This window comes from Tursiops truncatus, chromosome 14, assembly GCF_011762595.2.
Source record: "Tursiops truncatus isolate mTurTru1 chromosome 14, mTurTru1.mat.Y, whole genome shotgun sequence".
In the NCBI taxonomy this organism is placed as follows: Eukaryota; Metazoa; Chordata; class Mammalia; order Artiodactyla; family Delphinidae; genus Tursiops; species Tursiops truncatus.
This window is the reverse complement of record NC_047047.1, coordinates 23149209-23221297: the sequence shown is the minus strand read 5'-3', so window position 1 is coordinate 23221297 and position 72089 is coordinate 23149209. Positions and strand designations below refer to the sequence as shown.

The 72089-nt window shown below is 34.8% G+C and overlaps 1 long non-coding RNA gene across 1 annotated transcript; it reads left to right on the top strand.

The window, feature by feature from the left end:
* Positions 1-31600: 31600 nt before the first annotated feature.
* Positions 31601-55314, top strand: LOC141276384 (uncharacterized). The gene is made up of 3 exons (XR_012325879.1): positions 31601-31684; positions 52433-52509; positions 55164-55314. It is a non-coding gene; the product is annotated as an uncharacterized lncRNA (long non-coding RNA).
* The last annotated feature ends 16775 nt before the right edge of the window (positions 55315-72089 follow it).

Sequence of the window (72089 nt, the reverse complement as noted above, 5' to 3'; positions counted from 1 at the left end):
ATGGAAAAAGATGTTCCATGCAAATGGAAATCAAAAGAAAGCTGGAGTAGCAATTCTCATATCAGACAATATAGACTTTAAAATAAAAACTATTACAAGAGACAAAAAAGGACATGACATAATGATCAAGGAATCAATCCAAGCAGAAGATATAACAATTGTAAATATTTACGTACCCATAAAGGAGCACCTCAATACATAAGGCACATGCTAACAGCCATAAAATGGGAAACTGACAGTAACACAATCATAGTAGGGACTCTAACACCTCACTTTCACCAATGGACAAATCATCCAAAATGAAAATAAATAAGGAAACACAAGTTTTAAATGATACATTAAACAAGATTGACTTAATTGATATTTATAGGACATTCCATCTAAAAATAAAAAAAAAAATACTTTCTTCTCAAGTGCTCATGGAACATTCTCCAGGCTAGATCATATCTTGGGTCACAAATTAAGCCTTGGTAAATTTAGGAAAATTGAAATCATATCAAGTAGCTTTTCTGAAACAACCCTATGAGGCTAGATATAAATTAAAGGAAAAATTCTATAAAAAAATACAAACACATGGTGACTAAAATACACCCTACTTAATAACCAAGAGATCACTGAAGAAATCAAAGTGGAAATTAAAAAAAAATTACTTAGAAACAAATGAGAACATGACGACCCAAAACCTATGGGATGCAGCAAAGGCAGTTCTAAAAGGGAAGTTTATAGCAATACAGTCCTACCTTTAGATACAAGAAATCACTCAAATAAACAACCTAACCTTACACCTAAAGCAATTAGTGAAAGAAGAAAAAAAAAACCCAACTTTAGCAGAAGGAAAGAAATCATAAAGATCAGATCAGAAATAAATGCAAAAGAACTGAAGGAAACAATAGCAAAGATCAATAAAACTGAAAGCTGGTTCTTCATGAAGATAAACAAAATTGATAAAACATTATCTCAATTCATCAAGAAAAACAGGGAGAAGACTCAAATCAGTAGAACTAAAAATGAAAAAGGAGAAGTAACAACTGACATTGCAGAAATACGAAGGATCATGAGACATTACTACAAGAAACTATATGCCAATAAACTGACAACCTGGAAGAAATGGACAAATTCTTAGAAAAGCATAACCTTCCAAGACTGAACCAGGAAGAAATAGAAAATATAAACAGACAAGTCACAAGCACTGAAATTTAAACTGTGATTAAAAATCTTACAATAAACAAAAGCCCAGGATGAGATGCCTTCACAGGTGAATTCTACCAAATATTCAGAGAAGAGCTAATGATATCCTTCTCAAACTCTTCCAAAATATACCAGAGGGAGGAACACTTCCAAACCCATTCTACAAGGCCACCATCACACTGATACCAAACCAGACAAAGTTGTCATAAAGAAAGAAAACTACAGGCCAATATCATGGATGAACATAGATGCAAAAATCCTCAACAAAATACAAGCATCCAGAATCCAACAGCACATTAAAAGCATCATACACTATGAACAAGTGAGGTTTATCCCAGGGATGGAAGAATTTTTCAATAACCACAAATCAATAAATGTGATACACCATATTAACAAACTGAAGAATAAAAACAATACAATCATCTCAATATATGCAGAGAAAGCTTTTGACAAAATTCAGCACCTATTTAAGATAAAAACCTTCAGAAAACAGGCATAGAGGGAACTTATCTCAACATAATAAAGACCATATATGACAGATCCACAGCCAACATCATTCTCAATGGTGAAACACTGAAACCATTAAAGGTATCATCCTAGGGGAAAAGAAGTAGGGTCCTGTTAAGCCTGCTGTTATTTGTGATATAGGGCTCACTAGTAGCTATAAAATGAAGTGACATGCTATAATATACTAGTTAATGTAAACAAGACACTAACTTAGGGTTTTGCAGTCAGAGTGTAGGGTGAAAGATTACATGGCCCTGGAGAACTCTATCAACAAACATCCCTTACAAGTAATGGAAAATCTAAATGACAGATTTTGTAACTTGTTATGGAAAGTAAAGTCCTTTGTGCATTGTGAGAAACCTCTGGTACTTCTCTCTTAAATTTCTGACCTACTGCACTATATATCTTACAGAGAGAAAATTAGAAACCAATAATGGAAAAGATAGGGGTTAATTTCAGTGACTTGGGGACACTTTGGTTAAGCAACTTATTTTCACAGACCAGAATCAAGTGTTGATGATATAAATCTTCCCTGGATGGGCACCTTGGGAAGAGTGTCCATCAGGGCAGGAAGGGTGCCAATGATATTTTGCCAGTAGTTATTTGGCTCTTGGCATGAGTTACAATATTTTTCCTGTTTACCCTGTACTGTACATAATGCTGAAAATTTGGCAAAGGGCTGCATTTTAATAACAATCATGAATTTGGAAAATTTAAAACATTATTTTAACTATAGTGGGTTTGTGAACAGAAAGACAAAAAGAATGAGACCATTTCTTTCCTGTTGGGGGTGGGAGGTGGGGGAGTGGGTAGGAGATGTTTTCTCTGTTTTGGATTTTTAAGGAAATAAGTCTCAATGGAAGTGAGGAAATTCAAGACTAGGAGAGAAATATTTAAGCATTTGTAATCATTAAGATTTTAGGAATTTTGGACACTCTGTGTAAGAGACAAAAACACAATAACAAAGAAAATTTAAGAAGGCTTCACAATTAGGCATGTTATCACAATTTTTTCTTTAGGTTTAATATAAATTCTTTAGATTAAAATGGATTCTGGTGCTGAAATTCAAACAAAATTTATAAAAAATAGAGAGGAAAACAATTAGGTTGAGCAAAGTGAATGCTTACATATGGTAGAAAAGGAAGGGGATGATCTGAAGTAGTTTGAAAGGAATTTGGGGTCATTAATAGAAATGGAAATGGCTCCCAGAAAAACGAGGGGCAGAACTAGAGAGACTTTCATGGCCTCAGGAATTTAAAGTTGTCAAAAATGCAGTTTGTGAAAGGAGCACATGGTACATGATGCAGTACTTTTAATAGCTCCTCAGGGATGCAATCTTCAGTAGTACAAACAATTCCTGTCTGCTTATCTATTGAGAGAGATTTTCTAAGAGCAATAACTGGGAGTGTAAAGTGACTACCTGCCTAGAGGCAGGATTCTCAGACTGAAGGAATTTCAGAGTAGAAAGCAGAAGCAGTAGCCCCCCAAGGCAGAAACATAATAGCACAGAGGTCAGAAAGCCTCAGGATGTTACTAGCGATGGTAAAATAAGGACAGAAAACAAGGACCATGGGACATATAATATCATGTCATCTGTTTAGAGAATTGCCTATGAGTAGCATGAGGGATCTTGTATGCATAAAGATTGGATGTTGTTTCTCTAGTTAAGGCTTATTATTAATCACTGAGGTACAAGAAATGCAGGGATCAATTGAAAATGTAAAAGGAAATGGAAGTTTTTAATGTTTGGGGCTGTTGAGGCATGGAAGGATGTGATCTCCATAAAGATTTAAGGGATATACAATAAAGCCATCTTAATAATTAAAACAAAAAATAAAAATAAAAAAAAAACACGAGTGTGTATGACGTGCTGTCTTAGAGAGAAAAGACATTCTAAGTAGTGTTATGTTTTCTCTCTTAGAATTTTGGAAGCATAGTGTCAAATTATTCCTGTGATAGAAGATTTTTCCCAATTGGATATAAATTTCACAGGTATGGATTTCTGGCTTAACCAACATGGACTGGCTTACCACTGGTCAAACTAATTAAAAAGAAAATCTTTTTATTTATTTTCTCATGTTTTCTCTGTGTACTATCTTTGTCCCAAATAATATTATCTGCTCTAGTCTGGTAATATTAGTGTACTTCTAGGTTATATAGAATTGGATGTTGGAAGCATAAATTTGGCTAGGGACATGGTGTTTAAGAGCTCGATGCTTGGAATGTCTTCTGTTAGTACTCTGGAACTTTAGAAAAATGGAGTGGTTCTTAAAGTTATACATCAGTTGTTGAAGAAGACATGCCTGGAGAGCAGTTCACATCTCCTCTGTGATCTAAGTGAGATCCCTCTAAGTGGAACTATGTTTGACTAGAAAACAGTGAAGAAGATGAGATGTTCATTTGCATCACTTTTTAAAATTAGATTTCACATATAAGTGACACAGATCTCAAAATCAAACTTATAGTTTTCAAAGGAAAGAGTGGGGGGAAGTGATAAATTAGGATATTGGAATTAACATATACACACTACTCTATATAGAATAGATAACTAATAATGACCTACTGTCTGGCACATGGAACTCTACTCAATACTCTGTAATAACATATGGGAAAATAATCTGAAAAAGAATATATATATATATATATATATATATGATTCACTTTGCTGTACACCTGAAACTAACACAAAATTTTAAGTCAACTATACTCCAATAAAAATTAAAAATAAAAAAGGAAGGTGGGATGTTTTATCAATATTCTGTTTCTAAATTTATCTCTGGGGAGGAAAAAAAAGCAATTAATTTTGTTTTAGATTTAATTCTTCTGTGGGTACTGAGTGAACTTGTTGGTTGGTAATCTGACATATTAGAATTTTATTGGGTGCAGTTAAATAGGAGGTATTGTATATTTTCAGCACTTTATTATTGAGGCTTTCACTTTCATTTGGTACAGTTTGTATAACCTGTCTTCAGAACTTGATTGGACAACAGAGCTGTCATAATTTGGACAGGTAGTCTTTCTATGGAGTAGAGGTTGTGCTTTGGGGTAAACTTAACAATCTATAGCTTGATAGATTTCAGAGAATTTGGGTGCAAAAGAAAAATATATACATGAAAGGTTTTGGAGGATCTGAGAGGTCTTATCCTTTTCCTGGGCTCTCAGAGCAAATAAAAGTGGCTACAAAAATTTAGCAGAACTTTTATTACACTTTGTGGATGTTGTCATTTGATGGGAAAACCCATACTACTGACTGACCAATATAGTCTATACTTTACTTTTTTATTCTAAGAGGATCCCAATGTTTCTTTACATCATCCATCACGACTACAGGTAAGTCTGGATAGAGAAGGAAGATGTATATTTGGCCAAACTGCTAGAGAGTAATTGTTGGGCATTCATTCCTTTTTTTGCTTATTTCCTCCTATTCTTCTCGGCAGCTAGTGTAGTCATATGTATCCATAGTTGCTTCGTACTTAGGAGGTGAAGCCTAAGTTGAACAGCATTAATTGGCTTTGCCCTATATATTTGCCAGACCTAACTAAAAAAATACAGGATATAGATGGAGTGGACATGCTTTTTCTTATTACTCCACTAATTAAAACTAAGAACCCTGGAAATTATATATTAAACAATCATAAACACATTCTGAAAGGTGGAGAGAAGAAGGGAACGCAAGAATGGCATGATATTGAATTCCCTGATTTCTTTTTGTCTCAGACTTATAGCTGAAGAAGCTGGCAACCTAGAAAAGCCAATCAGTGCAGAAGAAAAAGAAAAAAAAAAAACCAACAAAAGCCTGCTATCTCCAGTCAAAAGACCAGGAAAAAGGCAACTTAGCAAGACAGAAATATTTTAGATGATAATGACTCCACTCCAGTCAAACATCACAGAAAAAAAAAAAAAATCCCCACAAGAGCAACGACTGAGTGGGGAACCAAGATTTTCACCCTCATAGATTGTACCAAGGTACTCTGATTTTTCTGCTGGGGTATTGTCAGAGAAGGCCAAGTAAGAAGCCATGAAACTCATTCCTGCTGGCCATTAAGGAGGCTCCCAGATCCTGTAGTGTCAGTGAAGATCACGCGGGGATCCTAGATGTCAACTCCCTTTGTGCTTATATGGTGTCAAAGGACTTTCATCATTGCCCAGCAATAATAAGGCCATCTATGTTATGGTATTTACATTGTTGTCAGTAGAGACCACATAGGTAGGTGAAACTCTCATGGCCCAGCATCAATGAGCTCCTATTCAGTGACAATGAGGAAGAACTCAGTCATGGGTGTCAAAGGATGTCAAATATGGAAACTGAATTTCTATCTCCACTTGGAAATAATAAAGTGCCTCCTCTCTTTCTCCAGCTAGAGTGGTGTCAAGACCAAATAAAACAAAATGCTTAAATAAGATGCAGTATCTCAATATAGTACAAAAATATCCAGATTTCTATGAAGAAGTCATTTACCATTTCAAGTACAAACAAGATCACACACTGAATGAAAAAATAAAGTTGATAGATGCTAACACTGAGATGGCAGAGATATTAGAATTATTTGACAAATATTTTAAAACCACCATAATAAAATGCTTTAGTGAACAATTATAAATATGGTTGAAATAAATGAAAACTAAAAAAAGTGCTTAGCAAAGAAATAAAAAGTTAGTAAATAAAGAGAAGGCATAAATAAAATGGAGATATCAGAACTGAAACAGAGTAATTGAAATAAAAATATCTGCAGATGGACTCAAAAGAAGAATGAAGAGGAGGGAACAAAGCAAAGAATTGGTAAACTGGAAAACAGAACAGAATCTACTCAGTTTCAACACTAGAGAGAATATAGACTGAAATAAATAAGAAAGAACAGAGTCTAATGAATATGTGGGAATATAATAAGAGATCAAACTTTTGTGCTATTGAAGTCCCAGACAGAGAGGAGAAAACAGGTGGTGTTGAAAAAGTAACTGAGAAAATATGGGTGAAAAAACCCCCAAATTTGAGAAGACATGTAAATATACAAATTCAAGAAACCAAATTAACTAACCCTCAACAGGATAAAGCTGAAGCAATTCATGCCAATATACATAATTTAACATCTAAAAACCAAAGGCAAAGAAAAATGTCTTTAAAGTAGCCAGAAAAAAAGGCCAAGTTGCCTATATGGGGAAAACAATTCAAATTATAGTAGATTTCTCATCATAAAAGACAGGCCCAGAAGGAAATAGCACAATATACATTAAGTGATTAAAAAAAAAAAAAAAAAAAAAAAAAAAGAATTGCTAACCCAGAGTCCTATATACAGCAAAAACTATGCTTCAAGAATGAAGGAGAAAATAGATGGAGAGATATATTATGTTCTTGGATGGAAGAATCAACACTGTGGAAATGACTCTACTACCCAACGCAATCTACAGATTCAATGCAATCCCTATCAAACTACCAATGGCATTTTTCACAGAACTAGAACAAAAAATTTCACAATTTGTGTGGAAACACAAAGACCCTGGATAGCCAATGCAATCTTGAGAAAGAAAAGCAGAGCAGGAGGAATCAGATTCCCAGACTTCAGACTATACTACAAAGCTACAGTAATCAAGACAGTATGGTACTGTGGCACAGTAACAGAAATATAGATCAATGGGACAGGATAGAAAGCCAAGAGATAAACCCAAGCACATATGGTCACTTTATTTTTTTTGATAAAGGAGGCAAGAATATACAATGGAGAAATGACAGCCTCCTCAATAAGTGATGCTGGGAAAACTGAACAGCTACATGGAAAAGAATGAAATTAGAACACTTGCTAACACCCTACACAAAAATAAACTCAAAATGGATGAAAGACCTAAATTTAAGGCCAGACACTATCAAACTCTTAGAGGAAAACATAAGCAGAACACTCTGTAACATAAATCACAGCAAGATCCTTTTTGACCCACCTCCTAGAGAAATGGAAATAAAAACAAAAATAAACAAATGGGACCTAATGAAACTTAAAAGGTTTTGCACTGCAAAAGAAACCATAAACAAGATGAAAACACAACCCTCAGAATGGGAGAAAGTATTTGCAAATGAAGCAACAGACAAAGGATTAATCTCCAGTATTTACAAGCAGCTCATGCAGCTCAATATGAGAAAAACAAACAACCCAATCCACAAATGGACAGAAGATCTAAATAGACATTTCTCCAAAGAATATATACAGGTTGCCAACAAACACATGAAAGGATGCTCAACATCACTAATCATTAGAGAAATGCAAATCAAAACTACAATAAGGTATCACCTCACACCAGTCAGAACGGCCATCAAAAACTCTACAAGCAATAAATGCTGGAGAGGGTGTGGAGAAGAGGGAACCCTCTTGCACTTTTTGTGGGAATGTGAATTGGTTCAGCCACTATGGAGAACAGTATGGGGGTTCCTTAAAAAATTAAAAATAGAACTACCATATGACCCAGAAATCCCAGTACTGGGTATATACCCTGAGGAAACCACAATTCAAAAAGAGTCATGTATCACAATGTTCATTGCAGCTCTATTTAAAATAACCCATACATGGAAGCAACCTAAGTGTCCATCAACAGATGAATGGATAAAGAAGATGTGGCACATTTATACAATGGAATATTACTGGGCCATGAAAAGAAATGAAATTGAGTTATTTGTAGTGAGGTGGATGGACTTAAAGTCTGTCATACAGAGTGAAGTAAGTCAGAAAGAGAAAAACAGATACTGTATGCTGACACATATATATGGAATCTAAAAAAATAAAAATAAAAAAAGGTTATGAAGAACCTAGAGGCAGGACAGGAATAATGATGCAGATGTAGAAAATGGACTTGAGGACAACGGGAGGGGGAAGGGTAACCTGGGACAAAGTGAGAGAGAGACATTGACATATACACACTACCAAATGTAAAATAGATAACTAATGGGAAGCAGCCACATAGCACAGTGTGATCTACTCAGTGCTTTGTGACCACCTAGAGGGGTGGGATCGGGAGTGTGGGAGGGAGATGCAAGAGGGAGGGCATATGGAGATATATGTATACGTATAGCTGATTTATTTTTCTATACAGCAGAAACTAGCACAACATTGTAAATCAATTATACTCCAGTAAAGATGCTAAAAAAAAAAGAATGAAGGAGAAATAAAGTATTTTCAAGTGAAGGAAACCTAAGGAAATGTGTCATTGGCAGAACTACACACACACACATACTCAGACTTACAAGCACAAGCTAAAGGAAGTTTTCTAAACAAAAGGAAATGATAAAACAAGGTATTTTAGAATGTTAGGAAGAAAGAAAGAACACAGTAAGAAAAAAATGAATTAATACAATTGACTTTTTCCCTCCTTTAAGTTTTCTAAGTTATGTTTGATGATTGAATTAAACATGGTACCTGCCTGCTGTGCTGTGGTTCTAAATGTATGTAGAGGAAATATTTAAGGCAATCATATTGCCTTATATTAGAGGGTAAAATGGTGTAAAGAGAGGTCAGCCTCTATTATTCAAACAAACTAGTAAATAACAACACAAATAGGCTGATATAAATTATTAATATACAACATAGTAATTATAGGAACCATTATAGAATATATTCAAAGAGATATACTTGAAAACACTGTACACAATTATAAATAGAATTTTTTTAAAAAATGTTTTAGTAACCCTCAGAAAGGCATGTATAAATAAAACATAAAAGAGATAACAGAAAACAAAAATACAATGACAGGCTTAAGCCCTAACATATATATAATTACACTTAATGTAAATGTTCTAAATATGCCAATTAAGGGAAAAATACTGATGGAGAGGATTAAACATGGCCTAACTATACCCACAAGAAATTTATTTCAAATATAATTGTATAGTTAGGTTGAAAGCAAAAAGATGAATAAATATATACAATAGTAATTAGTAATCAACAGCAAATAACCTAAGAAAAACAGGAATAGCTATATTAATAATCAGTAAAGTAAATATTGAAACAAAGAAAATTACCAGAGATGGACATTATATACTGATAAAATGGTCAGCCAATTAAGAAGACATAGTTATCCTAAATATGCATGCACCAAACAACAAAGCTAAACAATATGTGAAGCAAAAGCTAATTGAACTAAAAGGAGAAATAGACAAACACACAGGTGTTGGAGACTTCAACACCCTTCTCTTAATAATTGACAGAACAACTAGACAGAAAATCAGCAATAATATAGAACTCAATAATACCATAAAACAACAGAATCTGATCAACATTTACAGAACACTGTATCCAACAACATGAGAGTACACATTCTTTTCAAGTGTCACTAGACCATATAATAACATATATAGTCCCAGAACTATATTTTGGGACTTAAGGACAGATAACATCAAATTTAAAATAATTGAATTCAATAACAGACATAAAAAGAAAACTACCAAACACTGGGAACAAAACAACACTTCTAAATAATTCATGGGTCAAAGATGAAATGTCAAGGGAAATATATATATATATGAAAATTTATATATATACAAATGAAAATACAACATATAAAAAATTGTGGGATACATCTAGAGCAGTGCTAAGAGGGAAATTTATAGCATTAAGTACATATGATACAAAAAAAGAAAAGTCTCACAACAATAATTTAAGTTCTACATCAAGAACATAGAAAAAGAGGGGGAAAAAAAGCAAACAGAAGAATGGAAATAAAGATTATAAATCAATGAAACTGTAAAAGAAAACTGAAAGAAAATAAAGTGTGTTTTCTTTGGAAAGATTAACAAAATATACAAATATCTAGTAAGACTGACAAGAAGAAAAGCGAGGACACAAATATTCAATATCAGGAATGAAATAAAGAATATCACTACAAATCCTGAAGACATCAAAATAAGGAAATAATATAAACAACTCTATACACATAAATTTGACAACATAGATGAAATGAACAATTTCTTTAAAACAATAAACCACCACAACTAGTTCATTATGAAATTGATAAATTGAGAAACCTTATTAAGGATATTAAATTTGTAATATAAAACTTCCCATGAAAGGAATTCCTGGGCCCTGAAGTTTTCACTGAACAATTCTACCAAAGATAAAGGCAAAAACAAACAAACAGACAAACAAAACACACCAATTCAACACGACCTCCTCTTAAAAACAGAATTTATTTTATGAAGCTACTATTCCCCTGATTCCAAAACTAGATGACAGTATAAAATAAGGAAACCAATGAACAACATCTTTCATAAATATAGGTGCATAAATCCTTAACAGAATATGAGCAAACAGAATTATACACATGTACATACCTTTTGATATAATGGGATTTATAGCAAAGATGTATGGTCACTTTAATATTTGAAAGGTAATGTAATCCAATTATATTGAGAAGCTAAAGAAAAAAGTAGCATGATCATATCAATGCAAAAAAAAACATTTAAGAAAATTCAGCACCCATTCATGATAAAAACTTTTGGAAAATTAGGAATAAAAGAAAACCTCAGTTTGTACAAGACTGTGTACAAAGACTTCTACAAAGACTATCTACAAGACTACAATTTGTTAAAGACTATCTAAGGAAGTCTACATCTAGCATTATACTTATGGTGAAAGACTGAATGCATTCTCTCTAAGACTGGGAACAAGACAAGGATGTTCACTTTCACCACTGTTACTCAACATAATGCTGGAATTTCTACCAATGCAATAAGACAAAAAAAGCAAATAGGTTGTATACAGTTTGTATACATACAGGCATACAGATTGTAAAGGAAGAGATAAAACTGTCCCTATTGCAGATGACATGACTGTCTACATAGAAAATACCAAGGGATCTACAAAAATAACTCACTTTACTACTGAGTTCAGGAGCATCACTAAGTATAATATAAAGATACAAAAATAAATTATATTTCTATATACTAGTAGTTAACATGTTGTCAGTGAACTTAAAAAGACAATCATTTCCCTTTGACTATCTTCATTTAAGTCCTCTACCTTTCACTTACCACCTCTAGTAACCATAAATCTGATATTTTTTATGAGTTGTTTGTTAATTTGTTTTGAATTCCAGATATAAGTGAGATCATAATGTATTTGTTTTTAATCTGTCTGGCTTATCTCACTTAGCATAATGCCCGCCCTCAAGGTCCACCTAAGTTGTCACAAATGGCAAGATTTCCTTCTTTTTATGGCTAAATAATTTTCCATTTTTACTGAATAGTATTCCACTCCATTATATATAAATCTATAACCAGAAGTGGAATTTCTTGATCATATAGTAGTTTTGTTTTTCATTTTTGAGAAAACTCCATAATGTTTTCCATAGTGGCTGTACCAATTTACAATCCCACCAACAGTGTACTAGTATTCCCTTTTTCCACATCCTCACCAACACTTATTTCTTGTCTTTTTGATAATACAAATTGTAACAGGTGTGAAGTGATATCTTATTGTGGCTTCAATTTGCATTTCCCTGATTACTAGTGATGTTGAATATCCTTTCATGTACCTATTGGAAATTTAAATGTCTTATTTGGAGAAATGTCATTCCCAGGTCCTTTGTCTATTTATTTATTTATTTAAAAGATAATTTTTTGATGTGGACCATTTTTAAACTCTTTAATGAATTTGTTACAATATTGCTTTTGGTTTATGTTTTGGTTTTTTGGCCACAAGTCATGTGGGATCTTAGATCCTTGACCAGGGATCTAACCCACACCGCATGCATTGGAAGGCAAAGTCTTAAGCACTGGGCCATCAGGGAAATCCCTGCCTATTTTTAAAATTTGATTATGTATTTTTCTGCTATTGAGTTTTATGAGTTTCTTATATAGTTGTATATTAATTCCTTTGCAAATATTTTCAAATATATGATATATAATTTGCAAATTTCTTCCATTCTATAGGTTGCTTTTTCATTTTGTTGATCATTACTTTTGTTATGCAGGAGCTTCTACAATATTGTCCATCAATTCCATTTCTAGGCATATATCCAAAGGAAACAAAATCACTATGTCAAAGAGATATCTGCTCCACCATGCTCATCGCAGCATTATTTACAATACCTAGGCATAGAAATAACGTACATGTCTACTGACAGATAAATGGGTAAAGAAAATGTGGAGGCAGGGACACATTATATGTATAAGGAAATACTATTCAACCATTAAAAATGAAGGAAATCCTGTCATTTGTGACAACATGGATGAACCTTGAAGACATTATGCTTAGTGAAATAAGTCAGATAGAGAAAGATAAATAGTGCATGATCACACATGAGTAAAATTGAAAAGAGAAAACAAAACAAAAACTTGTAGAAAAAGATAACAGATTTGTGGTTATAAGAGATGATAGGTGGGGGGTGGGAGTATTGAATGAAGGTGTTCAAAAGGTACAAACTTCTAGTTATAAGATAAATAAGGACATGACTCACCAACATGGCGGAGGATTAGGAGGATGTGGGGTTCATCTCTCTCCACAAATGCATCAAGAATACATATACAGATAGAACAATTCTCACAGAAGACCAGCTGAACACTAGCAGAAGACCTTGGACACCAGAAAGACAAGAAAAATCCACACATAACTAGGTGGGACAAAATAAAGAAGGGAAAAAAAAGAGGAGAAGAAGCTGGATGGGATCTGTGCCCTGGGGACGAGCTGAAGCACAAGAGAGGCTCTTACATCTGGGGAAGCCCCCTCACTGACTGGTAAAGTAGTTGGGACAGAAGGGGAGCTTCTGAGGCTGTTGGAGGAGGACGAAATGACCAGTCTGTAGCAGACAGGATAGAGTGAGACCTCCACAGATGGTCCAAGCCACAGTCCTGTCCACCCCAGACTGGGACATGTGTCCACTGGTGCTCATGGGAGCTGAGAGCTGGAATGTGGGGATTGGAGAGCAAACCCAGGGGGAAGACTGCTATTGGCTGCAAGGAGACAGCCTGAAGGGAAGGGAGGGAGGAAATTCGCAATCAGAAATGCTTGTGGAGGAAACCCAGACTGCCACAGAAGCAAGGTGCCACCGCTGAGTGATGCACAAGGGTGGAGCCACCTTTGAAGCCTCTCTCTCCACATGTCAGCCCCCTGTCCCACCAGGTGCTAAAAAACACCCCCTCCAGGGCTGACCTTTACATGCCTGCAACCAGGCACTAAGAAAAGTCCCCAAAAGGGCTGACATTCTCATGCTCACCACCAGCTGCTAGGGCCAGATCAATAATGCCCGTGGCCTCTGGCTTTCCCATGCACCTGTTGCCACCAGGGCCCCCATGATCCAGGCAGTCCTCCATGCCCTTTCCTCCCTGAGGCAGACCCGAGTGCTCCAGGACAGCCTCAGGAGCAGACTCCTGTGGGTGGTCCACATGCAGTGATGAGGCTAAAATCACTGCTGAGCCCCAGGGGCAGGGTGACTAGCGAAGAGGAACAGAAGTCTCCCTGCGCAGCTGAACAAGCCATAGATAAATCCCCATGATCAGCTGGGTAAACCCTGCATCCATGGAATATCTGAATGGACAATGAGTGTTCCCACAAATGAAACCTTTCTAGCTTTAGCAGCTGTGGACTTTGGGGACTAGTACATGCAGGAGTTGAGCCAGGTTAGAGTCTGAGCTTCTCCCACAGTGCCCACTGGGGGACCGTGTAACTCATGGTGGTGGCAAGGACACTGTCAGCTGACACCCCAGGAAAATATAATTACTGTTTGCTTTTTTTTTTTAATGTTTTGTTATGTTCTGTTGTTGTTTTATTATTATTTGTTTTTATTTTCATTTAGACTTTAAAATTTGTTTTAATTTATATATATTTCTATTTGTACATTACTTTTTCTGTTCTGTGTTTTTTCATTGTTTTCTTTTTACTTTGTTCTACTTGTTTATATCTTTTTTCCTTTGTTCTATTTATCTGTTTTGTCTTTTTATTATCATTTTCATGTGTTTGTTTTCTTTGCCTTTTCCTTCAGTTTGCATTCTGCTTTTGTTTTGTTTTTTATTTTTGTCAGTTTTATTTTTAATTCTTTGATTTCATTTGGGAGTTCTTTTGTTTCTCTGGTTGTTCTCTTGTTTTATGTTTTCCCTGTTTTTGTTTCTTTTTTTGTATGTGTGTGCTCCTTTGTATTTTGGGGTTTTGTTTGGTTCTGCTTCTATCATCTGTATGGGGTTTTGTCTGTCCGTTCATTGTTTGTTCTAAATTGTTTTTGCTGTTTGCTTGTTTTTGCTATTTGTCTTGGGAGTTTTTGCATGTTTGTTTTCATTTGTTTTCTTCTCACCATTTCTTTTTTATTTTCTTTTATCTTCTCTCTTATTGCCAAGCCATATGGCTTGCAGGGTCTTGGTGCCCAGGGCAGGGGTTGGGCCCGAGCCTCTGGGGAGGGAGCACCAAGTCTATGATGCTGGAACACCAGAGAATTCCTGGTCCCAGGGAATATTAAATGGTGAGAGTTCTTCCAGAGGTCTCCATCTCAACTCCAAGACCCAGCTCCACCCAACTGCCTGCAAGCTCCAGAGCAGAATCCCCATGGAAAACAACAAGCAAGACAGAAACACAAACCCACCTATCAGCAGACAAGCTGCCTAAAGTCATACTAAGACAACAAACACCTCAAAACACAGGCACAAGTCCTTACTACCAGGAAGCCAACACAAGCCACTGGAGCATCTTAATCACTAGGGACAGAACCCTGAAGCAAGAGGAACTACAACCCTGCACCCTGTGAAAAAGAGACCTCAAACACAGTAAGACAAAATGAGAAGACAGAGAAATAAGTTGCAATGAAGGAGTAAGATAAAAACCAAAAGAACAAATAAATGAAGAGGAAATAGGCAGGCTACCTGAAAAAAAAATTCAGAGTAATGATAGTAAAGATGACCCAAAATCTCGGAAATGGAATGGAGATAATAAAATAAATGTATAACAAGGACCTAGAAGAACTAAAGAACAAACTGTGATGAACAATACAATAACTGAAATTAAAAATACACTAGAAGGAATCAATAGTGGAATAACTGAGGCAGAAAAACAGGTAAGTGAGCTGGAAGATAGAATGATGGAAATAACTGCTGCAGAATACAATAAAGGAAAAAGAATGAAAGAATTGAGGACAGTCTCAGAGACATCTGGGACAATATTAAATGCACCAACATTCAAATTATAGAGGTCCCAGAAGAACAAGAGAAAGAAAAAGTGTCTGAGATAATATTCGAAGAGACTACAGTCAAAAAATTACCAAACATGGGAAAGGATCTACTCAAACAAGTACAGGAAGCACAGAGAGTCTCATATAGGATAAACAGAAGGGGAAATATGCCGAGACACATTTTAATCAAACTAACAAAAATTAAATACAAAGAAAAATTATTAAAAGCAACAAGGGAAAAACAACAAATAATATATAAGGTAATCCCCGTAAGGTTAACAGCTGATCTTTTGGCAGAAATTTGTACACCAGAAGAGATAGGCAGGATATATTTAGACTGATGAAAGGGAAAATCCTGCAACCAAGATTACTCTACTCAGCAATGATATCACTCAGAATTGTTGGAGAAATGAAAAGCTTTACAGAGAAGCAAAAATTAAGAGAATTTAGCACCACAACACCAGCTTCACAAAAACTGCTAAAAGATCTTCTCTAGGATGGAAACACAAGAGAAGGAAAAGACATAAAAAAACTAGACCAAAACAATTAATGAAACAGTAACAGGAACTTACATATCAATAATTACCTTAAATGTAAATGGATTAAATGTTCCAACTAAATGACAAAGACTGGCTCAGTAGGCAAAAAAAACAAGAACCATATGTATGTTGTCTACAAGAGACCAACTTCAATCCAAGGGACACAAACAGAATGAAAGTGAGGTGATGGAAAAAAGACAATCCATGCAAGTGGAAATCAAAACAAAGCTGGAGAAGCAATTCTCATATCAGACAAAATAGACTTTAAAATAAAGAATATTAGAAGAGGCAAAGAAGGACACTACATAATGATCAAGGGATGGATCCAAGAAGAAGATATAACAATTGTAAATATTTACGTACCCAACATAGGAGCACCTCAATACATAAGGCAAATACTAACAGCCATAAAAGGGGAAATCGACAGTAACACATTCATAGTAGGAGACTTAAACACCCCACTTTCACCAATGGACAGATCATCCAAAATGAAAATAAATAAGGAAACACAAGTTTTAAATGATACATTAAACAAGATGGAATTAATTGATATTTATAGGACACTCCATCCAAAAACAACAGAATACACATTTTTCTCAAGTGATCATGGAACATTCTCCAGGATAGATCATATCTTGGGTCACAAATCAAGTCTTGGTAAATTTAAGAAAATTGAAATTGTATCAAGTATCATTTCCAACCACAATGCTATGAGACTAGATATCAATTACAGGAAAAGATCTGTAGAAAATAAAACACATGGAGGCTAAACAATATACTACTTAATAACGAAGTGATCACTGAAGAAATCAAAGAGCAAATTAAAAAAAAAATACCTAGAAACAAATGTCAATGGATACACAATGACCCAAAACCTATGGGAGGCAGAAAAAGCAGTTCTAAGAGGGAAGTTTATAGCAATACAAGCCCACCTAAAGAAACAGGAAACATCTCGAATAAACAACCTAAACTTGCATATAAAGCATAGAGAAAGAAGAACAAAAACATCCCAAAGTTAACATAAGGAAAGAAACCATAAAAATCAGATCAGAAATAAATGAAAAAGAAATTAAGGAAACAATAGCAAAGATCAATAAAACTAAAAGCTGATTCTTTGAGAAGATAAACAAAATAGATAAACCATTAGCCAGACTCATCAAAAAAAAAAAAAAAAGAGAAGCCTAAAATCAATAGAATTAGAAATGAAAAAGGAGAAATAACAACTGTCACTGTAGAAATACAAAATATCATGAGAGATTACTACAAGCAACTCTGTGCCAATAAAATGGACAACCTGGAAGAAATGGACAAATTCTTAGAAATGCACAACCTGCCAGGACTGAATCAGGAAGAAATAGAAAATATGAACAGACCAATCACAAGCAAGGGAATTGAAATTGTGATTAAAAATCTTCCAACAAACAAAAGGCCAGGACCAGAAGGTTTCTCAGGCGAATTCCATCAAACGCTTAGAGAAGAGTTAACACTTATCCTTCTCAAACTCTTCCAAAATACAGCAGAGGGAGGAACACTCACAAATTCATTCTACGAGGCCACCATCATCCTGATACCAAAACCAGACAAGGATGTCACAAAGAAAGCAAACTACAGGCCAATATCACTGATGAACATAAATGCAAAAATCATCAACAAAATACTAGCAAACAGAATCCAACAGCACATTAAAAGGATCATGCACCATGATCAAGTGGGGTTTATTCCAAGAATGCAAGGATTCTTCAATATATGCAAATAAATCAATGTGATAAACCATGTAAACAAATTGAAGGAGAAACACATATGATCATCTCAATAGATGCAGAGAAAGCTTTTGACAAAATTCAACACCTATTTATGATAAAAACCCTGCAGAAAGTAGGCATAGAGGGAACTTTCCTCAAAATAATAAAGGCCATATATGACAAATCCACAGCCAACATCATCCTCAATGGTGAAAAACTGAAAGCATTTCCACTAAGATAAGGAACAACACAAGGTTGCCCACTCTCACTACTCTTATTCAACATAGTTTTGGAAGTTTTTGCCACAGCAATCAGAGAAGAAAAGGAAATAAAAGGAATCCAAATCAGAAAAGAAGTAAAGCTGTCACTGTTTGCAGATGACATGATACTATACATAGAGAATCCTAAAGATGATACCAGAAAATTACTAGAGCTAATCAATGAATTTGGTAAAGTAGCAGGTTACAAAATTAATGCACAGAAATCTCTGGCATTCCTATACACTAATGATGAAAAATCTGAAAGTGAAATCAAGAAAACACTCCCGTTTACCATTGCAACAAAAAGAATAAAATATCTAGGAATAAACATACCTAAGGAGATAAAAGACCTGTATGCAGAAAATTATAAGACACTGATGAAAGAAATTAAAGATGATACAAATAGATGGAGAGATATTCCATGTTCTTGATTGGAAGAATCAACATTGTGAAAATGACTCTGCTTCCTAAAGCGATCTATAGATTCAATTCAATCCCTATCAAACTACCACTGGGATTTTTCACAGAACTAGAACAAAAAAATTCACTATTTGTATGGAAATACAAAAGACCCCGAATAGCCAAAACAATTTGAGAATGAAAAATGGAGGTGGAATAATCAGGCTCCCTGACTTTGGACTATACTACAAAGCTACAGTAATCAAGACAGTATGGTACTGGCACAAAAACAGAAAGATAGATGAATGGAACAGGATAGAAAGCCCAGAGATAAACCCACGCACATATGGTCACCTTATCTTTGATAAAGGAGGCAGTAATGTACAGTGGAGAAAGGACAGCCTCTTCAGTAAGTGGTGTTGGGAGAACTGGACAGGTACATGTAAAAGTATGAGATTAGATCTCTCCCTAACACCATACACAAAAATAAGCTCAAAATGGATTAAAGACCTAAATGTAAGGCCAGAAACCACCAAACTCTTAGAGGAAAACATAGGCAGAACACTCTATGACATAAATCACAGCGAGATCCTTTTTGATCCACCTCCTAGAGAAATGGAAATAAAAACAAAAATAAACAAATGGGACCTAATGAAACCTCAAAGCTTTTGCACAGCAAAGGAAACCATAAACAAGACCAAAATACATCCCTCAGAATGGGAGAAAATATTTGCAAATGAAGCAACTGACAAAGGATTCATCTCCAAAATTTACAAGCAGCAGATGTAGCTCAATAACAGAAAAACAAACAATCCAATCCAAAAATGGGCAGAAGACCTAAATAGACATTTCTCCAAAGAAGATATACAGACTGCCAACAAACACATGAAAGAATGCTCAACATCATTAATCATTAGAGAAATGCAAATCAAAACTACAATGAGATATAATCTTACACCAGTCAGAATGGCCATCATCAAAAAATCTAGAAACAATAAATGCTGGAGAGGGTGTGGAGAAAAGGGAACACTCTTGCACTGCTGGTGGGAATGTGAATTGGTACAGCCACTATGGAGAACAGTATGGAGGTTCCTTAAAAAACTACAAACAGAATTACCATATGACCCAGCAATCCCACTACTGGGCATATACCCTGAAAAAACCATAATTCAAAAAGAGTCATGTACCAAAATGTTCATTGCAGCTCTATTTACAATAGCCTGGAGATGGAAACAAACTAATTGACCATCATCGGATGAATGGATAAAGAAGATGTGGCACATATATACAATGGAATATTACTCATCATAAAAAGAAACGAAATTGAGCTATTTGTAATGAGGTGGATAGACCTAGAGTCTGTCATACAGAGTGAAGTAAGTCAGGAAGAAAAAGACAAATACTGTATGCTAACACATATATATATAGAATTTAAGAAAAAAAATGTCATGAAGAACCTAGGGGTATGAGAGGAATAAAGACACAGACCTACTAGAGAATGGACTTGAGGATATGGAGAGGGTAAGGGTGAGCTGTGACAAACAAGAGAGAGGCATGGACATATATACACTACCAAACATAAGCTAGATAGCTAGTGGGAAGCAGCCACATAGCACAGGGAGATCAACTTGGTGCTTTGTGACCGCCTGGAAGGGTGGGATAGGGAGGGTGGGAGGGAGGGAGACACAAGAGCGAAGAGATATGGTAACATATGTATATGTATAACTGATTCACTTTTTTATAAAACAGAAACTAACACACCATTGTAAAGAAATTATACGCCAATAAAGATGTTAAAAAATTAAAAAATAAAAAATAAATAAAATAAAATAAAAACACTTTCCTGAAAGCCATCCCAGAGTTTGAGTCTTTTGAGCATGAGCTGCCTGTTTTTGCTTGGTCTCATTTTGGATAGCTTGCAATAAATGCAGTACTTTCCTTCATTATACACACACAAAATAAATAAATAAATAAAATATAATAAAATAAAATAAAGACTATTACAAGAAACAAAGAAGGACACTATGTAATGATCAAGGGATCAGTCCAAGCAGAAGATATAACAATTGCAAATATTTATGCACCCAACATAGGAGCACCTCAATACATAAGGCAAATACTAACAGTCATAAAAGGGGAAATCAACAGTAACAAAATAATAGCAGGGGACTTTAACACTCCACTTTCACAAATGGACAGATTACCCAAAATGAAAATAAATAAGGAAACACAACGTTTAAATGGTACATTAAATAAGATGGATTTAATTGATATTTATATGACATTCGATCCAGAAACAACAGAATACACTTTCTTCTCAAGGGCTCATGGAACAATCTCCAGGATAGATCATATCTTGGGTCACAAATCAAGCCTTGGTAAACTTAAGAAAATTAAGATCGTATCAATTATCTTTTCTGACCACAATACTAGGAGACTAGATATCAATTACAGGAAAAAATAACTATAAAAATCACAAACACATGGAAGCTAAACAATACACTACTAAATAACCAAGAGATCACTGCAGAAATCAGAGGCAATCAAAAATTACCTAGAAAAAAATGACAATGAAAACATGATGACCCAAAACTTATGAGATGCCGCAAAAGCAGTTCTAAAAGGGAAGTTTAGAGCAATACAATCCTACCTCAAGAAACAAGGAACATCTCAAATAAACAACCTAAACTTACACCTAAAGCAAATAGAGAAAGAAGAACAAAACCCCACAAAGTTAGCCAAAGGAGAGAAATCATAAAGATCAGATCAGAAATAATTGAATAGGAAATGAAGGAAGCAATAGCAAAGATCAATAAAACTAAAAGCTGGTTCTTTAAGAAGATAAACAAAATTGATAAACCATTATCCAGACTCCTCCAGAAAAACAGGGAGAAGACTCAAATCAATGAATTAGAAATGAAAAAGGAGAACAAATAACTGACACTGTAGAAATACGAAGGATCATGAGAGATTACTACAAGCAAATATATGCCAATAAAATGGACAACCTGGAGGAAATGGACAAATTCTTAGAAAAGCACAACATTCCGAGACTGAACCAGGAATAAATAGAAAGTATAAATCAAACAATTACAAGCACTAAAATTGAAACTGTGATTAAAAATCTTCCAAACAAAATCCCAGGACCAGATGGTCTCACAGGCAAGTTCTATCAAACATTTACAGAAGAGGTAACACTTACCTTTCTCAAACTCTTCCAAAATAAAGCAGGGAGAGGAACACTCCAAACTCATTCTATGAGACCACTATTACTCTGTTACCAAAACCAGACAAAGATGTTACAAAAAAAGAAAACTACAAGCCAATATCACTGATGAACATAGGTGCAAAAATCCATAACAAAACACTAGCAAACAGAATCCAACAGCACATTAATAGGATTATACAGCATGGTTAAGTGGGGTTTATCCCAGGAATGCAAGGGATTCTTCAGTATATGCAAATCAATCAATGTGATAAACCATATTACGAAATTAAAGGATAAAAACCATATGATAATCTCAATAGATGCAGAAAAAGCATTTGACAAAATTCAACACCTATTTATGATTAAAAAATAAAAACTCTCCAGACAGTAGACATAGAGGGAACTTATCTCAGCATAATAAAAACCGTACATGACAAACCTACAGCTAATATCGTTCTCAATGGTAAAAAAAAAAAGGAAATTATTTCCACAAAGATTACGAAAAAGACAAGGTTGCCCGCTCCCACCACTATTATTCAACGTAGTTTTGAAAGTTTTAGCCAAGCAATCAGAGAAGAAAAAGAAATAAAATGAACCCAAATAGGAAAAGAAGAAGTAAAACTGTCACTATTTGCACATGACATGATAGTTTACATAAAGAATCCTAAAGATGTTACCAGAAATCTACTAGAGCTAATCAAGGAATTTAGTAAAGTAGCAGGTTCAAAATTAATACAGAGAAATCTCTTCCATTTCTATACACCAGTGACGAAAAATATGAAAGAGAAAATAAGGAAACACTCCCATTTACCATTGCAATCAAAACAATAAAATACCTAGGAAAAAACCTACCTAAGGAGACAAAAGACCTGTATGCAGAAAACTATAAGACCCTGATGAAAGAAATTAAAGATGATACAAACAGATGGAGAGATATACCCTGTTCTTGGATTGGAAGATCAACATTGTGAAAATGTCTCTACTACCCAAAGCAATCTACAGATTCAATGCAATCCCTATCAAAGTACCAATGGCAATTTCCACAAAACTAGAACAAAAAATTTCACAATTTGTTTGGAAACACAAAAGACACCAAATAGCTAAAGCTATCTTGAAAAGAAAAATGGAGCTGGAGGAATCAGCTTTCTGAATTCACACTGTACTACAAACTACAATAATCAAGACTGTATAGTACTGGCACAGGAACAGAATTACAGATAAATGGAACAGGATAGAAAGCCCAGAGATATACCCACTCACATGTGGTCACCTTATCTTTGGTAAAGGAGACAAGAATATACAATGGAGAATTGACAGCCTCCTCAATAAGTGGTTCAGGGAAAACTGGATAGCTACATGTAAAAGAAAGAAATTAGAACACTCTCTAACACCATACACAAAAATAAACTAAAAATGGATTAAAGACCTAAATTTAAGGCCAGACACTATCAAACTCTTAGAGGAAAACATAGAAATTCTCTGACATAAATCACAGCAAGATCCTTTTTGAACCACCTCCTAGAGAAATGGAAATAAAAAGAAAAATACAAAAATGGGACCTATTGAAACCTAAAAGCTTTTGCACAGCAAAGGAAACCATAAACAAGACAAAAAGACAACCCTCAGAATGGGAAAAAATATTTACAAATGAAGCAACTGACAAAGGATTAATCTCTAAAATATACAAGTAGCTTATGCAGCTCAATATCAAAACAAACAAACAAAAAGCCCACAAAACAACCCAATCCAAAAATGGGCAGAAGACCTAAGTAAACATTTCTCCAAAGAAGATATACAGATTGCCAACAAACACATGAAAGGATGCTCAAGATCTCTAATCATTAGAGAAATGCAAATCAAAGCTACAATATGGTATCACCTCACACCAGTCAGAATGGCCATCATCAAAATACATACAAACAGTAAATGCTGTAGAGGGTGTGGAGAGAAAGGAAGCCTCCTACACCTTTGGTGGGAATGTAAATTGACACAGCCACTGTGGAGAATAGTATGGAAGTTCCTTAAAAATCTAAAAATAGAAGTACCATATGACCTAGCAATCCCACTACTGTGCATATACCCTGAGAAAACAATAATTCAAAAAGAGTCATGGGGCTTCCCTGGTGGCATCGTGGTTGAGAGTCTGTCTGACGATGCAGGGGACATGGGTTCGTGCCCTGGTCCGGGAAGATGCCACATACCACGGGGCAGCTGGGCTGTGAGCCATGGCCACTGAGCCTGTGCCTCCGATCCTGTGCTCCACGACGGGAGAGGTGACAACAGTGAGAGGCCCGTGTACCGCAAAAAAAAAAAAAAAAAGAGTCATGTACCACAATATTCACTGAAACACTATTTATAATAGCTGCGACATGGAAGTAACCTAAGTGTCCATCGACAGATGAATGGATAAAGAAGATGTGGCACAAATATTCAATGGAATATTACTTAGCCTAAAAAGAAATGAAACTGAGTCATTTGTAGTGAGGTGGATGGACATAGAGTCTGTCATACAGGGTGAAGTAAGTCAGAAAGAGAAAAACAAATACCGTATCCTAACACATATATATGAAATCTAAAAAAACAAAAAGATTCTGAAGATCCTAGCAGCAGGACAGGAATAAAGCTGTTGACGTAGAGAGTGGACTTAAGGACATGGTGATGGAGAAGGGTAACCTGGGACTAAGTGAGAGTGGCATTGACATATATACACTACCAAATGTAAAATAGATAGCTAGTGGGAAGCAGCCCCTTAGCACAGGGAGATGGGCTTCGTGCTTTGTGACCACCTAAAGGGGTGATATATGGAGAATTGGAGGGAGATGCAAGAGGGAGGGGGTATTGGGATATATGTATAAGTATAGCTGATTCACTTTGTTATACAACAGCAATTAACACAACAATGCAGAGCAGTTATAATCTAATAAAGTTGTTAAAAAATTTTTTTTTCCAACAAATAAAAGTCCAAGACCAGATGGCTTCACACATGAATTGTCTCAAACATTTAGAGATGAGTTAACACCCATCCTTCTCAAACTCTTCCAAAATATTACAGAAGGAAGAACACTCCCAACCTCATTCTACTATGCCACCATCACCGTGATACCAAAACCAGACAAAGATATCACAAAAACAGAAAATTACAGGCCAATATCACTGATGAACATAGACACAGAAATCCTCAACAATATACTAGCAAAGCTAATCCAACAACACATTGCAAAGATCATACAACATGATAAAGTGATATTTATCCTAGAGATGCAAGGAGTCTTCAATATGCACAAATCAATCAATGTGATACATCATATTAACAAATTGAAGAATAAAAAGTATATGATCATTTAATAGATGCAGAAAAAGCTTTTGACAATATTCAACACCGATTTATGATAAAAACTCTCCAGAAAGTGGGCATAGAGGGAACCAACCTCAGTATAATAAAGGCCATATATGACAAACACATAGCAAACCTTATTCTCAATGGTGAAAAACTGAAAGCATTTCCACTAATGTCAGGAACAAGCCAAGAATGTCCACTCTCACCACTACTATTCAACATAGTTTTGGAAGTCCTAGCCATGGCAATCAGAGAAGGAAAAAAAAGGAAAGGGTTGTGAATTGGCAAAGAAGAAGTAAAAGTGTCAATGTTTTCTGATAACATGATACTATATGTAGAAAATCCTAAAGATGCCACCAGAAATCTACTAGAGCAAATCAATGAATTTAGTAAAGTTGCAGGATACAAAAGTAATACACAGAAATCTCTTGCATTTCTATACACTAACAATAAAAGAGCAGAAAGAGACATTAAGGAAACAATCACATTCACCATTGAAACAAAAACAATAAAATACCTAGGAATAAACCTACTTAAGGAGGCAGTAGACCTGTATTCAGAAAACTATAAGATACTGATGAAGGAAGTCAAAGATGACACAATACCATGTTCCTGGATTTGAAGAAACAATATTGTGAAAATGACTATACTACACAAAGCAACTACAGATTCAATGAAATCCCTTTCACATTACCAATGTCATTTTTCACAGAACTAGAATAAAGAATTTTACAATTTGTATACAAACACAAAAGACCTCGAATAGCAAAAGCAATCTTGAGAAACAGAAATGGAGCTGAAGGAATCAGGCTCCCTGACTGCTGACTATACTCCAAAGCTAAAGTAATCAAGACAGTATGGTACTGGCACAAAAGCAGAAATATAGATCAATGGTATAGTATAGAAATCCCAGAGATAATCTCATGTACCTACAGTCACCTAATCTATGACAAAGGAGGTCAGAATATACAATTGGAGCAAAGATAGCCTCTTCAATAAGTGGTGCTGGGAAAACTGGACAGGTACATGTAAAAGAATTAAATTAGAACACTCCCTAACACCATACACAAAAATAAACTTAAAATAGATTAAAGACCTAAATAAATATAAGGCCAGACACTGTAAAACTGTTAGAGGAAAACATAGGTAGAACACTCTTTGATGTAAATCACAGCAAGATTGCTTTTGACCCACCAACTTGAGCAATGAGAATAAAAAAAAAATAAACAAATGGGACCTAATGAAACTTAAAAGCTTTTGCAGAGCAAAGGAAACCATAAACAAGACAAAAAGACAACTCTCAGGATGGGAGAATATATTTGCAAGTGAAGCAACTGACAAAGGATTAATCTTCAATATATACAAACAGCTCATGCAGCTCAGAATCAAAAAGCAAACAACCCAGTGAAAAAATGGGCAGAAGACCTAAATAGACATTTCTCCAAAGAAGACATACAGATGGCCAACAAACACATGAAAAGATGCTCATATTACTAATTATTAGAGAAACGCAAATCAAAATTACAATGAGGTGTCATCTCACCCCAACCAGAATGGCCATCAATAAAAAATCTATGAATAAATGTTGGAGAGGGTGTGGAGAAAAGGGAACCTTCATTCATTTTTGTTGGGAATGCAAATTGATACAGCCACTATGGAAAACAGTATGGAGATTCCTTAAGAAACTAAAAATATAACTAACATATAACACAGCAATTCCACTACTGGCCATATACACAGAGAAAACCATAATTCGAAAAGACACATACATTGCCATGTTCATTGCAGCACTATTTACAATAGCCAGGACATCGAAGCAACCTAAATGTCCATCAACAGTGGAATGGTTAAAGAAGATGTGGGACATGTATACAATGGAATATTACTCAGCCATATAAAAGGAATGAAATTGGGTCATTTATAGAGACATGGGTGGACCTAGAGACTGTCATACAGAGTGAAGTAAGTCAAAAAGAGAAAAACAAATATCATATATTAACACATATGTGGAAACTGAAAAAATTGGTATAGACACTCTTATTTACAAAGGAGAAATAGAGACACAGACGTAGAGAATAAACTTATGGATACCAAGCAGGAACGGGGGAGAGGGTGGGATGAATTGGGAGTTGGGAATTGACATATATACACTGCTGATACTATGTATAAAATAGATAACTAATGAAAACCTTCTGTATAGCACAGGGAACTCTACTCAGTGCTCTGTGGTGACCTAAATGAGAAGGAAATCCAAAAAAGAGGGGATATATGTATACATATAGCTGATTCACTTTGCTGTACATTATAAACTAATGCAATATTGTAAAGCAGATATACTCCAATAAAAATAAATTAAAAAAATAAGAACTAGGATATAATGGATAACATGATGACTATAATTAACACTGCTGTAAGGTATGTTTAAAAGTTGCTAAGTGGTAAGTTTTAAAAGTACTTATCACAAGGAAAAAAACATTTTTTTGTAAATGTATGAGGTGATGGATTTTAACTAAATTTACTATGGTAATCATTTCACATTCCCATATATAAGTCAAATCATTATGCTGTGCACCTTAAACTTATATGTGCTGTATGTCAATTATATCTCAATAAAACAAAAATATAAATAAGAAAAATGCAACCATTTAAAAAGGAAAGTAATACTTAGGTACAAGTCTGTCAAAACATTTTTGGATTTGCATGCTGAAAACTACAAAATGTTGATAAAGTAATTTAAATATCTATATAATTGGGGAGACATAATTTGTTCATGGATTAGAAGAAGTAATATAGTAAAGATATCAATTCTTTTGAGATTAATATCCATGTTTAAGGCAATTTTTATAACCTGCCAAGCAAAAAAATTTTTTGCAGGTATAGACAAGATTATTCTAAAATTTATATGTAAAGTCAAAAGTACTATAATAACTAACAATTTTGAAAAAGGAGAATAAAGTGGGAAGAATGAGCCTACCTAATTTCAAGACATTATATAGCTAGTGTAATCAAGACTGTATGAAATTGGTGAAGGGATAGACATATAAATGAATGGAATAGTACAGAGAAGCCAGTAAACAGACCTAAGTAACTTTTTGATGAAATTATAAAAGAAATTCAATGGAAAAAGAATAGCCTTTTCAAAAAATAGTGCTGGTAGCAATTATACTCCAATAAAGATGTAAAAAAAAAAAAAAATAGTGCTGGAATAATTGGACAACCATATGCAAAAAAATTAAAAAAACAACAACCTAAGCCTCAAAACTTATTTAGAAATTAATTCAAACTAGGTCATGAATTTAAATGTAGAATTCAAAATTATAAAGTACTTAGGAAAAAAATAGAGTATGTTTCTGACTAATAATTAGCAAAAAATTCTTTATTAAAATTGACAACAAGAACACATCCATTAAAAAAATTGATAAATTGAATGCTATTAAAATTAAAACCTTTTTCTTTGTGAAAGACTAGAAATGAGTGCATGAAATATTTGCAACCATATACCTGGCAAATAATTAGCATCCAGAATATATATAGAAATGTCAAAATTCAATAATTGGATTTTTTTGTTTTTGTTGAGACTTTTTCCTAATAGGTTTATATATACATATATATTTTACTCTATATGTATGTGTGTGTATATATATATGTATATATATATAGTGTGTGTGTGTGTGTGTGTGTGTGTGTGTGTGTGTGTATATATATATATATATATATATATATATTCTTTGTATTGCCCCAGTATGTTTGGTAGATTAAACACATAACACATTTACAATTACTGGGGCATTTTTTTTTTCAATTCTGGAGTGTGAGGTATATTCCTTTGTGAGTGATTATAAATATCTACTTGTGTATATATTTGTGTGCTTGCTAAAGATTAAGGAGAGCTGAGTGTGTATGTATGTGTCTGTGTGCATTGGTAAAGCACTACAGTGACTCTGATTTACCCTAGAATATGTATCTCTTGTCAAAGTTGAGAAAAATTCATCTAGAGAGAAATATATACAGGGAAGCTTTGGGGAAAGGATTGGCCCTCTGCCAATCCTTTTTTATTTTAGGTCTTCACAAGCTAGGCTAAATAATCAGAATATTATTTCATCACTGTAGCATGCATTCTCAATGATATCACCCCCAAGGAGGCAAAACTTGTTTCTTTAGGGTCAAAACATTCTTACTTGTTTTATGTATAAAGCACAATTACATATTCAGTACATAAACAGATGTACACTATATCTGTTTCAAAAAAACATGTAATGGGTATGCCATTAGGTGAAAACAGGCTTTTTGAGATGTGTGATAAAAAGATTGAGAAACACTGTTCTATAGTAAGAAACAAAATGAATTGATTCCCTTGCATATATTCATTTGCATCTGTTTTTGTAATAGGTGGCTGCTTAAGGATTTGTGAACACAATATGCAGACCTAATAAAATTTCATGAATCTTAGCTAAAAATTGGCCTAATATTTGAAAATTATATAGTGAATATTGACTAACATAGGAATAAATAACCTTTACAAAATCCATAGTCAAAGTGATTAACCTCATGATTAAAATAGACGGTCTTAAATCTTAGATGAGAAGGGGGGAGGTAGGAAGGGAGAGAGAGAATGAGATTTAAAAATGGGAAGATGGACTTCCCTGGTGGCGTAGTAGTTAAGAATCCACCTGCCAATGCAGGGGACGCAGTTTCGAGCCCTGGTCCGGGAAGATCCCCCATGCCGTGGAGCAACTAAGCCTGAGAGCAACAGCTACTGAAGACCATGAACCTAGAGCCCGTGCTGCACAACAAGACAAGCCACTGCAATGAGAAGCCCGCGCACCACAACAAAAAGTAGCCCCCGTTCGCCGCAACTAGAGAAAGCCTGTACACAGAAATGAAGACCCAATGCAGCCAGAAATAAATAAATAAATAAATAAATAAATAAATAAATAAATATATATATATATATATATAAATTTAACTATAAAAAGGGGGAAGAGAGAGAGAAAATTCAATTAAAACAGAGTTGGAGTCACCTTGTTATACAGCAGAAACTAACACACCATTGTAAAGCATTATACTCCAATAAAGAAAAAAAAAAGAGTAGGAGACCAGAAGGAGGCATTGTCATGCTCTGCAACAAAAGCAGAGTCCAAAAGAAGAAGAAAGATCTTTTTTTTCTTTTCTGGTAAAAAAGACCACCAGTGTAACAAAATCGTTTTTGGGGAGAGTGAGGGAGGAAATGATACTATGTAATTTTCTTTAATATTCTGTTTCCCCCCACCACACATTTGATGATGATCCTCCCACAGAAAGTAGTTTGTTTTTGTTTCCTCTTGCTGTTATTGTTCTGTTATCACAATTCTCTTTTGATGGATATTTCCAAGCAGATAAGTGTAGTCTGAGATAATAACTCAGTGGCAAGCTCAGTAGGAAGGTACACTCTTTAATGACAGGAGCAATCTGACAACATCAAGTAGATGTGAGCACTCTGGTAAGGTCTCTAGCTTACAGTGGACATCATTCCCTTAATGACTGATATTATGAGATTGTGCTACATTTTGCTTCTTGGCAAGCCCATTAAAAATACTATATATAAATCATTAGCTTGGAATAATAACTTCACAGAATTTAATTACTTTAAATACTATTTAAAAATAAGGTGAAAAAGGGTAGTCTCAGTACAAAAGGACATTAATGTTCTATTAGAATTCAAATGATTGTTTCTCATGTAAGTAACACTAGATATGCCATCTAAGAGATCTGTAACATTACAGATGGCAGCATTATTTCACACAGAAGATAGGTTTACACACCAGGCTAATAGGCAATCAGGGCTTTGAGATAGATATCAGTGTGCAGTGGGACAAACTCAAGGAACCCTAATTACATTTACATTAAACAATCAAGTAAAACAAATTCCAGCAGAAATGCAAAAACACAAGGACAGCATTACAGGTCAAATATATGAGTAGTAAAATTATTTCAAAATGTAAGCAAGACTCTTCTCCTTCAAAATAATCTCTGATAGTGTTTGTGACATTGCAATTTATAACAAGAAGTATATATTTTGTCTTTGTTCTTCTTCCTGGTGCAGAATTCCTAAAATCCTTAGAATTTTCTAAGTGATAAAACCAATAAAAGTGTCTTTTGTTATTCATAATAAGCCCTTTTCATCCACACCTGAGTTTATGTTAATGGAGTAATTTTTGGAAAGTTCCTAGGTAACCAAGGATAGGAGTTGGTTGCTAGGGGAACCAAAGATGTAATTAGAATGCTGGAACTTTCAGCCCTAAGTTTTGGGGGCTGGAGGTTCACTTAACCACACATGGCCAAAGATTATTTAACTGTGCCTACATAATGAAGCTTCCTAAAAACCCCTCCAGCACAAGGTTTGGAGAACATCCTGGTTGGTTAACATGTGGATATTCTTGGGAGGGTAAAATACCCAGAGAGGGCGTGTAGGTTCTGTATCCTTTCCTCCATACCTTGCTCTATGCATCTGTCATATCTGGCTGTTCCTGAGTTATAGCCTTTATAATAAATTGGTAATCCTACTAAGTAAACTTGTCCTGAGTTCTGTGAGCCATTCTAGCAAATGATGAAACACAAGGAGGGGCTTATGGGAACACTGGATTTATAGTTAATCAATCAGAAACCCAGATGACAACCAGGACTTGTGAGTGGTGTCTGAAATGGGACAGTCTTGTAGGACTGAGCCCTTAACCTGTGGGATCTGACCCTCTCTCCAGTTAGATAGAATTAGAGTTGAGTTAAATTAGAGGACACTCAGCTGGTGTAAGAGAATTACTTGATATGGAAAGCCTTTCCACAGATCTGGTGTTAATAGTGAAGTATTGAGAATAGAGGAGAAAGAGTTTTTCCTTTCAATGTTGAATTTAAAAAGATTGTAAATTGTGCAGGGTTCTTAGAAGACAATACATGGATATCAAAAAATTGTATACTGTTATAGAATAATCATAACCTAGATTTCAGAAGTAGAATGAAAGATCATAAGATTAGCAGGAAAACACTGTGATAGAAACTCATTGAATATTCAGTAAGAACTTAGTTTAACGAATATTTTTGGCTCCTAGACTCTAGAAAATTACTCTATAGAGAGAGAAAAAGGTGAGATATGCACATAATACAAAGGTAATAATAGTAGAGATAAGGAAATTGAGCTAATGATCAAGGACCTGCAGCTTGTAGTCAAAATGACCTGCATTCAAAACCCAGTGAAATTTCTTACAAGCTTTGTGATCTAACATAAGATTAGCAAACTTTTACTATAAAGGACCAGATAGAAAATATTTTAGGCTTTGTGGACCACATACGGTTTCTGACACATATTCTTTGTGTATGGCTGTGTATGTGTGTGTTTACAATTCTTTAAATTTACCGACTATTTAAAAATGGGTCGTATGGTATATTAGGCATATGGGCCATAGTTTGCTAATTCCTGGTCTAGGCAAGTTACTGATCCTCACGATCCTCAGTTTTCTCAATTTATATTGGGAATAATACCTCTCTTGGAAATCTGTATTTAATATTAAATAAGATAATGCTTCCAAAGCATGTAAAATATGGTATCTGTTCAATAAACAGTAGTAACTGGAGTCATTATGGTAGTAGTCATAGTTGAGCAGTTTAGTTTTCACATTATTATTATAAGATTATTAGTTTTATGCAATAAATCATTACTATTATTATACAATTACAAAATTACTAATTTTTTATTCTTCAGAGTGTAGTGGTTGTTTAAGGAAAATATTATGTCTATTTTCAGGGAGGGAAGTCTTTGAGAAGAAAAGACTTCAGCTCTGTCCAGTATGTGTAATAAGTAGACACAGAAAAGGAAGTAGTAGATGAAATAGCAAGAGCAAAATCTATTCAAGTGCTGAGGATCATGTGCAGTGTGCCATTTCTAGCACATACATTCAGTGTGGTATTACATGTAATTTTAAGCAAATACATTCAGTAAACTATGAAAGAGTCTTTCCTTAACCTTAGTCAGGCCCCTTTTACTACTCTTCCCAACTAGGCCTTGGATTTTGTGCTTCTGTGTCCTACTTTACATTGCCTAATTTTAGCAGGAATCCCACTAACTTAGTTTAGGCAGAATTCCCCACCCTCAGTACCTGATCACCCTTAATATCTGATCAGGTTCTTCATCTTCCATGATTCCCCAGATGATGTCTTATTACCTTGACCTGCCTTCCGCAAGAATCCTATTCTGTTGGTTTAGCCAGAATTCCTCCTTACCTCTCAGTAATTTTCCATCCACTAATCCACACTTCCCCAACCCTAACTCTACTCTTTGACTATACATTTCCACTTTTCCTTGTTGTACTCAAGAGTTGGGCCCAATTTCTTCCTCCTACTGCAAAATCCCATTCAGTCCTCCTGAATAATGTCTCCTTTACTGTTCTTTAACAAGCATCATGAATAATTTTTTTCCTGAACTAATATAACATGCAGGGTAAAGTAAGGCTAGATCATAGAGGACTTTTTCAACACAGTAGAGCAGGGGGCATTATCATCTAGGAAAGGCTCTAATAGAATTAGGCAAAGGATTTGAAGTATGGGAGTCATACGGGTCTTACTTTTTTATATTGGGCAAATACATGTGCAGATCACTTGACCAAGAAAAACAGGTCATTCTGGCTATAAAGCAAAGAATGAGTTAAACAAGGGTTAGAATGAGAGCAGTAAAAACAGTTAGAAAGTATGCAGATCAGTGATTATGAGTGTCTGAAATGGAAGGAAGAGTGGAGGGGCTAGCATTGTGGACATGATTTAAAATTTTTTTTTTCAAGACATAGTGCTGGATTTTATCTACTACATGCTACAGAGGTATGTAGGATGAGTCTTAAGTTTCTGGCTCAAGTACTACTTGGATGGAAGCACATTAATAGAGATTATGATGACAGGAACAGGCACAGACTGGGCAGAGAACATACAGTCAATTTTGGACATGTTGAGTGTTATGTCTACCATGGTCACTTATTCAACAGGTGGTTGTATATTCAAGTTTGAAGGCCAGGTTCGAAGATGTATATTTTTAAGTCATTTCACCTAGGTGAGTTTTTAAACCATGAAAGTAAGTGAATTTGACCAGGAGCATAAATGGAGCAAAAAGAAACATGGGTAGAAAAAATATGGGGAAAAAAATGGTTTTGTGTTAAAACTTAAAGGAAGTAGTTTGTGTCTCTTAATCCCATACCCCTATCTTGACCTTCCCCCTTCCTTCTCCCCACTGGGAACCACTAGCTTTTTTCTCTATATGTGTGAATCTGTTTCTGTTTTGTTATATACATTTGTTTGTTTTAGAAAATGATTGAGAAACAAAGATATATTGTACAGTATATGGAAATATAGCCATTATTTTGCAATAGCTTTAAGTAGAGTAAAAACTATAAAAATATTGAGTCACTCAGTTTTATAGGTTGAAACTAATACAATATTGTAAATCAACTATACTTCAAAAAAAAGAAACATAAAGGAAGGATTAATTTTGCAGTTGTGGTTTATGTAAACTATGCTAGGGAAAAAAGAATGTTGTAAGGAATCATGCAATTGACAGTTTAACCTGATCACAGTCCCTGAAAATATTTCAATTTCTAAAAATCAATATATTGTAGAATTTCCCAAAATGCACTTTCAGTGTGCATCAACATTAATTCAGTTAAGTCTTGCAGTTATAACCCACATCAAAATTACCCAAGAAGAAATTAGGCAGGTGCAATTTCTATTATATGTAGTGCTAAGTAGGAACTGTCTTTTCTTTATCTACTTATTATTTCACATTGTTTTAAAACCAATTAGGCCAATGAATTGCAGATCTTTCTGTTAATGCAAACAGAAAGACAAGTATTCTTCTTTTTACTGATCACAGGACCTTATTGCTCTTTAAACTGACATGGAAAAAAGAGGCAGTTGAATCTGTTTGCCAATATCAACATTATGTCAAAATCAGATGGATTGTATGCACCATAAGAAATTGATCTTTCTTAAATAATTCTACATAGCAGGACAAAACATGCAACAATGATGGTGTTCTGTAAGCCACAGGCAGGTTTTCAATATATACAGCAGTGTGCTGGCATATTTTCTAAAGATTTTGCAGACCCAAAACACTCATATGGCACAAACACTTGCAGTCATGTATAATAAATATTGAGATCAACCTGGCGAAGATAATATGCTTCTTTCTTGTCTCAAATGTTCTAAATTAGAGCAGTCAAACAATGTTAGCTGGGAGGCCAGTTACTTCAAAATAGCACCTGCATACCTTGCTTGATGCTTGGTAACTTTCATTTTATTTGATATAATTGAAGCTGGCTAAGAAAAGCATAATCACCACTACAATAAGCACTTATTAAAATTTTAATTATGGAAGATAGTCTCCTCCAATCGTCACATGAATTTACTCATTTAATTCTCACAGCAACTCTGATTTAGATGAGGTTATTATCAACATTTGTGAAGATAAGGGTGTATAGAAGGTATAAATGCTCTGTTCACATATTTGCCAAATATCAAATATCTAGTAAATAGGAAAATTGGGCTTTATGCTCCGTGGCATGTTTGCATGGTTCATACTTCTAATCACTGTCTCTCACCACACTAATACTGCCTCTCACCTTACTATATAGACTTCCTAAAATTATAGAATCAGGGACAGGGAACAACAGGATTCAGATAGGTCACAGGCAGAAGAATGTCAGACCAGTAAAGATTGGGTTAGAATGTTAACAAGATTTGCATCTACTTGGAGAGAAGAAATTAATTCCTTTCTTCAAGGAGGTATCCATTATCAGGAAAATGGAGAGAGTTCATTTGATCCTTGCCTTTGAATGAGGAGGCAAAATTCAGTGGAATAAAGGAATTTCAACCATGGCTATTTGAAAAGTCTGTGAATAATGCTTATGGGTAGTTTGGGGCAGGCGAGCTTAGCAATCAGATGTCTCAGATCCATAAAGAATATCATGTAATCCTCAAATAATGTAACTTCCAGTTTTCCATGACTTTAGGCTAGAAACAAGTATAACTTGCCAATTTATTTATAGACATGGAACTTACTGATTGTTTATGCAGATGTGAAAATAAATGAAATCCATCTAAAAGAGTACAAACAGAGGCTATTTATTCAGAGCTTGCTATAACATGGGAGTTAGCCACCATCACTTGCATTTGGCAGAGACTCAAAGAAAGACAGAGGAGTAGGAAAGCTTTATAGGGAAAAATAGAAGGAAGCCACCATTGGTTAGGTCTATGCTCTGATTGGAGGTTGTTGGCATGATGATGCTGGGGGCAGGATAACTAGAAGTACCATTTTATATGATTGTTTGGAAAGCATACTTGTATTTTATCTGGTTTGTCCTGAGTTGGGAACAGAGGCAAAAGTGAAAGAGCTGACAGTCATTGACCAAGTTCTGAATGTTCTGGGAAGATTGATTCAGAGGTTGTAGGTCAGAGTTCTATTAGTATATTTGGTCTGGCCATTGTTTGTATATTCAGTATCACAGAGAAATTTTAAGTAGAAAATTGGGCAGACTTCAGATCTGTGTGGAAAATTTCTTCAGAGGTAAGAAAGGTTACAGTGTAAGTGTAATGAGGAAAAAGCCAAGATCTAATTGTTAGGCATATAAAGCAAGAAGACACAAGATCTGTTCTCTTCGTGCATTTACAAAAATACAAGGTATAGAAGTCAGGATCTGGATGGAGCTGTGGTGTTAGCTGCTGCCACCAAATGTCCCATCACGGGGCAGTGGTAGGTGTAGCCACAAGTACTGGTTGTTCTCAGGAGTATTATCTTATCCTCCTTCCATGTGAGGTAATCCTAGCTATCAGTCTATTCTCAGAAGGATATAAAATATAGGAATAGATTACAATGATAGGAGTGGCTCTTAACAGAATTTTCATGAAGCCAAAGATTAAATAGTCATTGGCAAAGTTGAAAATACATTAATTAGTATGAAAGAAGAATGTTAAGCAATCAAAAGTGTGGTGGTGTGGGTTTGTGTGAGGTAGTAGTGGACTTGAGAGTTAGGGTATCAGAGAGCTACAGTAAGCCAAGTAGATGGTGGATAGTAAGAAATTTTGGAGGAATTAGGTAGGGCTCCCATTAAACCTTTAAGAACCCACATATTTCCCTTTCACATAAATGAAGAGGACATTTAAAGGAGTAAAACAACATAAGCAGCCATGTTTGGGGGCATAGCACATGTTGAAAAAGACAAAGATGTTGCTATCATGGTTTTCAATAGACAGTTATTATATACCCAGGTAAAGAGATCAATATAGATAGTATCTATTTCTTCTAAGAAGCTGAGGAGCTATACATTAATACTATTGGGAGGTACAATAAATAATAAGAACACTGATCATTCACTCACTCATTCATTATTTTTCTGTAAAGTAGGTTACTAATAGCACCTACCTCATAGATTTTCTGTGACCTTTCAATTAATTAATTATGTGAATTTCCAAAGAGTGTCTAACACAGACAAAAATGCTGTAAAGCACCAGCTATTATTATTTTTATGATAATAATAATATTTATTATTATAATTACTATTCAACAAGCTTTGAGAATTGTACAAAAGAACAAAGAAACAAAGACAAATAAGATGTAGGTTCAACCAAAGAAAGAGAATGAGGCATATAATCAAATCATTACAATACAACTTAAGTGCCATGATTAAGGCTATATACAATGCACCATGTAAAAACACAGAGGAGAAAGTCACAATTGGAATACTAAGCCTGGAGCTGGGATACTTTACTGGTGCAATTCTATTAACATCAAAATCATAATTTTGTTTTTGGTTATAAGTGTTCCAGATGGCAGGTGATTAAACTTGACCTGAGTGAACTTTCAAAAAGATTAATTCTGTTATAAGAGATGAGTGAAGGACTTGCTTCTTAAATTTCTAATTTAGAAACTCTTTAATTTCACATAATTTAAGTCAAACTACTTTAAATTGAGACATGTCTCAGTAGGGCTGGTCTGTATTCATTGATTATTTGCATATGTAATTCAAATTACTTATCTTAGTTACTGCTCCTGGGGATGAAATTAAGTAAAAACAACATTACTACTATTTATTAAGCACAAATATATCACTATAGCCTCTAAATACTCTTATCACAAGTGTATCATTTATTCCATTTAATAAATTAAGAAGTTTTATATCAAAGGATTGAGTAACTTCCCCCCAAACATTTGTCAATTTTTTATTTAAACTCAGGTATATCTAATCTGAAGATAAAATTTTGGCATGATTTTTAAAATTCATGCTGCTTCCTATAACATAAACATCAGTAATTATTGTTTAAATTAATACAAATACATATTTATAAAGTTCATATCTATGGTATTTAGTGATAGTATCATGATACACATTTCATACAATCTATTCTCTCTCTCTCTGTGTATATATATATATATGTGTGTGTATACATATATGTGTGTGTGTGTATATATATATATATATATATATATCCCATTAACACATGTTTCCTTAAATGGATTAAAATTACTTGTTTTCAAGCATCTCTAAACTTTTTTATTGATGTAGAGTTGAAGTACAATATTATATAAATTTCTGGTGTACAACATACTGATTCACAAATTTTTCAGGTTATTTTCCATTTATAGTTATTATAAAATATTGGCTATATTCCCCGTGTTGAACTGTATATCCTTGTAGCTTATTTAGTTTTTACATAGTATGTTGTACCTCTTAATCCCTTACCTCTGTCTTGATTCTCTCTCCATCCCTCTCCACACTGGTGACCATTACTTTGTTCTCTATACCTAAGTCAGTTTCTTTTTTTGTTATACTCACTAATTTGTTTTATTTTTTAGATCTCACATATATGTGATATAATACATTGCTTCCTCTGTCTGACTTATTTCACTTAGCATAATACCTTCCAAGTCCATCCATGTTGTTGCAAATGGCAAAATTTCATTCTTTTTTTATGACTGAGAAGTGTTTTCATTGTATGTTTATATATATATATATATATATATATATATATATATATATATATATATGTATATATACACTACATCTTCTCTGAGTTTTTTAACCAAGATAGTGGTAAAGAAAATATAATGTTGCATTAAAAATACATGACTAGATTGAGTGAATGTAAGGGAGGAGAATAATCTAAGAAATCCTCACATCAAAGAACAAAACCGGAGGGTGGGAGGGAGGGAGACGCAACAGGGAAGACATATGGGAACATATGTTTATGTATGACTGATTCACTTTGTTATAAAGCAGAAACTAACACACCATTGTAAAGCAATTATATCCCAATAAAGATGTTAAAAAAAAAAAAGAACAAAACCAAAATTGACCATATTAATGATGCAGAAAAAAAATGCTTCTTGATAAAACAAACACCAATAGTTTAAAAAAAATATTTTGAAGTATAGTTGATTTACAATGTTGTGTTTGTTTCAGTTGTACAGCAAAGTGAATCAGATATATATATATATATATATATATATATATACTCTTTTAAAGATTCCATTCCCATATAGACATGACAGAGTACTGAGTAGAGTTTCTTGTGCTGTACAAGTTCTTATTAGTTATCTATTTTACATATAATAGTGTGTGTACATCAATCTCAATCTTCCAGTTCCCCACCCCCTTACCCCCTGGTAACCATAGTTTTTTTTTTTTTTACATCTGTATTTCTATTTCCATTTTCTAGATAAGTTCACTTGTACCCTATTTTTAGATTCCACATATAAGCCATATCATATCATATTTGTCTTTCTCTGTCTGACTTACTTAACACAGTATGAAAATCTCTAGGTCCATCCATGTTGCTGCCAATGGCATTATTTCATTCTTTTTTTATGACTGAGTAATATTCCATTTTATATATGTACCACACCTCCTTTATCCATTCTTCTTTTGGTGGACATTTAGGTTGCTTCCATGTTCTGGCTATTGTAAATAGAGCTGCAATGAACATTGTGGTGCATGTATCTTTTTGAATTATGGTTTCCTCTGATATATGCCCAGGAGTGGGATTGCTGGATCATATGGTAGCTCTATTTTTAGTTTCTTAAGAAGCCTCTACACTGTTCTCTGTAGTGGCTATACCATTTTACATTACCACCAACAGTGTAGGAGGGTTCACTTTTCTCCACACCCTCTCCAGCATTTATTGTTTGTAGACTTTTTGATAATAGCCATTCTGACAAGTGTGAGGTGATATCTCATTGTAGTTTTGATTTGCATTTCTCTAATAATTAGCAATGTTGAGTATCTTTTCATGTGCTTTTTACCCAAAACCACCAATTCTTGATACAAATATAAGCAAATAAGTATAGAATAAAACTTCCTTTGTCTGATAAAATATATTTACCATAATCTATAGCAAAAGAATATTTAGTGAAAATATAAGAAACATTCATTTTAAAATCAAGAATAAGTTAAGAATGCTATTATCATTGTTTCCATTAAACATTTTACAGGAGGTCTAGTAGTTAATTTACCAAGTACTGTAATAAAATTTTTAAAAAGAAAATTATATCAAGATAAAGAATAAGATGTCATCAATATTGTAATTGCATTGGTTTCCCTGAAATTGATTTATTGAATAAATGCAATTCTTATCAAAATTGAAACATTTTTATGAAACTTGACAAGCTACTTCTCAATTAATATTGACTAACAAAATTTGTATGGATTTTCATGGAGGAAATATAAAACCCTATGAACTAGGAGAACAGAATCAAGAGCCCAGAAACTTATCTATGCATACCTGGGAGCATGATATGTAATAGAAGATACATAACACTAGAAAAAATTAAACTGTTTCCTCACAGAAATTATAATAATTCCAGGTAGACCAAAAAAAATTTTAAAAACAGGAATACCTTATAAATGTTAAACAAGATGTAAAAAGAAAAATCCCAAAAGAAAATGGGCTAATTTTAAAATCAAAGTTTTCCTAGATGTTAAACGATATCTTGAAAAATTACAAATACAAGCCACAAGCTAGGATAAGAAATATGAGACCCATATAAGTAAAAAAGAGTTAATACCCATAAAATACACACACACACACACACACACACACACACACGTGTGTGTGTGTGTGTGTATGTAGATAGATAGATGGAGAGAGAACACTAATATCTTTTCAAAGTGAAAAAAAAAACTCACTAGAAATTGAACAAAAGACATCAATAGGCTTTTCACAGAAAGGACATAGAAATAACCAATAAAGATGAAAATACTTAAAATATTAGTGTTCAGGAAACCCATACTAAAGCTCACTGCATTCCATTTAATGGAAACCAGACTGACAAAAATTGAAAGGTCATCAAGTTTTGGAGAGTGCTTAGACTAGTAATAAGAATTTCTATCTACTGCTGGAGAACATGTAAGGTTTTATAGCACTTTTCAAAAACAGGTATTATCTAGTAAAATTGAAGTTGTACAAATCCTAAAATCTCAGCACTTCCTTCTAGGAGTGTAGCCCTCAGAAACTCTATCATATGTGCACTAAGAAGCATACATATGAATGAAAAGTGCAGCAATGCTTGAATAGCAAAACACTAGAAATAATGCAAATATCCATCAACAAGGAGAATGAACAAAAAAATGTATTTTTCAATGGAATACTATGCAATAGGCTAAGTAATGAAATAACAACAAATTCATAAACTTTAATGAACTTCAGAAATATGATGATGTGTAAAAGAAGGAACCCACAGAAGAATGTGTTTTAATCTAATTTACATAAAGTTAAAAATGTCAACGTAGTTTTAAGGATGGTACATACATACAAAAAATCAGGGAATTATGTAAAAAAAACTACACAGAAAAGCAGGAAAATATAAGGATACAATTCAGGAGAGTCTTTGGTTCCCCTTCTGGAGGAGAAGGGGAATGCATCATGAGATATGCAATCAGAGAGACAGAGACTCAGAGTATTTCAATTTAATTGATAATATTTAATTTCTTATGTTGAGTGATATGTCTTAGGTGTTCATTTTATTAATCTTTCTACTTTATGTCATAATATTTTTATATATTAAATATTTCATAATAAATAAAGAGGCACTTTGAGCATTTAAAGAAATGCCTTCTGAGATATATTATCACGTGCAGTAATAAGAAGACAAAAGCAAGAACAAGTACAGACTTGGGTATATAAAATGCTGCTATTTTTGTAAAAAAAAAAGTTACATAGGATATTTCCTCATATATTTAAAGAAATTAGCTCTAGAAGTAATAGGCAAAAACATATTCCTATATCTCTTGAAATTGGGCAGCAAATGGACAAGAGATTTAGAACCAGAGAGGTTAAAAACCTTTCTCAAGGGCTTCCCTGGTGGCGCAGTGGTTGAGAGTCTGCCTGCCGATGCAGGGGACACGGGTTCGTGCCCCGGTCCGGGACGATCCCACATGCCGCGGAGTGGCTAGGCCCGTGAGCCATGGCCACTGAGCCTGCGCGTCTGGAGCCTGTGCTCCGCAACGGGAGAGGCCACAACAGTGAGAGGCCTGCGTTCCGCAAAAAAAACAACAACAACAAAAAAACCCTTTCTCAAAGTCCCAAAATCCTGGCAGAGTCAGGCCCAATTTCATTCCTTCCTTTAGCAATTACTTGATGAGTACCAGTTCTGTGTCAAGAATTGGTCAGGCAGTTTGGATGTATCAGAGAACAAAATGAAGAACTCTGTTTAATCAAATTCTAGCTGGAGGAGATGAGAATAAAAAATAAACACAATTGATAAATAAACAAATAATATATCATGTTAGATATTTGTTAGAGTGTGATAAATGCTGAGCGTATGATGACTGGGTAGAACAGCGTTGGACATAGTGAGGCCTGGGAGGGGGAGGGCAGTGTTAACTTGCAGAGTTAAATAGAGCAGTCAGGGCAGGCCTCATCAAGAGGGTGAGGATTGAGAAAAGCCTTGAAGGAAGGAAGGAAGTGAACTAAGTTAAGCGTGTATCTAGAGAAAGAATATACCAGTCAGCTAAAGCAGGCCCTAAGGAGCAGATGCAGCATCCAAGATGATGAAGTCAAGTTTGCTGATTTAGAAAGTTTCATCATTGTCATTACTATGCTCCACTGATTACTCTGAGTTTTACTGTTTCTCACACTGACATGGATTGTTAGACACAGCTTGTGTGAATAGAAACAAATTTTTCCTTTTAGAAATATCAACTAATTTGTAATTTAATATCTTAAATCAGTTGTGTATGGTCCTAAAATGGGAATAAATTGGTATTACACTATGGGGTCAACCCACAGAAATATCATGAAAGACTTGAGCAAGGATGATGCGCAGAGACTTAAAGCCTTTCCCACCTTTCCTATCATGGGGCACATATAAAATTCACTTGTTTCCAATAATTGAATATATTAAATCCAGAATAAAGGAAATAGAAAAAGCAATAATGCCTAGGCTTGGATCATTGTTTTCTTGAGGGTATTTTTAGGACAATGGTGGGAAGGTTTCTCTAAAGCCCTGTCTTTTCAAGGAGAGTTGCTTAAAGAAAAATATTTATTCTGGTTTTAAAAAATATATATCAGCCTATAAAGAAGAAATATAGCAGTCAATATTAAAAATGTAACATGATGTTAAAGGAGAAGAAAAACCCACCCACAGTCTAGCTGGGGGATTTGTAAAGGAAAAAGGAAAAGGAACAAGCACTGCAACTGTTATCCTCCCAAAATATGCTGCTGTAAGGACTTAAGTTGTTTTAATCTTCTCTCTATATACTATTAGTTTTCTTGACCTTGCAAAAGTCATTCAGTATGTGTTCATATATCTGTGAAAACAAGGACAATGATCCCATCTCTCTGAGGATCCTTTGGGTTAATTTAGTGACTTCAATATCTAATACCAACTTACTATTATGCCCATTGCCTTTGTTCTCAAAATTCTCACCACTGACCTAATAATAGACAAAATGACAGGCATGTCTATAGCCACTTGCAACAAAAGACTCTCAGTAGCATCGTATTGCAATATAATGAAGAGAAATTATAAATGAATAGAGAGGCAGCAACTACCCAGAGACAATCTGAGGACTGAATGAAAAGAACAGTCTTGATGATGTCCTTATAAATGTGCCACCAGGCTAACGGGGGAGAAAGCATGCTTCCTAGTTAATTTTCCATATTAGTGTAATGAGAAGAAATAAACAAACTGCCAGAGAGTTCATTTGTCTAATGTTTCAGCCAGCAGACATGGCACAGCTCCCACTTAAAGGGGTTAAAGGTGGACAAAAAATATATATAATTCTAAGCTGCTTGTTTTGACCTTATAAAATAACAAATCAGGGCCATTATGGATAGTGGTTTGAGGATGACACCAGTCATTTATAGTTCATTTCTCCTACCAGATTCTGATTTTTACAAAATATTTCATTTTAGTAAACTGCTGGCTGAATTACACCTAGAGCATCAAGGCTAGCCTTGTACTTCCCATTACTACGGATAGTTCCCTGAGCAGTCAAATATGTTTTTTTAGTTGCTCATTCTGCTGTTTTCTGAATAGTGAGTATTCATTATTCAAACCATATACCAACTATTCAACCTAAAGACCAACTTCTCTTAGAATTTTGACAAGGAACAAATGAATAAAATATAAATATGTAGTAAATACTTTTCTTTGCTTATAGACTAGAAAAACTGCTGATTCCTAGCACAACTGCCTCATATTGTAGCCGTAGAATGACTGGTTAAAGGACTGTGCTTATTAGGTCTAAACATTACAGATCCACTGGGAATACAATATTGGTTGTAAAGTATTTATATGGTGTAGTTTTCTAAAATGCTGTACAATCATTAGCTAGTTCTGACAACAACTCTATGAAAACAGCTCTATGTGAGGTGGGTTACTATCTGCTCAGTTCTACTTTGGGGAGTCTGGTGTGGATAGTATCTGTCTGAAAATTACCCAGGGCAATAATTCACGACAGGAGTTGGGCTGACATAAAGATATACTATTACTATATCCACAGTCAGTTCATTGACCAAGCTCCTCATTTGAGAAAACAGTCATTGCTTCTTGTTCATTTTGTTCCTTTAAAAACACTGAAATCCCAAGACTATTTCAGACAACTCTCTTTTTGTAATAATCATAAGAATTTAAAGATATTGATTATCTATAAATGGATTACCTTTTACTGATTATCCACCATGGCCATGACTAATATGCTTGGTGTAATGGAAAGAGGAGAGGATTTGGAATAAAGCCTAGCTCTGTCATTAATTAAAGAGATTTTGTCAAGTAACTTCACTTCCTTTTGTTCATCTGAAGGATAAAAGATTTTGAACAACTGACTTCTAAGGTCCCTTCTGGCATTAAAAGCCAGTCATCTTATATCCTTTATATTCATATAATGGCAAATTCTATGATTACATTCTTTTTTTCCTGATTATGTTCTGGAAAAAATCTGAGACTATCTAATACATTAACCTATATTTCAGTGACTGACTTTTTGGAAAATCATTATGTGTGGGCCGACAACGTCCCTGGTCTTAAAGGACTGAGTTAATGTAACAAATTCATATCAACAGGAGAGATGAGATGGAGGTACAGGTAGATGACAAGGAACTGTGAATAAATGCATGACCCATTGTACATGTGAATTAAATCTATCAAATTTATGCTCAGTGGAAGATAAATGGAGAAATACTCTTACACTAATTACATTTCAAAACCATATTTAAATAGTCCAAAATTGTTTTCAGCTCACTTTATTTAGCATAAACAGTTGGAATGTGGTCATGCTTAAACACCACATGTCCTTGTCTGTCTAACCACCCTGAAATAATTCACACTAGTTTGATGCCTTGGGCTGTTGCTAAGCTTTCAAGCAATGGAGGGTAAAATGCCAAAATCTTTGAGCAAGGTATTAGAAGTTTTAAATGGTCATTAACACTTGAGTGAGAATTAATTTCTGTGGTTTACTAATCAGACTGTAAAGGAATAGGACATAAACATGTGATGGTGTGGTAGACAGTACAGTATAGTGTTTACAACTAGAGTAATTTAGGGAGGGCTGGTATGGATAACAAGAAAGAATGGGCTGCTGTCGAGGAAATGATTCCAGGTTGATCAGATTAATGCCAAAAGGAGAAAGGAGCATAGAAAGATAGAATAACTTTCAGTTTCTTTTTTTTACTTTTCACTATTGCCTCTGGTTCATCTTGGCTTCATCAAATCTTATGTGGAAAATTAAATTATTGGTACTGATTCTTCACTTTCCTATTTGAAAGTGGGTATCCACATCCTTACCATGTCATCATGGTGAAATTCCACATACTTTTACTTTGGGCTTGGCTATGTGACTTTCTTTGGTCAATGGAATGTTTGTTAGTGGATGTGATGCTAACACAGGCTTGAATTATGATTGCTTATTTTGACTTGCCTTTTATATTTGATAATTTGCCATGAGGAAAATATACACCAGATAGCAACAGATCAAAAGAGAATGAGAGGCATATAGACACAAGCTTCAGCTTTCAGTTAAGCCTAGCTAACCCACAGTCCGAAGCAGGGCCATAAAGCTGCACAGCTGAACCCAGCTTGTGTTATTAGCAGGGCTGCAGTTGTCCCACAAACCCAGAGTAAGAAAATGCTTACTGTTATAAAACACCAAGTTTTAGGGTCTTTTTTTCATAGGATCAGTATATTGAACAATAATAGTTAACCATGCTTTAGTAATGCCTTCTCACTTTTTCAGAAAACTCTTTTCTTGCTTATTTCTTGAATATCAAAACAATATATAATCAATGCAAAAAATTTAGAAAGTAACTTTGTATATTTTACCAAATATATGAACATATTTAAGCTTATAGCAATTTTGACTTGTATGCATATAAAAAGCAAATAAAATGACGTTGTGTCTGTAAAAATAAGTCCATATTAAATAATCCTACTTTCACAAATAATTGCATCTGTATCGTAGATCTACAAAGTGATATCAGAGTTGAAGTTAGTCTTGAGCAGGAAGAAAAATTCCTTGAATGTGGACTAATTTCAAACAGGTTATAAGCAGAACTTATTTATTGTAGCGCTTTGAGTGGAAGTAAATAATCAGGTTACTTAAAAAAAATTGAACTAAATAAATATTGACAGATTCTGTGTATATCTGAAAATATAAACTTGTGGAAAAATTCTGATAGTTGAAGAGATAGGTCTGTTACACACTCTCAAAAATGAGACCCAATAGTTATACATAATTTTCTTAGTAGTTGTATTTAAAACTGTAATTTTAATTGATTATTTACTCCATTTTAATTTTACTCAGGTGTGCAAAAATACTTTTTTTTGAATTTACAAATTTAATCTGAGCTGTTATTTGTAATAAATTTTCACTGAGTTTTTTCTACTCTCTAAGTTTTGCCAGACCATATAAAATCAAACCATCTCATATCAGATGGTCAGTGAATAATGTGTGAAGAGTATGCCATGCTATATCTAGAAACAAAATTACATGTTTCAAAACTTGTATATTATACAATGATGGAAATAATATTAATTGTAAAACGCACGATTTTTTGAAGTGTTATTGTATGCCAAGCACTGTGATAAGCATTCTACATGGATTATTTTATTTGTTACATCAGCATTTTGAGTAGGCCCTGTTAATATTCTCGTTTTAATAGCTGAGGTGTTATGGCAAAGTTCTCCATTTTTCTTAGATTTGCTTCCATATTGAAGCAAAAATATTCTTGTGTCTGTTATCAATATAAGGAAAATATAATCTATTGAAAACAACTGATTTACATAAATAACTGCTCTTCATGTTAGACTACCATAGAATAGGGTAGGGATTTGTGTGACCCCCATCTCCCAACCCCGTTATCATTGACATTATGTCAAAGACTTTCTAAATATCTGTCAACCCTCTAATAAGTATAGACTCAGCCACATTTTTCCTTGTTTGTTAATGATCAATGGTGTTAAATGGAACAGCACTGAAAATCTTGTTAACATCAAGATATATTTAATCTATTGCTTCTCCTTGATCTCCTAAGTCACTCTGACATATAAGGAAATTAGATTAATCTGACATGATTCATTCTTTATACAGCCTTTTTTATTACTCCCCAGTACGAGGTAGCTGCTGATGTTCATTTAACTGTTGCCAATTGATTTTTGATAAGTTCTATCTTCATTTTTTTGTGTTGGATTTTAGTTAAAATGCATCATTACCATTAGTTTGTGACCCCTATTTTAGATTGGGAAAAGGATATAAATATATTTAATTGTATTGATCAGTTTTATTAAGAATTCTTAAAACTTAGTTTGTTGATTCTCTAATTTAAAAATTTTAAATAAATAAATAAATAAATAAATAAATAAATAAATAAATATATATATCATGATTCAATTAAAATCTTCATTATCAGAGGCTGTTGGTCACTAGAAACAAAAGGTTTGAACACATAAAATTCAGTCTTAATTTTTAACTTATTTAAATTTACTTCCTTCCACTCTGGATCAAGTGTAGCATTGTTTTTTTCTTTTTTCTTTTTCTTCAGATTACTATAGTGAGAGTTTTAAAATAAAACTGAAGACAAAAATAACACTAAAAGTTTTGTGTTTTGAATGTTCTTTCTGTGTGTGGATACTTCAAGTTTGATAATTTAGCTAAACAACCATTTTAGAATTAACTTTGAGAACCCACCACATTATTCTTTACTCTAAAAGCATTGTGACCAAAGCAAGATGTATAATGCATTTGTTTTCAAAGAACTTACTATGTTTTTTTAGTCAAAATAAACCAAGTAATTAGAGGACAGATTAATATCAGGTCATCAAGGTGCATAGGTCTGAAAACCTTGATGAAAAACTTAGTTCCTCTGATGCCCTACACTTATTTTACAGACAGGGAAAAGGATGTCCACTATTCTTCGGAGAGGTAGAACAGGGGTTGAATTCTTGTGATCATTTTAAATCTTGCTCATTCAAAACACCTATATAGAACAAAAAATATTTCTGCTTAGGGTGGGACCCAGGTATTTATGGCCCACCTAGTCATTTCCTGGTCCTATTGTCCACTAGTTGTCCAGATCTTTGGCCAACAATGCACACTACCCTTTCCATGCAGCCACTCTCTGGATATCACTTATATTTCATAGAAGTCTCCTAACCAGTCCTTCTGGATGCCAAAGCTTCAAAGGTCAAGCACTATTGGGAAGAAGAAAAATTATCTAAGATAATAATAAATAATAGTTAAATCTTTAAAAACAAAAAAGCAGAACAGAGGAGAGCAATTGTGCCTCAGAAAGAGTAGAGAGTAGGGGTATAGGTACAAGTTTATGAGGATGAACAGAGAGGTACCTAAAAGTTCTGCCATCACGCTCACTCCCATCCAGAAATATGCACAGAGAATCTCATTTCCAAGTCGCCTCTAGATAATCACTTGTTGATCTACTCTAAGGTGTTATCTTTTTCAGTCAGTACTCTCAGTTAAACTGAGAGTTTCCCAATTTGGCAGCACAAAAAATGTATGAAATTAAATGAAATAATGTAGGATGACAGTGTTTGGCACATTTGTTGACTATAAATACAGTACTCTTCAATATATTTCTAAAAATTATCTTTCCAGGCTTAGCTTTTCTGATTGTATCCTAATGTATATTTTTTTGTTTTTCATGTTTTTAGGGAAAAAGTTCTGTAGTGTCTATTTAGTTTTATACTTCTTCCTACCCTTTCTTCATAGCTTGGTGTAGGGGCTGGAATGTTTTCTCATCTAGATATCAGTAATTTTTAATGATTTTCCTAGACTCTTCTGATGCTTAGACTGCATTTCCATGGATCATCATCTCCTGTGATCTCCATTAAATCCTCTGAAATTCACTTTCTAGCACAGTATACTGAAAATTTCTAATGTTCTGAAAAGTGCACAGAATGACATCAGGTTGAAGAAGCAAAGAGAGGAGCTCAACAAAAAATCTCACTTCAAAAGTTCAAAGCCCTTTTATGCATTCAGCTGACTATTCACAGAGATTCTTTCTTCTACTCGGGTGTTGGAAGCAGCTTCTGAAGAATTTGCAGAGGTTGTCTCATTATATCTAGCTAGGCACATTGAAAACACATACAAAAAAGTGGTTCTATTATTATATGTTACATTTTGTGCCCAATAGTGTTAACCATAGAAGAAAACATATATCAAACTCTGAGGTCAATTAAATCCTGGTAGTTAAATAGGTGAGATTTAAAAAAACAAAACAAAACAAAAAACAAACAAAAAAAACTATGTATGTTTCCTGAATATTATCTTTTTATTGTCACAATGAAAGTAACTTAGAAACAATAGTTATTTTTCTAACACCAAAATAAGAAAAAGAAAGGGGAAACCTCGAGAAATGCCTCTGGTATGTACACTTTTTGTAAAAGAAGAGAGAAAAATGGTAATTTTTGTCAAATTAATTTTCTAGATCTTACAATTTTAATATTTGTTCTTAAAACTTGTTTTCTATACATATGGTACTTTTCCCTAGTTTATTAATTTATATTTTATCTTTATTAGAATGATTATAATTGTAACCAGTTTTGTCTGCCCCTTCCACCCAGATGCCTTTGTAATAAATGAGGAATTGAATTTGCTTAAAATTTTAGAGGTTTGAGCCCAGTGAGGTCTAACTAAGCTAATATTAAATTTAATCACAACTTATTTAATCTTTTAATGTTTTTCAGTATGGTATTCAATACGATTAAAATGTAACAAATAATAATAATACAATTGATAGTCAAAAATGTGAAGAAGGGAAAATATGGATCATAAATAGGAACTATTAACATTTGTTCATCATCATTCTAGTTATCTCTATCAATGGACAAATAGTAAGATAGTAGACATATAGGTAGATACATAAAACATTTATTAGAATTTAATGATATTTTTAGTTAAATATATTAACTTTTGCATGAATATAAGAGGATCTAATAAACCTGAAATGAAAAGGAAGACATTGCAGAACTTAAGGTCAAAAGTTTTTCATGAGGTAATAGTTCCTTAAAAATAATCCCTCTGAAGCTAATGGGGGCAAAGGAGTCTTGAAATACAACAAAGATTGTAGTTATTGTAGTTTGTCTTTTAACCAAGTGTTCTCCAAATGTTTAGCATTTCCAACATTTTTAAAAATTCCAGTATTAACTTCCTGCCATGAAAGAACAAAAAACAGTGTATTGATAATTTTACTTCCCTTTCTCCAACCCTATTATCTTATGTGTTTATTATTTTTTACACTATTACGTTTCTTAAAGTGTAACTTCCACAGTTACAGGACTTTTGTCATTTTTGTGATTCACTTTTATTTCTTCTTTCCTTCATTACAGCCTTTATAGTTTTGATATTTGTGAATCTGTCACACTAGTGCTCAATAAATACTATTTTTCTTTTTTCCTTCCCACCAGTAATACCAACTGATTTGCTCCATTACAAATCAGCTTTTTCTTTCTTTCTTTTTTTAAGTCAACCTTTACTCTTCCAATGATTTCTCTGAATCAGTGTTGTGGGCATTTGTGTCTCTCTGAATACATTATGATGAATCGTTAGAATTCTTTTTTCTCTGTGTCACACGTAAGATTTGCATGCACAACAAAAGCACAAATCATTACTATTCTTTTTTTTTTACTCACATAAAATGCATTCGGTGGGGTGGAATCTAAATTACAATGATTTAAAAGAATGTTCACTTCCCAGGAACATACCAGGAAGATTATTTCACTGTAGCATAAAAATGACTGATGGCCTTGTAGGAATATATCATCTAAATAGTTTTGTCTTTGCAAAGTCCATATTAATATGATTAGTAAATATTTGGGATTTATATTATGCTTGATAAACGAAAGCATCATAAAAATAAAACACATAGCTAATCTTCATTTTTTGAAATGAATAAAAGTAATAAAATAATGAAATATAAGAGATTCTCTATGACATATTTTTGCATAATTTAGAATAATTTTATTTTAGAGCAATAGTTTTGCAAGAAGAATTGCATCCACACAGAAATAACATATCTTTTGTTTGTTGTTGCTCCCCTCAATTCCAAGTTTAGTAACATTGATAGTAAGAAAGACTAGTAACATATATTTCTACTGCTTTATCTTCTAGAGGCACACAGACTTTCAATAATTGTGATTTTTAGCAAGTGTGATGTTCGTCTTTGCAATAGCCACAAAAGGCAAATGGTAAGTGGTAAGAGAATCATAACAAGCAAGTAGTAAAAGAATCACAATGATCACTGTTTTAAAATGATTTTAAAGGCCAAATAAGATGTCCCAGAATAATTTATGACATAATCTAAGATTTTTGATTCCAGTTAAAGATGCTGAAGCAGAAGGAAGGGGCAAAGTAGAAACAAAATCCATAGAAAAGGGGAAGATAAAAAACACATACATGTGTATACACAGGTGCAGGCATCCAAGGATATTTTAGGTTTTCAAATAAGACTAAAAAATATCATTTATATCTTTTCCTAATATCTCTTAATTAAACATGTCCAGTTGAAAACTTCCCTAATATGGGAAAGGAAATAATTAATCAAGTTCAGGAAGTGTAGAGAGTGCCATACAGGATAAATCCAAGGAGAAACATGCCAAGACATATATTAATCAAACTGTCAAAAATTAAATACAAAGAAAACATATTAAAAGCAGCAAGGGAATATGTGTCTTGGCATGTTTAATCCATTTTGAGTTTAGTTTTGTGTATGGTGTTAGGGAGTGTACTAATTTCATTCTTTTACATGTACCTGTCCAGTTTGCCCAGCACCACTTATTGAAGAGGCTGTCTTTGCTCCATTGTATATTCTGGCCTCCTTTGTCATAGATTAGGTCACCATAGGTGTGTGGGTTCATCTCTGGGCTTCCTATACTCTTCCATTTATCTATATTTCTGTTTTTGTGCCAATACCAACTGTCTTGATTACTGTAGCTTTGTAGTATAGTCTGAAGTCAGGGAGCCTGATTCCTCCAGCTCAATTTTCTTTCTCAAGATTGCTTTGGCTATTTGGGGTCTTTTTTTTTCCACACAAATTAATTTTTTTTTGTTCTAGTTCTATGAAAAATTCCACGGTGATTTGATAGAATTGCTTTGAATCTGTAGATTGCTTAAACTCTACTTTTGTCTAAGATACTTTTGTGCTAGTTAGCTTTATCTCAATTTTAAAATCTTTGAACTTTTTGTATGGCCAAAGCTTTCCTCCCTATATTAAGCCATGGGGCCAAGCCCCTCTCTGCTTCAACTGGTTATTAGAAGAAAATAAGTTATTAAAGAAAAAAATTCCACTTTTAATGTCATGGCACTAATTCAAAACTATATGGAGAGCTAGTTCTACTTTGAAAGACAGGATTTTGGGACTTCTGAGAGAAGCTATTATCAATCAAGGGCTTGTGATGCTGTAGAGCACATCTCCTTCTGTCAAAGGTGGCTAAATAGCCATCAGGAATCCCTGGCATTTTCCCCATAAAAATGTGTCAAGTGACAAACAATGGAAGCACAACATAGAAAAGACCCATACAGGTGGGCCTTGACTATTTGTGACTGAGAAAAAAAAAATCTAGTTTGTGAGATTCTTTTACCTTAAGATTTTCTGTGGGCATCACAGAAGTAGTAATTAGAGCCATTTCTATTATTTCATTTTTACCTTACATTTCCTTTAAAATGCCTGACATTAAAATATAACTAGATTTAGCCATGGGGTGAGTGTTTTTAAATTAAACTCACCTAAAAACCATTCTGTAATTAAGATCACATTCAGAATTTATCAATTATAAATATCAACATATATCCTTTTGACTGGGCAGCAGTACTTCCTGTGAAATACAAAATATGTGAAATACAAATGCACCCAATTCAAATGCACTTTTATTAACCAATGCATTTGTAAGTGCCAGCACAACATAATTAGCCTAGATTACAATTATAAGTAGTTTGATATTACTTGCCATAAGTATAAACTAATATTTTATCTTTGCCCATCTAATATTTTATCTTTGTCCATCAAACATAGACTTTATGATGAATACCCTCTAAGTGCTTACATGTTGAGAAAATATATTGAAGACAGTTTTTCTTATTCTGCTTTTCCTATCCAAAGAAACACTCCTGATTTTGCTACATTTTTAACCCACAGCAGGCTACTCTGAAGGGTAGAAAAGCCTGGTTTGGCTCATGGGGTTTCAGTGTCTTTACCCTGTGTTTCCACAGTTTTTTCTGAAACATTTTGGCTTACATTTCTTATATTCTAGCTCTTTGCTCTAATGCCTGATTTTATATCATTGCCCAGTTCCAGGAGAGCTGAGTTTGTTTGTTTGTTTCTTATTCATTGTCAGATAAATCCTAGAAGCTGACTCAATACTTTGCTAATATTGGCTCTCATACATATTCAAGAATAGATAGATTAATTAGTCTAGCAAGATCCTGAAATGTCTAACTTAAACTTAAGGCGCATTCAAGCCACCACTGACAAGCAAATAAATTTATTTAATTAATCATGGAAGTATGGAGCACAAGCCTAATTTATGTACCTCCAGTGAGTTCCCTTCAGCAATAGTTATAAAAATAAGTTTCTATGTCATTTTGCTGAGATTCCATCAAATATAAATCTCTAAAATAGAAGAACGGGCATAAAGATGCAGCAAGCAGATGAACATTTGTTAGAGCTGCAGACCAGTAAATATGCCTGCTCATAAGTAATAAATTCATTTTATATTTTATCTCATTGGCCTCTCCAAAACTCATGCCTCAATTTTTTGTTTTGCCTCTTATGAGTATCTTCTAAATATCTTTTTCTCTTGAATAATAAAGTTACATCTTATTGTTGGCACTTTATTTTCCCCAGGGTGAATAGTTGAAAATACTGAAAGCAGGTGAGACCAAGAAGCAGGTGTATTTCTTACAGCATTCTACAGTGTTCTTTGCATCTGTCCAAGTTTTTGATTCAACTTGACAGGAACTAAATATGTTTAATTCCTGTGAGGAATAAAGTTCTTCTGGCAATCACCTTCAACGAGAGTTGGGAACATGCTGTAAGATTCAAAGTCAGGATTTTATTTTTGCTTGCCCTGGTGATCTTGTCTCCCCAAAGGCAAAACATATATCTGAGGAAACATCGAGGAGAATACTGTTTAACTTGGTGCCATGGACTCAAAGTAGATGTATGTTGATCTTCAGTATTTGTTTATACATACTGTCTTTAAATATAATGAGAAATATAGACTGTCTCTATTCTAAACTATTTCACTGCCTGCCAAGATGAAATTTGCTCAGATTTATTGCTGCAGGGAGAAAGTTGAGTATATTCAAGAGGTTGTTTGATTTGGCACCTGATTTTTCCTGTTTGTGAAGTGGGAAATAACACCTCCCTTATAAAATGTTTGTGAAGACTACATGAGAATGTAAATATAAATTGAAAGTGATATGTAGATTAAAATGCCTAGAACAGTTCTTCAAAAAGTGAAATTGCCCCCCCAAATATTAATCTCTTCATTCCATCCTTTTCATTTTTAATTTAATTCATTTTTAATTTTTTCCTCTATTCCATTGGGAAACTGAAAAAATGTTAGTACTCAACTGTAATCTGAAAGACAGAAAAGAAACACCTAGTACTGTTGAGTTGCCATGTGAGTAGATGATCAGTTAGGAAAATGTTGAGTTGCCATGTGAGTAGATGATCAGTTAGGAAAATGAGCCAAACTGTAAGTAACAATCAAGCCTTTCTTCACTTCCTGTGATAGTGCAATCAGGAGGCAAAAACAAGCTCCAGCTTTCCAGTGTTTTATTTTCCTCAAGAAGCAGCACTGGTTGAGGAATGGATGACAAGGAGTGTAGGTACAGGAAATCTGCCCACTGCCCAGATGCACTAAAGAAAGTCTTCTGTCTTATCATGGATCCAGTGTACCAGGGGTGGGGAAGAGAGGCAGGGGGTGGAGTAGGAGTGGAAAAAGACTGAGTCAGATTGGACAAAATGCCTCAGCTAAGGGCCCCTGATAAAAAGGTCTCTGTGAAGCACCTGGAGTAGGAGTGCAGATCTGTACATGAACATGGCTGAGTGGGGGGAAGGGGTACTGAGTCCTTAACTGCAGTTCTCTCCAGAAAGCAATGCACCATCTGCGCACCAAGTCTGGTGTGAGGAGGGTAGTCTTTCTCCTTGAGATCTGCCAAGCTAAACCTTATCTTTGTCAAAGGTCAGGCTTGAAAATTTACACATAAAATTTTTGCCTGGAGTTGGACTTCTCAGTTACTTTTGTGAATGTGAAATTGGAAAGCAGCTCATCCATATTAGAAAAAAATACATATGCTAGAGAAAAGGTCCTTGTAATTCTAAATTACAAAGTAGACATAAATGATTTCAGGAAAAAATGAATGTGCCCAGTTTTGGGGCAATAGTTAAATAGATTTTGGTACATCTACATAATGATATATTAAGTAGTAGCTATGAAAGGTGTTTTCAAGAATATTTAATGATGTGTGAAAATATTTGCAGTATAATGTGAAATAAAGACTGTAGAGTACTCTATGTGATATAAAGCAGGAGCCAGTACCCCAATTTATAGCTATATTTGTGTGTGTGTGTGTGTGTGTGTGAAACCTTGTGAAAGCATATCTAATGTTAAAAGTAGCTATTTCTGGTTAATTGGATTATGAAAAAAAACTTGGTAACTTCATGAGACTTAACAAATTCTCAATAATGAGCATATATAACTCATAATTATTAAGTATATTATTATACAGGCAAGTATAAAAACTTTAAATATATGGTGTCTGAGTAAAGGGAAAGGGAGCTGAGAGCCTACACAGATGCACTTGTTACTACTCTCAGCACAAGCAGATGGAGCAGATGAAAAAAGTCCCAGAGGTGTAAAGGAACATTCGTTGGAAACTGCCTCTCCATAAAACTTATGTCTGCTTCTTTTCTGGGCTTTTAGCTCACCCTTTTTTGTGTGTGAAAATATTGTACATATATATAGTAATTTAGTAAACTAAATGTGAATTGATTTATAACAAATGAGCAGTGATGTTTGGAAGGATATGGGGGAAGAAAGCACTTTTTGAAATAAAAAGTGGGATTATGACTGTTAATGATGAACGAACCACTTTACTCCCTCCTTATTTTCTCCTCGATGCTATGCTGCCTTCCTTCTTCAGGAATGTGTGCCCAGCTGAGTAGAATCCTGATTCTCTCAGTGCACACCTGAGAGGCTTTCTCACACTGTCTCTCTGCAGATGTAACCTCTGCCATTTTAGTTGTGATACATGCTATTGACAAGCAAGGGTACTGGAGAACATCACTGCATTTTTTTCTATTTTGCATCATCTTGGCAACTTAAAATGTCCCCTAACAGCACAATCCTTCCATTACTTTTTGACTTTAAAATTTAAAATTAGAGATTTGTTTCAGAGGATTAAGAACTCTTCACCTCGGACTCACCCTTTCGTAATCAGTGGTCTTGATCCTGACATTCAAACTTTATTTTCCTCAAGAAATTCGAAGGCTACATTATTGCCATTTAACAAAGCAAGAGGAGCAGATCCTGAAATAACAGAGGAGGACTATGAAGATTTTTCCTGAAAAACTGACTGATGCCATTAATTCTTGTGTTTCTTTTCAAAATGATTCTTTGTGTACACAGCTATTCCCTTCCTGTTCAAAATAATCCAGAACAGAAGCAATTAAGTTTCAGAATTACTGGAAGCTCAGCTTGTAATCATGGAGCAAGTTAATCAAGAGAACACATTTATATCAATATGAATATAAATTTTTAACAAATTCCATTCCATGTGTAATGAGTATAGACAATCATGTACTCATTGAGGAAGGCCAAAAGGTTGGATATTTCATTTTATTGTTTTTCAAAATTGCCTTTAACCTTAGTAGCCACTATTTTCTCATTTGGATAGATACACAATAATGGAAATTTTAATATTTTAATAGCTTTGATTATGTACTTCATTTCATTCAGACAAGAGGAGAAATTGGTGCCTAGCTCCAAGGTATTTTAGAAGAGTAGGCCATCTCATAGACATAAGGATATAGTGGGGCCCCAGGCTATGAAGATAGGTGGAATGTAATGTTTTCAGTGAAAGGAATAATGGATTTATACACAGACATGAAGTAAGCAACTTGTATTCTTTTGGGTTTTTTCTTTGATTTATCTTGAACCCCATTATCTCTTGTAGACTGTGGTAGGCAGCCCTCTACTGTGTTTGAGGCAAGCCTGCCTTTGGAAAGTCACACAGGAGCCAGGATGGAGACTGAGGGAGATAAGAATCTGTCCTGACTCCTCTCTAAGCCAAGAGGGAAGAATAGTTCTTAGACCCTCTGGTATGTGACCAAACCAGTTTACTTAGAAAGAAGATGAGGTAGAGTTTAGAGGGTAAAATTTAATTAATTTCAATTTAAATTAAATAAAATTTAATTTCAATGTAATTAAGTTCTTATCTTTCCAACTCATTTTAGCTGCAGGATAAGTGAGTTAAAATCCTGTCTCTACTATTCATAGCAGTGTGATATGGTTACATGTTTAACTAATCTGGCCATCAGTTTCCTCATTTATAAAATGAGGCTACTACTTTGTACTTCCCTCAGAGGGTTGCTGAGATGATTAAATGAGTCAGCACATGCAAAGTGGGGCCTGACACATGCTGAGCACTAGGTATGTATTTGTCTGTTACCATTCCCTTTCTCTCTTTAGCTGGTTGAATGATCTGCATTCTGACCATTTCTTTACTCAGAGGAATGATGAATCATTTCAAAATGTTGTTAATTGTCTCATCTAAATCACTGTTACTTTACACTCAGCTTCGGTCTAGTCTTTGGCTAATAGAAATGACATGGTACCATGGACATACTGTGGATTTATGAGAATGCAGAGCGGTTGCTTCTCTGATCTCCCACGGATCAAATTTAAAGCAGTTAAGTAAGAGTTAGAGCAGATTGATTCATTTAAAATGTTTTCATTCCATTAATGTTATTTTTATTATTTTTAATAATGTTACTGTTTTGTTATAATTTGTTATAAGTTTATAATTTATAAACTTGCTTTGTTTAAGTTGCTTAGTTCATGGTGCACTGGTAGACTTGGTTTGCAAAAAGCTTATCTCTCATTTTATTATTATTATTATGTCATACACCATCTCCTGTCTACTTTGTTTCCCTCTCCTATAAAGACCCTGGGCTAGTCATCACCTGTTAACTCTCAGATCCAACCAGTCTGCATTTCCCTCTGCCCTTCCCTTGGTCTGCTTTTTAACACAAGGAACTGACCACCTCCCCATAGAATACATGCCCAGGTTCACTTACCCTCTGGCATCAAGTTAGGCTGGGTCAATAGAAGGCACAAGAAAGGAGGGAAGGCGAAAAGCCTGGTGATTCTCCTCCTGTCTCTCTCTCTCTATTAAACTACCTGGCATGGATTCCATTTTCTTGACTGGGCTCTGACTATATATACACCAAACTAGAGTATTAAAATATATTCTAAGTTATGCATGCATTTCTAAAAATTATATGCTGATATTTGTGAGTTTTTAAAATTAATAGTTTTGTGCTTACTTTAAACATATTTTTTTAATCTAATCACGGTGCTGTATAAATTTTACTTCTTTATTGTAGACTACTTTATAGTAGTTCATCCTTTACAAAGACAAAATTTCTAGTATTGTTTCCCATAGTAATAGATATCTAAATTGTCTTCAACACCCCACTACACATTTGGATAGCAGGAAATTCGCTATATCTCATCCTAAGGTAATGCATTAAAAGTTCTCCTATTATCAGTCAGGGTAGGCTATTGCTGTTTCAAAATAAGAACATTACCTTTTACTCCTTATATTCTGGAGTTTTCTATCAGAGATTAGGATTGAACCTTATTAAATGCTTTTTCTGCGTCAATGAAATGATCATTCTTCTCCTTTAGTCCACTAATAGGATTATTTACATGGATGATTTTCTGATGTTTTAACTAACTTTCCCAGAGACATGACATACACAATGATGTATTATGTGCTTTGTATATTATTATGTACTTTTAGTGTTGATTAACTAATAAAAGTACTCCTTACTAGGCAAATCTATTCTGCTCCTGAGTTTAGAGAGCAAAGATTCAGAAAAAATCTTAATTTTCTCCTCTTACCCTCATTAATTTTATCTTATTATTTCTATCCTTCCTGTTTCTTTGCATTTACTTTTTTGCCCTTCTTCTATCTTCTGAAGTTTCACTAATATTTTTCTCAAAGGCTTAGCTGTATGCTATACTTTTTTATTTAGATTACTTCATTTTATTCAATTCTTCATTGTCTTTCTTCTTCAATGAAGAATTATTTAATATAATGTTCTCAATATATGGAATTGTTTAGCTATAATAGATTTGCTTTTATATTGATTTCTAATATTATTACATTATGGTTAAAATATATATATATATATAGAGAGAGAGAGAGAGAGAGAGAGAGAGACTATATGTGGCATATTTTGTGATCCTGAACAGATCCAGTTTTTGAAAATGTTATATCTTGCTTTTATATCTTATATAGTTTGCTTAATTTACATCTTTTTGACATATTAGTTTCTAAGTATTAGAATAGACCATTAAAATTTCTGAATTCTAACAGATATTGATTTATTTATGATTTTATTGTTAGGTTACATACATTCAGATTTTTTGGTAATCTATTTTCTATTATTCCTTTAGCCAGTATAGTATTCCTCTCATTTTCTCTTTTTGATGTTTATCACCTAAAACAATACTTTTTTTTCTAATACTAAGATTGTTATCATGGCTGACCTGTATTTGGTTTATACAATCAGAGAGGATTTCTCTTTTATTTTTTTTATGTTTTTTATTTTTTTACAGCTTTATTGGAATATAATTGCTTTACAATGGTGTGTTATGTTCTGCTTTATAGCAAAGTGAATCAGTTATACATATACATATGTTCCCATATCTCTTCCCTCTTGCATCTCCCTCCCTCTCATCCTCCATATCCCACCCCTCTAGGTGTTCACAGACCACCAAGCCGATCTCCCTGTGCTATGCAGCTGGTTCCCACTAGCTCTCTATTTTACGTTTGGTAGTTTATATATGATGCCACTCTCTCACTTTGTCACAGCTTACCCTTCCCCCTCCCCATATCCTCAAGTCCATTCTCTAGTAGGTCTGTGTCTTTATTCCTGTCTTTCCCCTAGGTTCTTCATAACTTTTTTTTTCCTTAGATTCCATATATATGTGTCAGCATACGGTATTTGTCTTTCTCTTTCTGACTTATTTTACTCTGTATGACAGACTCTAGATCCATCCACCTCACTATAAATAACTCAATTTCCTTTCTTTTTATGGCTGAGTAATACTCCATTGTACATACATGCCACATCTTCTTTATCCATTCATCCGATGATGGACACTTAGATTGTTTCCATCTCCTGGCTATAGTAAATAGAGCTGCAATGAACAGTTTGGTACATGACACTTTTTGAATTATGGTTTTCTCAGGGTATATGCCCAGTAGTGGTATTGCTGGGTCATATGGTAGTTCTTTTTGTAGTTTTTAAAGGAACCTCCATACTGTTCTCCATAGTGGCTGTACCAATTCACATTCCCACCAGCAGTGCAAGAGTGTTCCCTTTTCTCCACACCTTCTCCAGGATTTATTGTTTCTAGATTTTTTGATGATGGCCATTCTGACTGGTGTGAGATGATATCTCATTGTAGTTTTGATTTGCATTTCTCTAAAGATTAATGATGTTGAGCATTCTTTCATGTTTTTGTTGGCAGTCTGTATATCTTCGTTGGAGAAATGTCTATTTAGGTCTTCTGTCCATTTTTGGATTGGGGTGTTTGTTTATTTTGTTATTGAGCTGCATGATGTAAATTTTGGAGATTAATCCTTTCTCAGTTGCTTCATTTGCAAAGGTTTTCTCCCATTCTGAGGGTTGTCTTTTGCTCTTGTTTAAGGTTTCCTTTGCTGGGCAAAAGCTTTGAAGTTGAATTAGGTCCCATTTGTTTATTTTTGTTTTTATTTCCATTTCTCTAGGAGGTGGGTCAAAAAAGATCTTGCTGTGATTTATGTCATAGAGTGTTCTGCCTATGTTTTCCTCTAAGAGTTTGATAGTTTCTGCCCTTACATTTAGGTCTTTAATACATTTTGAGCTTATTTTTGTGTATGGTGTTAGGGAGATTTCTAATCTCATACTTTTAGATGTACCTGCCCAGTTTTCCCAGCACCACTTATTGAAGAGGCTGTCCTTTCTCCACTGTACATTCCTGCCTCCTTTATCAAAGATAAGGTGACCATATATTTGTGGGTTTATCTCTGGGCTTTCTATCCTGTTCCATTGATCTATCTTTCTGTTTTTGTGCCAGTACCATACTGTCTTGATTACTGTAGCTTTGTAGTATAGTCTGAAGTCAGGAAGCCTGATTCTTCCAGCTCCATTTTTCGTTCTCAAGATTGCTTTTTCTATTCAGGGTCTTTTGTGTTTCCATACAAATGGTGAAATTTTTTGTTCTAGTTCTGTGAAAAATGCCATTGGTGTTTTGATATGGATTGCATTGAATCTGTAAACTGCTTTGGGTAGTAGAGTCATTTTCACAATGTTGATTCTTCCAATCCAAGAACATGGTATATCTCTCCATCTATTTGTATCATCATTAATTTCTTTCATCAGTGTCCTATAATTTTCTGCATACAGGTCTTTTTTCTCCTTAGGTAGGTTTATTCCTAGATATTTTATTCTTTGTGCTACAATGGGAGTGTTTTCTTAATTTCATTTCCAGATTTTTCATCAATAACTTATAGGAATGCCAGAGATATCTGTGCATTAATTTTGTATACTGCTACTTTACCAAATTCATTGATTAGCTCTAGTAGTTTTCTGGTAGCATTTTTAGAATTCTCTATGTATAGTATCATGTCATCTGCAAACAGTGACAGCTTTACTTCTTCTTTTCCAATTTGGATTCCTTTTATTTCTTTTTCTTCTCTGATTGCTGTGGCAAAAACTTCCAAAACTATGTTGAATAATAGTCATGAGATTGGGCAACCTTGTGTTTTTCCTGATCTTAGTGATAATGCTTTCAGTTTTTCACCATTGAGGACGGTGTTGGCTGTGGGTTTGTCATATATGGCCTTTATTATGCTGAGGAAACTTCCCTCTATGCCTACTTTCTGGAGGGATTTTATCATAAAGGGGTGTTGAATTTTGTCAAAAGCTTTCTCTGCATCTATTGAGATGATCATGTTTTTTCTCTTCATTTTGTTAATATGGTGTATCACGTTGATTGATTTGAGTATATTGAAGAATCCTTGCATTCCTGGAAAAAAACCCACTTGATCACGGTGCATGACCTATTAATGTTCTGTTGCATTCTGTTTGTTAGTATTTTGTTGAGGATTTTGGCATCTATGCTCATCAGTGATATTGGCCTGTAGTTTTCTTTCTTTGTGACATCCTTGTCTGGTTTTGGTATCAGGATGATGGTGGCCTCGTAGAATGAGTTTTGGAGTGTTCCTCCGTCTGCTATATTTTGGAAGAGTTTGAGAAGGATAGGTGTTAGCTCTTCTCTAAATGTTTGACAGAATTCACCTGTGAAGCCATCTGGTCCTGGGATTTTGTTTGTTGGAAGATTTTTAATCAGTTACAATTTCAGTGCTTGTGATTGGTCTGTTCATATTTTCTATTTCTTCCTGATTCAGTCTTGGCAGGTTGTGCATTTCCAAGACTTTGTCCATTTCTTCCAGGTTTTCCATTTTATTGGCATAGCGTTCTTGTAGTAACCTCTCATGACCTTTTGTATTTCTGCAGTGTCAGTTGTTACATCTCCCTTTTCATTTCTAATTCTATTGATTTGAGTCTTCTCCCTTTTTTTCTTGATGAGTCTGGCTAATGATTTATCAATTTTGTTTATCTTCTCAAAGAACCAGCTTTTAGTTTTATTGATCTTTGCTATCATTTCCTTCATTTATTTTTCATTTATTTTTGATCTGATCTTTATGATTTCCTTCCTTCTGCCTACTTTGGTTTTTTTTTTTTTGTTCTTCTTTCTATAATTGCTTTATGTGCAATGTTAGGTTGTTTATTCGAGATATGTCCTGTTTCTTAAGGTAGGGTTGTATTGCTATAAGCTTCCCTCTTAGAACTGCTTTTGCTGCATCCCATACGTTTTGGGTTGTCATGTCTCCATTGTCATTTGTTTCTACGTATTTTTTGATTTCCTCTTTGAGTTCTTCAGTGATCACTTCGTTATTAAGTAGTGTATTGTTTAGCTTCCATGTGTTTGTATTTTTTATAGATCCTTTCCTGTAATTCATATCTAGTCTCGTAGTGTTGTGGTTAGAAAAGATACTTGATACAATTTCAATTTTCTTAAGTTTGCCAAGGCTTGATTTGTGACCCAAAATATGATCTATCCTGGATAATATTCCATGTGCACTTGAGAAAAATGTGTATTCTGTTGTTTTTGGATGGAGTGTCCTATAAATATCAATTAATTCCATCTTGTTTAATGTATCATTTAAAGCTTGTGTTTCCTTACTTATTTTCATTTTGGGTGATCTGACCATTGGTGAAAGTGGGGTGTTAAAGTCCCCTACTACGAATGTGTTACTGTCGATTTCCCCCTTTTTTTTGCGGGGGGTGGTTCGCGGGTCTCTCACTGTTGTGGCCTCTGCCATTGCAGAGCACAGGCTCCGGATGTGCAGGCTCAGCAACCATGAGTCATGGGCCTAGCTGCTCCGCAGCATGTGGGATCTTCCCAGACCGGGGCCCGAACCCACATCCACTACATTGGCAGGCAGATTCTCAGCCACTGTGCCACCAGGGAAGTCCCGATTTCCCCTTTTATGGCTGTTAGTGTTTGCCTTATGTATTGAGATGCTCCTATGTTGGGTGCATAAATATTTACAATTGTTATATCTTCTTCTTGGATCAATCCCCTGATCATTATGTAGTGTCCTTCTTTGTCCCTTGTAATAGTCTTTTTTTTTTTTTCATTTCTTTTTAAATTTATTTATTTTTTTCCTTTTTGCGGTACACGGGACTCCCACTGCTGTGGACTCTCCCACTGCAGAGCACAGCCTCTGGATGTGCAGGCCCAGTGGACATGGCTCAGGGGCCCAGCTGCTTCGTGGCATGTGGGATCCCCCCTGGACTGGTGCACGAACCTGTGTCCCCTGCATAGGCAGGTGGAAACCCAACCACTGTGCCACCAGTGAAGCCCTAGTCTTTATTTTAAAGTCTATTTTTTATGATATGAGAATTGCTACTCCAGCATTCTTTTGGTTTCCATTTGCATGGAATATCTTTTTCCATCCCCTCACTTTCAGTCTGTATGTGTCCCTAGGTCTGAAGTGTGTCTCTTGTAGACAGCATATATATGGGTCATGTTTTCATATCCATTCAGCCAGTCTGTGTCTTTTGGTGGGAGCATTTAATCCATTTACATTTAAGGTAATTATCGATATATATGGACCTATTCCTATTTTCTTAATTGTTTTGGGTTTGTTATTGTAGGTCTTTTCCTTCTCTTGTGTTTCTTGCCTAGAGAAGTTCCTTTAGCATTTGTTGTAAACCTGGTTTCATGGTGCTGAACTCTCTCAGCTTTTGCTTGTCTGTAAAGGTTTTAATTTCTCCATCAAATCTGAATGAGATCCTTGCTGGTTAGAGTAATCTTGGCTGTAGCTTTTTCTCCTTCATTACTTTCAGTATGTCCTGCCAGTCCCTTCTGGCTTGCAGAGTTTCTGCTGAAAGATCAGCTGTTAACCTTATGGGGATTCCCTTGTTTGTTATTTTTCCCTTGCTGCTTTAATATGTTTTCTTTGTATTTAATTTTTGATAGTTTGATTAATATGTGTCTTGGCTTGTTTTTCTTGGATTTATCCTGTATGGGACTCTGTGCTTCGTGGACTTGATTAACTATTTCCTTTCCCATATTAGGGAAGTTTTCAACTATAATCTCTTCAAATATTTTCTCAGTCCCTTTCTTTTTCTCTTCTTCTTCTGGGACCCCTATAATTCGAATGTTGTTGCATTTAATGTTGTCTCAGAGGTCTCTGAGACTGTCCTCAATTCTTTTCATTCTTTTTTTATTATTCTGATCTGCAGTAGTTATTTCCACTATTTTATCTTCCAGGTCACTTATCCATTCTTCTGCCTCAGTTATTCTATTGATCCCTTCTAGAGTATTTTTTTTTTTAAGACAACAAACTGTATTCTTAAGGACATTTTTTTTTTTTTTATTTTGCAGTATGTGGGCCTCTCAGTGTTGTGGCCTCTCCCATTGTGGAGCACAGGCTCCAGACGCTCAGGCTTAGTGGCCATGGCTCACAGGCCTAGCTGCTCCACGGCATGTGGGATATTCCCGGAATGGGGCATGAACCCGTGTCCCCTGCATCGGCATGTGGATTCTCAAACACTGTGCCACCAGGGAAGGCCCTAGGGTATTTTTAATTTCATTTATTGTGTTGTTCATCATTGCTTGTTTCCTCTTTAGTTCTTCTAGGTCCTTGTTAAATGTTTCTTGCATTTTCTTTATTTCCAAGATTTTGGATCATCTTTACTATCATTATTCTGAATTCTTTTTCGGGTAGACTTCCTATTTCCTCTTCATTTGTTAGGTCTGGTGAGTTTTTATCTTGTCTCTTCATCTGCTGTGTTTTTCTGTCTTCCCATTTTGCTTATCTTACTGTGTTTGGGGGTCTCCTTTTTGCAGGCTTCAGGTTCGTAATTCCCATTGTTTTTGGTGTGTGTCCCCAGTGGCTAAAGTTGTTTCAGTGGGTTGTGTAGGCTTCCTGGTGGAGGGGACTAGTGCCTGTGTTCTGGTGGATGAGGCTGGACCTTGTCTTTCTGGTGGGCAGGTCCACGTCTGGTGGTGTGTTTGGGGTGTCTGTGGTTTTATTATGATTTTAGGCAGCCTCTCTGCTAATGGGTGAGGTTATGTTCCTGTCTTGCTAGTTGTTTGGCATAGGGTGTCCAGCACTGTAGCTTGCCGGTCATTGAGTAAAGCTGGGTGTTGGTGTTGAGATGTAGATCTCTGGGAGATTTTCACCATTTGATATTATGTGGAGCTGGGAGGTGTCTTGTGGACCAGGGTCCTGACGTTGGCTGTCCCACCTCAGAGGCACAGCACTGACTCCTGTCTGCAGCACCAAGAGCCTTTCATCCACATGGCTCAGAATAAAAGGGAGAAAAAGTAGAAAGAAAGAAAGAAAGAAAGAGGATAAAATAAAATAAAATAAAATAAAGTTATTAAAATAAAAATATAATCATTAAGAAAAAAAAATTTTAAGTAAAAAAAAAAATCAAAAAACAGACGGATGGAGCCATAGGACAAATGGTGAAAGCAAAGCTATACAGACAAAATCTCTCACAGAAGCATACACATACACACTCAAAAAAAAAGGAAAAGGGGAAAAAATAATAAATCTTACTCTCTAAGTCCACCTCCTCAATTTGGGATGATTCGTTGTCTATTCAGATATTCCACCGATGAAGGGTACATCAAGTAGATTGTGGAGATTTAATCCGCTGCTCCTGAGGCTGCTGGGAGAAATTTCCCTTTCTCTTCTTTGTTCACACAGCTCCCTGGATTCAGCTTTGGATTTGGCCCTGCCTCTGTGTGTAGGTCACCCGAGGGCGTCTGTTTTCACCCAGACAGGATGGGGTTAAAGGAGCAGCTGATTCATGGGCTCTGGCTCACTCAGGCTGTGGGGAGGGAGGGGCATGGAGTGTGGGGTGAACCTGCGGTGGCAGAGGCCGGAGGGACATTGCACCAGCCTGAGGTGTGCCATGCATTCTCTGGGGGAATTTGTCCCTGGATCCCAGGACCCTGGCAGTGGCAGGCTCCTAGGAAGGGAGGAGTGGATAGTGACCTGTGCACGCACACAGGCTTCTTGGTGGTGGCAGCAGCAGCCTTAGCATCTCATGCCCATCTCTGGTGTCCGGGCTGTTAGCCATGGCTCGCACCCTTCTCTGGAGCTCCTTTAAGCAGCGTTCTTAATCCCCTATCCTCACGCACCAGGAAACAAAGGGAAGAAAAAGTCTCTTGCCTCTTCAGCAGGTCCAGACTTTTACCTGGACTCCCTCCTAGCTAGCTAGCCGTGGTGAACTAACCCCTTCATGCTGTGTTCACACACCAGTCCTCTCCCAACATCTGACTGAAGCCCTAGCCTCAGCTCCCAGCCCCCGCCTACCCTGGCGGGTGAGCAGACAAGCCTCTTGGGCTGGTCTGTGCTGGTTGGCACTGATCCTCTGTGCGGGACTCTCTCTGCCTTTCCCTCTGCACCCCTGTTGCTGTTCTTTCCTCCGTGGCTCCGAAGCTTCCCCCCTCCACCACCCACAGTCTCCGCCCACGAAGGGGGTTCCTAGTGTGTGGAAACATTTCCTCCTTCACAGCTCCCTTGCACTGATGTGGGTCTCGTCCCTATTCTTTTGTCTCTGTTTATTCTTTTTTCTTTTGCCCTACCCAGGTACGTGGGGGAGTTTCTTGCCTTTTGGGAGGTCTGAGGTCTTCTGCCAGCGTTGAGTGGGTGTTCTGTAGGAGTTGTTCCACGTGTAGATGTATTTCTGATGTATCTGTGGGGAGGAAGGTGATCTCCATGTCTTACTCTTCTGCCATCTTACCCTGAAATTCGAGGCTTTCTCTTTTAAATTTGCAATCTAATCCTTTTATAGTTATTATAATTACAGTTATATTAGGACTTACTTTTGCCTTTGTATGTCAGATTTTCTATATATCGTATTTATTTCAGACTCTAGTTACTTCATATTCTTTCTTCTTTCCTGACTGCATTAAATAATTTAAATTTTCTTTGTCTTCTGATTTAAAAGTTTGTTCATTTGATTTTTACTCTTGGTGACTCATACACATGTATATTTTTATGTATACTTATGTATATGTTTTCCCATCTCTTTCTTAAGGACAACAATATTCACTTCTTTCTTCCTTTTGCTTAATAGATAACCTCTCCAAGTCTATTTTTCTTCTCTTTTCTTAATTTTAGGATGTTATTTATTTAGACCACTGTAGAGCTTTTTTGACCCACTTATCCAACTTTATCTTCTAAATCTTATTTCTGCCTGAATCCATTTCTATTTTGAGTACTTCCTCCAATATTGTTTTCAAAGAAAATTTTGCATAGTAAATTTTATGAAGTCTCATATGCCTGAGGATAATATTTTGACCTCACATTTAAATTATAGCTTTACTGGGTAAAAATACACCTTCAAATTTCTCTTCCATCAACACATAAATATTATTCCATTACCTTCTGGCATGAAGTTTAGCTGTTGAGCTTTTCTCTCTGGAAGTCTTTAGAATGTTCTCTGTATTGGATGATCTCAAATATTATAATAATATACATATGTGTGTGCTTTTACCTTTATGTTTAATGCTATATATGCATTTTTCATCTTCTTTTAAACTGAAGATGTTTTACTGTTGTTTCAAATGCTTCTTCATTTCTACATTTTTTTCTCCTTCTGTTATATGTATGCTATGGATGATGAAACGTCTATTTTTATTCCATATCTCTAGACTTATCTTTATTTTGCCACCCTTTTAATATTTTTGTGTGCTTTCTGTAAAATATTACTTGACCTCATCCTCCAGCTACTAATTTTTTCTTTATTCTATTTTTAGTTATTTTTTTCCTGTTTTATATTATTCATACCATCATTTCCAATTGGTTCTTCTTTATACAGCTTACATGTCTGCTACTAATTTTATGGCTTATCTGAAAGAATATATATGCTGTGTTTTTCAAGTTCAAAATTTTTATGGTTTGGGGCTTCCCAGGTGGCGCAGTGGTTGAGAGTCCACCTGCCGATGCAGGGGATGCAGGTTTGTGCCCTGGTCCAGGAGGATCATGCATTCCACAGAGCGGCTGGGCCTGTGAGCCATGGCCGCTGAGCCTGCGTGTCTGGAGCCTGTGCTCTGCAATGGGAGAGGCCACAACAGTGAGAGACCCGTGTACCAAAAAAAAAAAAAAATTGTATGGTTTATTATTATTTTATTTTTCTAACAAGTTATTCATTCTCTTACTTCTTTCATAGACCTTGAGCTCTTAAATGTCTTTCATTTTTTCCTATGATTTCTTATTCCCTTGGGGTGTCAGCTGTTTTTTCTTTATTGTTTTTTGTTTTGTTTTGTTTCATTTTTAACTTTTTATTTTATATTGAAGTATAGCAACACAATGCTGTGTTAGTTTCAGGTGTACAGCAAAGTGATTCAGTTATACATATACATGTATCTATTCTTTTTCAAATTCCTTTTCCATTTAGGTTATTACAGAATATTGAGCAGAGTTCTCTGTACTATACAGTAGGTCCTTGTTGGTTATCCATTTTAAATATAACATTGTGTACATGTCAATCGCAAACTCCCTATCCCCCCCCCCCCTGCCCCGGTAGCCATAAGTTCATTCTCTATGTGAGTCTGTTTTTGTTTTGTAAATAAGTTCATTTGCATAATTTTTTTTAGGTTCTGCATATAAGTGATATCATAATATATTGATATTTCTCTTTCTCTGCCTGACTTCGCTCAGTATGACAATCTCTAGGTCCATCCATGTTGCTGCAAATGGCCTGTCTTGTCTTTATTGTAAACCTGGAGAAAGGGTGGAAGCCACAGTCTTATGCTAGGCTTGTCAAGGTGAGTTTAAAAGTTTTTGGGATAAGACTTCAAGGTCAAGAACTTCTGGCATTCCCATCTGAACAAAACCAAGTTCAACATCTTTTCTCCTTTTGTACTCCAGAACCTGTTTTTTTTTTTTTTTATCAACATTTATTCAAGCCAGAAAAATGAAGAAATGCTAGATACATTCTTCGCCTGCACCCAGTGGGTCACCTTTTCCAGTCAACTGTATTTCTTTCTCTGTACTTGCATAACAATTACTATCATTTGAGTCTTCATTATTTATCTTATGTTTACTCATAAATGGATCACTGATATTAATCTTACCTACAGGTACCTTAGCTCAAATACTCATCATTTCCCATCTGAAGTTTTATAATCACTCCCTAACTGGGCTCCATGTTTAACCTCACTTTGTTCCCAATGAAAATCTAATAACATGATTATCTACTAAAACAGTCCTATATATAGCCCTTATGTATGAAATTAGTTCTATGTGACTTAGCACAACATGCAAAGTTCTCCATAATCTATCTCATTTCTAATCTTTCCCATTGCATTTTCCATCCATGAACATAATCCCATGCTTCCAAACTCTAATCCATATTAAATTTCCCCATTTCTGAATGAGCTCTTCTCTTCTCTGACTTTACATCTTTTCCTTTTCACCTATTGTTTCTCTGCTTGGAATTCTCTTCTTACTTCTTGAACTCTTCAGCACTTCAAATGTTACCTCTAGTGATTTCTTCTCTGGTCAAACCCTCTACTTCACCAGGTAAAGTCATGTATTTTTTACTCTTTGTGTAAGTTTTCTGGAGTGTATTTGTTTGGGTGGGTTCTGCTTAAGTGTTCCCCAACAGTTCAGCATTTTAGACAGGGTGACATTAACAACAATGTCTCCTATTTTTTTTTTTTATTCCCAAGTTCTACTTCAGGAACTCCATATTATTGATGACCTCTTATTACTCTGGTTGTCCTTAGTTATATCACATCTCCCTTGACAAATAAGGCTGTTTAGCTAAAATATATTTAAAAATAACAAAATCTTATGACTTGTGTGATATTTTGAGGTTGATAGCAGAGACAAAGTTACTTTCAGCCCTCCTGCCCTTACACAGCTCAGTCCACTGATGTTTTCCATT